The sequence below is a fragment of the Bidens hawaiensis genome, unplaced genomic scaffold, assembly GCF_021521415.1.
Source record: "Bidens hawaiensis isolate Kalapana, Puna unplaced genomic scaffold, B.hawaiensis_p1.1 tig00001792_1, whole genome shotgun sequence".
Lineage (NCBI taxonomy): Eukaryota > Viridiplantae > Streptophyta > Magnoliopsida > Asterales > Asteraceae > Bidens > Bidens hawaiensis.
Window position 1 is genome coordinate 1743760 of NW_027491100.1, and position 72089 is coordinate 1815848.

General features: G+C 38.4%; 3 protein-coding genes across 3 annotated transcripts; all 3 read right to left on the reverse strand.

Annotated features, from left to right (window-relative positions):
- Positions 1-463: 463 nt before the first annotated feature.
- On the reverse strand, positions 464-7908 carry LOC143597745 (protein EARLY STARVATION 1, chloroplastic-like). Its single transcript, XM_077076160.1, has 12 exons — positions 7865-7908; positions 7435-7662; positions 5633-5724; positions 4630-4823; positions 3658-3697; positions 3460-3541; positions 3308-3385; positions 2689-2814; positions 2349-2470; positions 1661-1700; positions 1497-1571; positions 464-964 (listed from the first exon to the last, which is right to left on the reverse strand). Exons 1-12 carry the CDS (start codon positions 7906-7908, stop codon positions 736-738), a joined length of 1350 nt encoding a protein of 449 aa, XP_076932275.1. The 3' UTR covers positions 464-735.
- Positions 7909-11515: 3607 nt separating this feature from the next.
- On the reverse strand, positions 11516-17974 carry LOC143597485 (WD repeat-containing protein DWA2-like). Its single transcript, XM_077075981.1, has 13 exons — positions 17850-17974; positions 17701-17784; positions 17475-17607; positions 17121-17232; positions 16763-16862; positions 15419-15546; positions 14791-14860; positions 14599-14687; positions 14401-14446; positions 12887-12957; positions 12726-12799; positions 12586-12644; positions 11516-11809 (listed from the first exon to the last, which is right to left on the reverse strand). The coding sequence occupies exons 1-13, from the start codon at positions 17892-17894 to the stop codon at positions 11756-11758; spliced, it is 1065 nt and encodes a 354-aa protein (XP_076932096.1). The 5' UTR covers positions 17895-17974; the 3' UTR covers positions 11516-11755.
- Positions 17975-20665: 2691 nt separating this feature from the next.
- LOC143597573 (O-fucosyltransferase 16-like) lies at positions 20666-33228 on the reverse strand. The gene is made up of 11 exons (XM_077076052.1): positions 32914-33228; positions 31379-31438; positions 31151-31244; positions 30991-31067; positions 30831-30919; positions 30543-30726; positions 25089-25270; positions 24689-24791; positions 22522-22853; positions 21815-22307; positions 20666-21062 (listed from the first exon to the last, which is right to left on the reverse strand). The coding sequence occupies exons 1-10, from the start codon at positions 33073-33075 to the stop codon at positions 21872-21874; spliced, it is 1719 nt and encodes a 572-aa protein (XP_076932167.1). The 5' UTR covers positions 33076-33228; the 3' UTR covers positions 20666-21062; positions 21815-21871.
- Positions 33229-72089: the final 38861 nt, after the last annotated feature.

Genomic DNA, 72089 nt, shown 5'->3' on the forward strand with positions numbered 1-72089 from the left:
TAATTAACAGATTAATATCTCTACTGTTACGGAAACAAATCTATGACGCGTATTGATCTTTCCCTTCCCCGTACACCCGAAACAACACTTGAAACTTCCTGAAAATGCCCTTCAAAGCAATATGCTATGCTCTCGTAATTTGTAGTTTTCAATTGCATTAAAATATAATTCCCGAATTATCCCTTTCAGCAAAAACTTTAGCCTGTTTAATTGTTGCATCTAATCTAATATCTTCTATATCCTACTACTAATTGCGAAATAGCCTAACTACTAGTCTCTGATCCAAATACCAAACTGTCAATTATCAAATTGTCCTTAATATCAATCTGCAGATCAAAAACTGCAGTAAATCGTCGTCTGATCAGATAATCGGACATCAAGCATTACAGATGCATCATCAATTTATGAACCTTATTACCTGCTATGAAACTTAAAAGCAATTTCTCATATATGTACATACCACATGACCTTTTGTGTAATTTATTCTATAAATTTGGAGTAAAATGAAATTTTAATTTGACGTAATTTATATTAATTTTGTTTGGAGTAAATATGATACGTGCAACTTTTTAGGTGTACTTATGAAATTGTTATTTAAACAAAAGAAAAAACTTCTTGATGACTAAGAATGAGCTAACTACAACTAAACATGCTAGAATTGAAGCATGCTTAATGATTAGATAATTTATAGAAAAAATTGGTTCAACAAACCTATTACACATGATAGTCGACAAGTTATTGAGTCCTAGGTGGCATTGAGGGCGGACTATCATCTTGAGGCGGCATTGATGACGGATTATCATCTTGAGGTGGCATTGATGGTAGACTACCGCCTTGAGGCGGCGGTGGAGAGGATCCAAAGTCGAGAAATGAATAGACACCGGGTGGTTTATCTTGAGGTTGAATAGATAGCAGCTGACTCGAGTCACCAACAACCTCGGCCCATCCATAATGAGGTTCCGCCCTTCAATAAAAAACGAAGTTCAAATATCGTGTTTTGTGGGATACACCGCAATAAACAGTAGGGATGTTCAAAACCATTAAAACCAACCGAACCACCAAAAGCGAACTAAATAGGTCGGTCTGGTCAGGTTAGGAATAATACAGCCCGGTTTACAGTTTGAAAAAACAGGTTTCACGTTAGGTTCTTGGTTTGTAACCGGCTGAGGAAACCGAACCGGCCAAGATGTTAAAAAAATTATATATAACTTTAATAAATAGCAAAAACAAAATAACCTTTTTTACTGATAGAAATCTAACAATTTCAATAAGGTGATAAACCCTTTAATACTAAAGGCAAAACGTTCAAGGTAAAACGCTCGGTCTTTTTTTAAGCCTATCATTTATTCAAAGATCTAATTAACAAATTATTGTTTTATAAACGGTCCAAACTCCACACCATCAAAACTGAACCGTTTTAGCGTGTCTAATCGACCCAACAACTCAGCCAGTTCGAACCGGGCCGTGAACATCCAACCTAAAAACTAGTAACTTACTCGTAAGAAGTTTCCTCATTTACAACAATATCCCAACTTTCAGATGTCGTGCTTTTCCCATATTTGTGCACCTTGCTAATAATAGAAAGAAAAATAATACAACACAAGATTTCATATTTATCTGTAATACAAAGGCGGAATAACAAAAGGTTGTTGAAAAGTACCCATTCCCAAAATGCTCTTCGCCCCATGTCCTCGAATATCCTGAATTATAGATAAATGGGTCGCTTTGAGTTATATCGTACCTCCAACGGGTCAAATGGGTAAAAGTATAAATGGGTTAGATAGAAATGGTTTGGATGTATTCAGCGGGTTGTCAAAAAATGTTATAAGTAGCACAAGTTCTAGTACACAATGCATAAAACCCCTAGTATCACTTTACTTTAAAAATTAGGTTATTACTACTGTAATAATATAGTCTTTTAACCATATTTAATGTTTTATTATTTGCTAAATTCAAAAAAAAAGATATAAAAAAAGGGTTTGGGTTGACCCAACCTATTTAAAATATTAAATAATTTTAACATGAACGTATTTTGACCTGTTACCCACCCCTTCCATTTTGCCACCTCTATCCAGACCCAAGGGACCCACCAGTACCCTGCTAATTAGTGGGACCATGTAAAGTGCAGCTTACATTGGGAGGTGGCCTTCAAGGGGTCAATGCAAGAAACCAATGGAAGCTGGATTCTAGCCCAAGAAGGTTATTAAGGGGTATTTTAGTCCTTTCACTAATAGCCAAAGCACATTCATCAAACTATGTGCATAGTTAACACAGTTTCAATTTCTTTGGGACAGTGGGAATATATTGAAATGTTTATAAGATTAAGTAAATGGAAATATGAGACATACGCTCGCCCGCAGGAGTTACATGCCATGTCTCTCCTTGACGCGAACCCACACCACCAAAAAACTTCTCCTCCCATTTGTCTCCCCATTTTATTCCCAGTTCAGTTTCAGCCCATTTGTCCGTCCTGACAGACAAACACTAAGTTAACTCAACAACTGTCAGATTTCATTCTATTTAAGGTTACTAAGTCAACATAGTAACTGTTACATTTCATGTTTTCTAAACAAGTTTTTGGGTTCCTATCAAAATACATTTGAGACCAATTCAACTGCATAAAAGCATATATTCATAAATTATAATTGACTATTTAGGATAAAGCGTGATCCGGTTGTGAAAATGTACCATTTTAAAACAGATCCTCTTCCATCATAATGTTCTCCCCACTTTTCCCACCACGACTGCTCGTTTAATCTACCGTACTTCTGTGCTCCTTTCTCGGCCCACCCTTTTGCATCATATTTCTCCCACCTGTATTAACCATACGTTATTAGCATTAATAATGCTAGGGCTGTTCAAAAAGTTTGCTGCTCACTGTAGCAATTGCAGCAGCACCACCACCACCAAATATATAACATATTAAAAAAGTTGAAAACAAACAACCTTAAATTATTGTTTTATAGCTTTTTACTGTTTTATTAGCTCTAATTCTCTCTCTTTTCATAATAGCAAAATACACAAAAATATGCAAACTAAAAAAATATTTGTTTTTTATAAATAATTGAGCTAGCTTGAGCTTTTCATGAGCCGAACTCAAGCTCAAATTTCAGCTCGTTATATAAACGAGTCAAGATGGGTAATGGGTCAATCTGATAACCTTTTAATATGACTTTAGAAGATTTTGATATTGAATACATTTCAAACGAGTTTTAACCCATTTGACCGCTCGACCCGTTTGACCGATTAACAGGTCAAAACTACCACCGTAGAAAGTGTAACCTATATTAAAGGAGAAAGTCCATACCAGTTCTCATACCATCCAGCATTTTCTGTGCCTGATTTTGCTTTCTTTTGTGCACTTCTTTCTATCCTTGCTATATTACTGCATGTAACAGATACCAAATAAGATAAAAACTAATATTCAAATATTTAATTAAATTATACATCTAAAATAACCTCCATTCATCTTGATGAAGAACTTCTCGCCAGGTTTCCCACCACGACTCGCCTTCAGAATTTCTTCCAGATTTCTCAATGCCTAAAAGTTGTCGCAATAATATTTCAGTATTGCAGTTATTTTTCAGTAATTGAAATTGTTTTTAATTATCTTTTACGGGATAGATATATCAACGGGAAAAGGTAAATGAGAGTTACCTAGCTCTTTGTATCCAGTCCAGTCACTTTTCTCCCACCACTGTCAAGGAGATCAATAAATCCAGTTAAATGTATCCACCTGGGATCATTCTTAGTACATGAATCATCACTTGCAAGTCAATATTTTAGTAGAACGTTTAATTGCACAACGTAAGCTTAAGTTCCTGCATCTATCATGCCTCTTAGTAGAAAAAGTTAAGTTACCAAACTGTTCAGTCGGGTTATTAACCGAAAAGGAAACAATTCAAATGAGTTGAATGGCTTAAAAGCGGCCCAAAGTACATTCAAGTTTTGGACAACAAAGTATCGCACCATTCTTTCGATAAACTAGTCAGTAAATTCAAAAACAAGGGGCAAGAAAGTGTTGATGGGTCAACTCATTTATTCAACTCGTCTTGACCTGATTAGCAAACACAATTAGGGGTGTTAAGTGTTTGCGGGTCTAACCTGACATGAACCCACATATTCAAGGGTTGACCGAAAGTTTTATTTATTTTTAATTTCTTTTACAATACGTTAATGAATCTGGCAAAAAAAAAATTACAATACTTTAAATATATATTTACAACAAAATGTACAAATTTATATAAAACAATTACCTTAAAATTCTAAAATCTTTGTCAATTTCATTTTTAGTTTTAAATTTTGGCATAAGATACCCAACCATTTTTTTTATTACATAAAACACATTTTAGAAAAGTAAAATAAAAAACAAATGGGTTAGGCCAAACACAAACCCATAAATTTCGTGTTAGGTTCGTGTTCATCCACCCATTTGCCACATATAGATCCAAGGATAGGGCATTCAAGGAAACTAAAAGAATGTAAGCTAAACACAAGGTCAAGTGGTCAACTAGTCATAGTACTTTAAATGGTTATCTAACTAGTATCAAGAAAAATTATATATAATAAACAAAAGATATAAAAAGTAAATAATTAATACCGAAGACATAAAAAGTAAATAATAAATACCGATTCTTTCCATTCTGAAGAACCATCACTACTCTGACCACTCATTTTGGTCCATCTACATCTATATCCATTTTCACCTAGATCTTCTCCACTTTCTCTATACCATGTGCTACCATCTTCATTAATGCCAGATTCATTAACGTGTTCGGTTAACAAAGTAATGCCCCAGTCCTTCGAACTTGCATTACCCGTGTCTAATGTTAAAAAATCATTAAACTAAAGTTATTACAAGGCAGGGTATTATAATATTTAAAAGAGCAAATTGCATGAAAAGCAACCAAGTTTGGTCTGAATTCTGATTTTAGTAACTAACTTTCTTCAGAAAGAAGATGCCACATTATCAACACAGTAGTGCCACAGTCAAAAAAGAGTAAACTCGGGTCAAAGTTGCACGAGACGTCAATTTAGGGGTGTAAACGAGCCAGGCCAAGCTCAGCTTGGTTCATTTAACTTGCAAGAGCTCGAGCTTGGCTCGTGAGTAGATATTTCATGCTCGAGCTCAGCTCCTTTATTATTTATCAACAATTAACTTATACACATTTTTAAATATTTTCATATTATTTTAAATATAGTTTTTTATATATAACATAATTAATATTATTTAATTATTTCTATCTTGTTTTTAAACAAAAGAATTACTGATACACGAATATATATATTTAATACATTAAATAAAAAATATATAGATAATAAGTTCGTTTAGGCTCGCGAGCCAGCTCGATCCAGAGAAGTGAAGCTCAGGCTCATTTATTAAACAAACTTATTTTAAGGCTCGATCTCCTTTAGGCTCGACTAGATTCGAGCTTTTAACGAGCCGATCTCGAGTATCTCACGAGCCGGCCTGGCTCGGTTACACCCCTAGGCATCAATTTTGACTGGTTAACCATACCTTGAATCAAAATTTTGATGGTTGGTTGGTGACCTACGAATTATCTATTTTTAAACTTCATGGTTTTATCTAACTAAAAATTTTGGTTACTTAATATAGAGATTATAATTTAACCTCTTTTCGGTGGAGTGTCACGAGACTGAGGCCCGGAATTTCTTGGTGTGCAGCGTGGAAAGTACTTTTCTTGTCTTGAAGCCAGCTGAGGTCTGCAACAATCAAAATTCAGAAAGCAAGAATTTTAATTTTGTTCTTCATGTAGAGAAAGAATTATCATTCTTGAATTCAAAACTAATAGTGTCTAATGATGTGCCACAGAACTCACAATATTCTGTCTAGCACAAGAATCACAAGTTCAAATGTTCAAATTCAAAACTAACTGTACCTGAAAATTACTAATAGATTCACACTGTAACTTATCCGTTTTTCCTGTTGAAGCGTTGTCTTTTACTTGAATAATTTACTTTTCAGTTAAGCTTAGATATGATCCTTTAATCATTCTTTTCTATCACCAAACAGTTTGAGAAGAAAAGAGCCTTGTGAGACCATTTTATATTAACATTGAAAGTACCATGCATTAAAGAGTTGTTTTGATGTGCACATTCAAATGCTTAATGCGGCTTGGAAAACAGAACTTTAAAATCATTCACTTAGATCCAAGTATATTTAATACTTTTACTTTTTTTAAACAGATACTTTTACAATAATACCAGGAATTCTTTTCTTAAAGTAACTACAAACCTGATTATCCATATATGATTATTTGACAATCAGATAAGAAAAAAAATATATAAAATATAATCATATATTCATATGCTGCATTCACACTCAAAACTGATAATTGCTACTTCAGATCACAATAACAAGTAACTAAGTGCCTAATTCCCTCTAGCATAATATCAGTTTCAAATTCAGCTTTAACTGTGCCTTTAACCTCTTTGATGTCAATTGTTAAAAAATTAAACCTAGGGATTAATGCTTCATGTCCAATTCTAAACCCTTTCAGCAGCTAATATGTTGATTCAATTTATGTAAAAACACTCTATCAAGCTATGCTATGGAAGCCTAATAGCCTGTGGAGGTTGTAGGTTTCTTTGATTCCGTAATGACCAGATAGCCGCCTTCTGAATCGTGTAATCACTTTCAGATCATAGTATCTTGCCTATCCGAAATCTTCAAACGGAAAAGACAGACAATGTATCTTAAGAACGAGATGTGACTTCTGAGAATAACAAAGTTTATAAAAACTAAAAACATCTTTAGAAACAGACCAACTGAGTTCCAATATATAGGTGTGAAAACTGATTGGTGGTTATATAACCGCCATAACTACCGTTGGTGGTTTTAGGTTTCTTTGATTTCGTAATAACTGGATAGCCTTATGAATCGTGTAATCACTTTCAGATTATAGTATCTTGCCTATACGAAATCTTCAATCGTATAAGACAGAAAGTGTTTCTCAATAATGAGATGTAAACGTCTCTAGATCAGACCAATTGAGTTCCAATATATAGGTGTAAACATGGTTGGTGGTTATATAACCGCCATAACCACAATAACTACCACTTGCTTTTCTATATCCGACATTACTATTGTTGGCGTTTATAACTGCCATAGCTACCTATAACCTCCACCATTTAGTGACTAGTGAGCTTCAATAACTTAAACTATAGGGGCTATTATATAAAACAAACAAACAAACAGGGAAAAACGAAGCAGATAATCGCCAATTGAGTTCCAATATATATATGTAAAAGATACCCTAACTACCAATTGTAGTTAACTAGTTATACAACCATCATAACTACCATTGGCACTGCCTGTTGTTCCGTGAGCTTCGCTAAGTTAAACTATCGTGGCCGTTAAGTAAAACATATACATGTTCATTAAATTCAAGCATTGATTATAAAAAAACATACTGAGATGATGCAAAGCGCCATGCCGCGGGTGCAGCTTGCACTCGAACCTTATGATTATTATTATTATGCTTCCTCAAATCAGTCTCACTTTTATCGACAATCCTCCGATGATTGGGCACAACCTTATTATCAGAACAGCAACACCTAAACCTAAAATCACCTCCTCGCCGGAGCACCACTCCTTGCCACCGCAAACTTTTATACGTAAGTTGTTTGTTATTGAATATCCTGGTTTTGCCATATCATTGATGAATGTAAAATCATACGACGACGAATTAAAAATTACATGAGTAAGTTAGGGCTTTGAGCTACTAAAACCCTAGCCGGTATCCGACGGTTAATAATAATAATAATAACTAATTGTCAACTGTGTGTTTGAGTTTGGGGTTTTGGATTTGATTAGCCGTTCGTTCGTTTTGATGATACTTACCGGAGGTTGCCGGTGGGGCCACTTTTGATGGCGTATGTATACATTTGCCACTACTTTGTTGACACGTGGCGGTCGTTAGAAGGTCCAACAGCAGCCACAAATTTGGGTATAGACTTTTCCGGTCACAAACTTTTTTTAATATTTCTGCTGCTGAATACATGGTGCGTCACTATTGGGCGTTTCAGATTGACGGGTCCCACAACCAGCCGGTGTTCTTGACTCAACATGATCGACAAGTAAATCATGTTTCTTCGAGTAAATTGGATAGCACCAGTGTTTAGTACGAGACATTCACAATAAATTCTCATAATATTAACTTTTATACGTAAGTTGTTTGTTATTGAATATCCTGGTTTTGTTAGCTATTTATGTCATGTAGACGGTAAGAGGGTAATAATATTATTTTCTTTAGCCTCTACTTCTTCTTTACATCAAACAAACCTTACCTTTGTTTCTTCTGCATAGGGATGAGCACGGTACCGAAAATACCGATCTCGAAAATTGCAATTTTTTTGTACCGGGATAGTAACGGTACCAAATGTAAAAATTCGGAAATACCGATATCGTACCAGTATTGAATTTGCCCATTCCTGCTTCTTCATTCTTCACAACAAGGAAAGAAAGGGGCCCCGACTTTTGCACAATATCCAATCTTCAGACACCGTTGTCATGGTGACGCTGGAGGAGGTTGGCGCCGTTTAAAAGGTTGTCGCTACGGTGTGCTAGGGGCCATCCTTCATACATGGCATGGATGGCGCCCTTTTTCTTGTCCACAACATCCGCCCTTAGGGGTGAAAGTGTGCTACCTAATCTACACAACCAACAGACCATTCCTAGCCACTTGAATAACCTGAAAAAGGAGGGGCGGATGTTGCCAAATGAACTCGCACCTAGTGGCGGATCTATATAAGAAACGGGTGGTACCCCGGAACCACCCGAGTTTCGAAATAACAGTGTATTTTTATATATAAAAGATTAAGGTAGTGTTTAGTATGAAGTAATGAGAGGTGGAATGAAATGACTCATTTTAAAAGAAAGAAAGAAAACATGTTTGGTTACCATTCATTAATGAATGAATCATTTCTAAGGAATGCAAACCATTCCATATATAACAATTTTTATTCCTTAGCAAAAGGTGGTTTTTCTTTCATTCCTTCTAAGAATGAAATGAAAAATGATCAATAATAATAATAAAAATAATTATTATTTTTGTTATTATTATTACTCCTACTATTATTATTGCTATTTATCATCATCATCATCATTATTTTATTATAGTATAAATTTTATTAAATTATAATTGTTATTATACTTTTATTACTATATCGCATTATCTTATAACCGTTTTATTAATCGATAAAAAATATAATTGAATAGTTTACTATTTAATTAAAAAAAATTAATAAAGTGATGATTCATTTCATTCCTATGTGGTAACCAAACAAGACAATGGAATAGTAATGATTCATTTCATTCAATTCCTTTGTCCATTTCATTCCCTCATTCATTCCATTACCCCATACCAAACAGACCCTAAAGGAACCACCTTATTTGCATTACAAGAGTTGGTGTACCTAGTAAGCAGTTGGTTTTGTGAACTTAGGTCACATGTTCGATTCTGGTTTTTAGACGAATTTTTTTGGATTTTTTTTCTTTCTAATTCAGCATAATGCCCTTAGACTGCCTGTAATGGTACAATAATAGGGCTCTAAAATATTGTGTTAGCTGCCAAGTCATTTTTTCAAACCACTACGAGTAATTGTGATGTTGGTGCTATAAATATCTCCGCCATGCCTTTACCGGTGCTATTACCTTGCAATCAATAAGTTTCTTTTTTGGAAATTAAATAAGCAATCCTTGATTGAAGAACAATTACAAAGATTAAATTATAATTTTGAATTCTAAAGAAACAATCCGTTAGGTGTTCAAAGAAAAGAAAATATTTAATTCCAATATCTTCATTCCGTTAAGACTTAGTTTGGAGATTAAAAAAATAAAAATAAAAAAATTACAGTTTTTACACTATATACATCAATAACTTTAACTATTTTCACAACACCAAAAAATATAGAACTATATCTGCTCTACATCTCTCTTGCAATTATGAACCACAACCAAAGCATACCGCGATGAATGCTTTCGACCCAAATAACCCACGTTATGTAAACATATGTGCCGCGGATTTTATCAAGCATCGATTATTTTTTCTTATGTGCTTGTAACTTTTATTTTATTAAAATGTTCTAGAAATTTATTGTGTGGTTTTATTATTAAAACAATTATATTTATAGGGTTTTGATCAAATACAAATGAAATTAACGTGAGAATCAAGTAGAGTAATTATATATACAGGTAGAGTAGTTATGTGATTACTCTTTGATGTAATTACATAAATATTACTCTACCTGTATTTATAATTACTCTACTTGATTCTCACGTTTAACACATTAATTTCATTTGTATGTTAACCTTCCCCATATTTATAAATACTAAGTAAATAAAAAAAATGTTTGAGTAATAATTGCAGTTGGTTAAAACTTAAAAGTTAAAACCACTACACTTAATTTAAGATAGATTTTACTGAATTCATTTTTGCCTACATGGCGCTTTGGTGGCATTTTAACTAAATATTTAGTTAAAGGTTTAAAACCACTACACATAGTCTTATATCAATTTAGGGTTTTATAAAACGCATAGTACATAACTATGTTGCCTCTCTCCCCTCTTCAAACTCACACACACGGCTACCATACCACTGTCGTTCTCCGAACACCGTCGTTGCCTGATGCTTTTCCGGCCGACCACCCACCTTCTGCCTTCCTCCAATCCTCCTGTCTTCTACTCTTCCTCGAAGCTCGAAATTGTTCTTGATGTTGTTAAATGTTAAGTGATTTGTTAAATTTTAGTTTTAATTTGTTAGTTTTTTAATTTGAAAAGACTATAGTATTTATAATATGGATTTTTTTTAAATGCTAAAGACGGTTAAATAAATACCAATTAAATTGGATTACCTATCTAAAATACCAATTAAATTTTCAGTGTCAAACCATTTTCCATGTTTACTTGCCATTTAATTGTTACACCAGAAAAACCTAGTGTAGTAGCATCCACATAGCATCTCTTGTCTACAAATTCATCAATCTACAAGCCTTAATTGTAGCCACCTCTTCATAACTTCTTCAAGCACTAACCTGTCGCCATCACCATAGTCAACAACTCACATTTGAGCTTCAAAATCCAACCAGGACCATAACCCTCGCGGTATTGTTGTATGAACTTCATCACTTGTCAACTTCAACCAATAACCCAGTTCGGCGGTTTTACATGGGCTTTACATTTTTACATAATCATCTATGAGTGGTTCATCCCGGAAGCAAAAGTAAAGAGAGACCGGCTATGTTCAAAGATGGCGCTAAAGTTAACAGTTGATGTTTATCAATAACCTATGAGTTACTGATACTAATGATTTGCACTAATAGGGAATATAGCTCAGTTGTAGGCTGCCACTGACAGATGATGTTGGCTTGTTATTTATGATTTTCTTTCATTTATAACAGATATATATATATATAAACTGCAAAGAGAGAATCATAACACAGATTTTTAGACGATTATTTTGTTTTTCTCGTTTTCATATTATTCTGTAATTACTGAGGTCAATGAATAAAAGTCCTATTCACTTTTGAACAAGATAAATATCAAACTAAATGTTAAGGTGTTTAACTAGAGTAACTGTATGAGTGTGTAATTGAAGGCAAGATAGATACATTGTTGCTAATATAGCATGCATTAGTGAGCTTAAAACATGGTCTGAAAGATTAAGAGCAACAACAAATGAGAGTGAACTGTGACAAAGACCTGAATATGTAACTTGACAAGACTGAAACTGCATCAAAGTATGGAGGGCGTCTTCGGAAGATGCGGCTTAATTGACTCCACAACCACCTGTTGTTCATAATATCAATTAGCAACCACCTATCACTTCACTCCGCTTATATTGTTTCCCTTACCCGATTGTAAACCCTTTACTCACACCCGATTACTCATTACCCATCAGATATCGTATACATCTGGTATACCCGTTAGTGTGTTCAAAATTACCTGTTAGGATTCCAGTTCATTTTTTACCATTCTAGCTTTTATATAATTTTATTACCCAAGAAATTAGATATATAAAAACTAGAAAGTCAATTGATTACTCTCCTATCCAAGTTAAAAGAAAAAATAAAATTAAAAAAATAAATTTGTGTGTGTGTGTGTGTGTGTGTGTGTGTGTCTACTATCTAGTAATCAGGCCGGGTATCACCCAATCCCATACCCATCCTGGATTTTTCGTGGTTTGCCGTCACGTTCAGGTTTTTCTGACAGGCATGTGGCGTAGGGAGCATTTAGTTTTTGTCTAACCATTTTTTTGGATATTCATCTTTTCTTTTTTCCATTAAATTTTCAAAAAAAAAACCAGTAAACTTTAAAATGCTATAGAAAAATCATGTCGAGCTTTTCTTCATGGGCAATTAGATACTTTTCATGATGTGGTAGAAAATCACCTTAAAACCAAAAATATTGAAGCGTTAAAGTCTTCTTTATATCAAAAACCGAAGTTGAATACCTTCTTATGCAATTAGCCCTTTTGTTTTTAGTGTCTGACAGCATACTTTTGGTGTTGGATAAGACATACTAAGTAGTAACTTTTCATTAGTACACAATAAAGAAAAGCTTACTCTTCCATCATAAGATAACGATGCAAACAACCAAGGCTCACGCGAACTCCATGACAAACCTGTATTTTCAACAAGTTCAAAATAACCTCTATTACATTGAAGAAAAAAAGAAGCAGCAGAAATGAAAGCAAATTAATTACCATAAACACTGTCTTCATAGTCACTGTATGAGTGAAGCAAGGACTCCGTCCATTTAGTAGTGGAGTTTGACACGCTGTAGAACAAAAATAGATAAATAAATAAGAGGATAAAAGACAAAAAGCGTGTGCATAAAAGAAAATAAATATAGGAAAAAAGAGACCTGCCAGATGTTAATTCATTGTTGGCAGGAGAGGCAAACCACAAGTTAACAGCCGAGTCTGTTCCTGCACTCTTCATGTGTATGTAATCACAGGTCATTAGCCGATAAGAAACAAAAACTAAATACAAAAACTGGAATCTAGAAACTGTTTTATGTATGTGTATATACATGGACACCTGTGTGTATATGTGTGTGTGCAGCTCTAGGGGTGCGTATGGTGACAATGAGCTTAGTAGAGCCAAGCTTTACTAGGCTCAAGCCTGGCTCGTTAACTTACAAGAGCACAAGCTCGGCTTGTTTACTATGTATTAATTACTTTATATACATTTATAATTAATTATTATATATTTTAATTAAAACGCCCTGTTTGCAGTGTGCACATATAATGTATATATGTGTGGGCTCTCGGGGGGCAAAAGTGAAATTGCACTAATTTTGACATTATTTTACTAATTTCGTGAAAATAACGTTAAAAGTGGCAGAAGGTTAATCAGGCATCATGTGGTGGCGTTGATAGCCGAAAGACAAGGGTGCATACACTAATCGGCCGATGGTTGAGTGTTATGTGCCTTATGTCCAAGGCTTGATAAAAAACTACTATCGAGCCGGGGGTCTCACCAGAAGCAGCCTCTCTATTTACCATAGCTTTGCTATTGGTGAGATTTACTGAGTACGATGATGATGATGATGATATATTTTAATTAAAAAAGTTTATTTTTAACAAAATATGTATTATTAAGTTATTTTATCACAATGTTATACATAATAGAAAAGGGTTCAAATAAAAAACAATTGTTTTGTGAGAAGTGTGAGAAGGGCTTTAAAATCAAGCACACCACTAAAATAGGACACTATACCATGTAAATAGAAAACTATACAGTATTTAAAAACTACTAATCTCAACCACTAGATCCTAGATACAAGGGCCAAGATCTATTCTTATGCTTCTCACAAAACTATTGTTTTTTACCTTAACCCTACCCATACATAATAATAATCGTTATATAAATATATATATATTAAATATATTAAATAAAAAGTATATAAATATAGGTTCGTTTAGGTTCGCAAGCCAGCTCGAGCTCGATAAGTGAAGCTCAGGCTCGTTTATCAAACAAGCTTATTTCTAGGCTCTTGACTCGATTCGATCTTTTAGTGAGCCAATGTCTAGTAGCTCACGAGCGGCTTGGCTCATTTCCACCCCTAGCCGTTGAATACAAAACCAACTTTAGGCAGATAACTACATACACTTCTGCATAAGGTGGTTATGTAACCGTATAACCACCTCTCTTTCTCTCTGCCACTACATCTAGTCAGCCCTAACTGTAAATACTTATTCGGTTCTCCACTGAAAGTCAGTTTATCTAATGAACAACACGACCCTATAGTCCTTTATATATGTGTGTGTACATGTGAAAGTACATGTTTGCACGTGTGTGTGTGTGTACACTAATATGCATGCACGCACACATGCACATATATATTATCTAGAGAGAGAGAGATGGAGAAAGTACAAGGATGAGTCTTTCATATTCAGGATTACTTCTGACAGCCCAAGACCTGCCATAAAACAATGAAACGATAGTTAAAAAAAATGGTAATTAATAGATAAGAGAAAAATGCATGTGCTACAGCTTGATGATTTAATGATAATTAATGTATTTATTTTTTCTTTATTCAAAAAATAATTAAGTAAAACAATGCAAAGTTACCAATGTGAATGTCCAGGGAGCTCTGCAACAGGAGCCTTCGACATTCTAAGATCCCATATGTTTATTCCAGAATCATCTGCAGCTGTTATCTGTGTTGTTGGTTAAAACAAATGATTTCCAAAATATAAATATATAACTGGTTGATGTAGATGCATTATTAAAGTATCATTTAATTCGAATCAACAGACTTACAAGCATATGCTTGTTTTTGCTATCATAATCTATACTACGAACATGTGAATAATCCATTGAATTTGTTTTCCTGTAAAGCAAGAACGAAAATGATGTTTATGAGCAAATGTAAATGACCCAAATAGTGTCAGTTATAGGATGTTTATATCCTTATGTTTGGTCAGCTATTTTTTAGAAACTTGACTACTGTGGAGATGGCACTTTTGACCCATTTACTTTTTAATCACCCTATTCGGGTTGTGTCTTATCTCAAGCAGGTCAAATCAAGTAATTTAGCTAAGAGGCTAATGGGTCTAATGCGCCAAAAGTCTCCAAAGTCTACAATTAATAGATACAAGTATACAATCTCCTAAATTATTGTATTCATATAGATTATTATATTATTGTAGAGCGCGTTTATTATTCGGGTTTCAAGTAGTTCGGGTCGGGTTATTTGGGCTTTTTTGTATATATATTGATAAGCGATCCGTGTCACAATCGGGTTCATCAGGTCGGGTAGTTCGGGTAGGATTGATCGGTTTTCAGCTTCTTCGGTAATGGGTTTGTTCGAGTCAGGTCGGATGATGGGCAAGACACGGACACAATTAAATGAGACATGAAAGAAATGTTGATGAAAATTCAAGCATACTTCATTGTGCGCAAGTCCCAGAAGTGAATAGATGCCTCGGTAGTTGATGCAATAACATTCGCATCATGAGGATCCCATGCTCCACCTGACAAATGATGAAGCATCCCAACTGACTCTTGAGATTGTACCTACACAACTTTTTTCAAGAATTAGTCATTGAATGGAAACAAAGGTGGGTTGGGTAACCAGTAACTGGTCAATTTTTAGTACGGGTAGAAATGGGGAAGGTCAAATAGGGTTGGATCATCCTGCAAATAGGCCGATAAACGAACTGAACTTTAGTGAACCATTCGGCGGGAAGTTCATTTATGTTCGTTTAGTTTCTAAACAAACGAAGATGAACAAATATTTTTTTTCATTGAACTAAACGAACGGACATGAAACATGTTTCCTTTGTTCATTTACGTTCATTCATATATGTCCGTTTAAGTTCATTAAATATAAGAAAATATTCAAATATACAACTCTAATTTAAACTTTATCAAATTATATACTTTTTATTTATGTTATATATTTAAACTCCAATTTAAACTTTAATTATTATTAAATCAACTACAAGAACGAACAGGAACATGTTCATGGCCGTTTATTAAACTTAAATATTTTTCTTTATGTTATATAAACATTCGCTCGTCTATCTTTGTTCGCTTGTGTTCATCTAAGTTAGTGAAGCGTTTATTTCTCGATTCAATAGAAGCCCAAAGAGGTTAATAGAATCCCAAATAACGAGAGAGATGTAAAAAGCAGGTCCGATTGCGCCTATTCCTAATCCTAAATTCCGTTTAGTTTTTTTAACGAACAAACATGAATGAGCACGAACATCATGTCTTTTTCTTATTGAACGAACATGAACAAAATAATCTATTCGATTAATCATTCATGTTCGGGTAAAGTTATATGAACAAACAAGAACATGCCCCTGTTCGTGTTTGTTCGGTTCGCTTTTCAGGCCTACCTGCAAACACTTTTTTTCCATTTTAAAAAATAATAGACCAGTCTTTGAATTATAACAGCTACAAAATTGTACGCATTAAAATTTTCATGAGGAAAATGTAGCACGGCATAGTACAAAAGGTTTAAATTAATTAATTGATCAAACTTAAACGATGAAAATCATCAGAAAGGTTACATTTTATGTTTTCAATTTTATATTTTCAATATATTATAGTCATTGTTTGCGAGAATGTTTTAAGTTATATATCGACTTTAGTCATACTTGAAAAAGAACTTGTAACATGTATGACAATGTTTGACTGATTCAACATAAATATCATGATTACTTTAACTATTAGCTAAAATGGGATAGCTAACAATGAGTGTAAGCAAAACTACATGTTTTGATACCTGTGCACTCTTCTTTGAAGAATCTAAGCTCCAAAGAAATATATTCTGTTCATCAATACTTATCAGCTTATCATGTCTTCCAGATGGCCACCAAAGCACACTGTCATATTCTTCTTTAATCAATATTTATTTCACATAAATAGATTACATCACATTAAAGAAAAACATCTTTAGACTGTTTGAGAACTAAATGTTGAAAAACTATCACTACATGATTTATGACCTCAAAAGTGAATCAAAAAAGGCAATCTTAAAAGTGAAACCTACGCAAAGATAATTAAAGTTCTAGGATCATCTGACATTATAAAAATAACGATATATGCGCCAACGAATGATGTTCTAGAAAAACATAACTCACCATTTAATCTTTGACTTGTGTGCATCAAGTGAAGCAATACATTCTAACTGAGGAGAATTTGACTGGCCATACAATTCAGGGATCTGCCACACAGCCGCTTCATACGATTCACCTTCATCATCAGAAGAAATACTAGTTTTCATAAACTGCCAATATATTGTTCAAATGCAGAATCATCTCTATGTTACGAATTTCCAATAGCTTAGATCACAACAATCCCATTAGATCGGTTGTAATTCCATCTAGATCTCACTCTTAACCCTAACTTAACAAACTCTTCCGCTTTTAATTACAACCTAATCACAACACTCATATGCAGATTAACAAAATGCAACAAGAAATCAATCACTTTACCAGAAGAGTATACAGTTGAAAATATCCGCTGATCGAACGGACAGGAAGCGAGGTCCCAAATCTCGTTGGGATGGGAAAACAAACCCTCGCAAACAAGTTCCGTACCACCAGACGTAAGTCTAATCAAATGAACCTGAAAATAATAACACAACACATTCATATTATTATTTTTATAAACTTGGAAACCCTAAGTAAGTAAGAAACACATTCATATAAGAATATGAACCTCATTTTCTTCCTTGAGACTGAGAGTAGCGGTGAGGAAAGTGGTGTGATCTGTATCGGCTTTCACGTCAGCAATGCATCGAGCCTGTAATTAAAGTAATTGAGTGATCGTAATTATTAGGGTTTATATTAATTGATTGATTGGTTCACCTGGTATTTGAGGCCGTAACCGATTCCGGTTGATCCACCTTGCATTTCTATTATTTGTTGAAATCAAATCAGCTGATGATGATGATGATACTTTCTATACTTGATCTGAGTTTTTAGGACAGTTTCAATAATATTCAGATTTAAGATTATTATTATTATTTTCATAAATATATATGAGTTTTTTTAAAATAATATATATATATATTTAGTTAGAAGGGTAAAAAAGTCATTATGAGATAATTTTTCCCCGGTTTTACCTCACCGCATTGTCGTGTCTCTGGATGAGTGTTCACAGGTGTTGGCCTTGTGTGAGGATTTTCCCCATATCAAAAGGCGAGTTTATCCCGATATGGTAAATTTAGCCAGTAGCTTATTTGGAGGATTCGTTGGTCGTTTAAAAAAATAGATTGAATTTCGCTTTATAAGTTGGAGACTATTGGAACATTCTCAACAACTTCTCTAAATCACGTGAGGGGTTCTCTATTTTTTGAAGTGTGTTTGTAAGTATATGATAGAAAAATTGTTAATGTTCAAGAGTAAATTTGAAGAAACATTATTCATCAGCTATAATATTTTAATGTTTGTTGAAATGCTTGTGAGTTGAGAAAAGAGAAAACAATGATTAAAAAAATAAATAATTGAAAAGGAGAAAAAATGTAATAATTTTTAGTGTAATTATCAAGATAAAGATAGCGGGTCTAACAGGAATGCTCTTATGACATTTTGTTGGAACGGCAGTATATTTGGTTAAAAGAGTTCAGTTTGACAATTAAATTAGACGGGGATTGATTCTGGTAGCATATTTCCAATTATGTTGTTTCCACTGGCCAGATAGATCAAAAGCGTGCTTCAAAGGTCTTGAACTATGATAAACAAATTTTGGCTCGCTTGTCGGGCTTAGTTTTTTAGACCTTGAAGGGGGTGTTAGCCCTTACCCATGCTATTTGTTGATGTTGAAAAATCATATTAGTCTTAAGCGAGCATTGCCCTTTGCATCGTAAGTCGTAACAAAACATATTCAAGCTTTCCACCGGTCTTAAGTCAATTTTAATTTCTTGAAATGATTTGATGACAATAAAATATCAACAAAATTTGTATTAATACAAATAGTTTGCGAAGAAAGAGAAGGTATACGATTTATTTAAGAAAATGTCAAAGGACCGACAATAACCAGACATCTAATTTTATTACTAGCAGTTGTTTCTGATCCGGTCATAAAAACGTTAGTTTATAGTTTGTTAGCCTTTTTCTTCTCATTTTTCATGATCTTTAACAGACCAATATCAAGTTTACACAATAATTTTAAGATACGGTCTTATAGCCAAATTGTACTAATTTTCGACCACTCATATATAAATTTTAAATCCATCACTCCGCTAAGTCACATGAAAGAGTGTGTTGCAGAACCGAAAGTTGCACCTTGTTTGTTTACATGTTTTCTTGATCAATTATATTAACGAATTATGACTTTTCCTTACATTTGTTGAGCTCAAACCACTTTTAAGTAAGACTAAAAACTAATTGTATTATTATTATTATTTTAATTAAAAGGTAATAGTTAAAAGTATTTATAGAGTGGATGTTGTAGAGTAGGATGTCAAAAGCACCATCCTGTGTGCGATTGATATGGATTGTTTAAAATCGATAGATTGTCTACATTCTCACATCTAGTAGAACGTAAATTGTTAATTCTAGCATAAAAAGGAAGATTGCAAAAGGTTCTTACTCTCGACAGTTTTAATTATACTTCCTGATATAACCACTAAAATGTTCCTAGTCATATCTTTGGTTTATTTAGTCACCCATTTAAGCTTATAAATGATAGTAATTTTAATTGGGGTGTGTTGATTTCCTAAAATCAGTTTGAGATCGAGTTTTCACCCATTGAGGATGAGGGGGAGATGATATCTCATTACCGCATGTTATATGACTATTGTCCTTAGGAGTTTGCCATTACAACATTTGGTTTGATAAACTCCATTGTTGAATTATGCATCGTTTATGCTTAAATGTTGGGTAGTGTTTTATTTTACGATGTTGGTTCATTCTCTTCGTAGACGCGAAATTATCAAAATTTTGGGAAGAAGAAGTTGCGTGCTATTCCACATGCACATGATGGTTCTAGGCGGTACTAAAGGATAATCTTGGGCGTGTTCGTGGAGAATCTATTACATATATTGTCATCATCTTTAGGTTATTGTTAGATTAGAATAGAGGTGATTTGTATTTCCTTTCTAGTACAATTTTACAACATTATCTTTGTTTGTAGATGTAAATCGTTGCTTATGTAATTGTAATATGAATAAGTTGTGTAAATCATTTTGCCATACTTTATAATGATGGAATTGAAGCTTCAAGTTCAAACACAAGTTGTTTATGTAAAATTGTCAATGATAAGGATTATGGTATCATCCATGAGGTGTGAACCAAAATTGAAGCTTCAAAATATAATGATCCATTGAAAGTGCTCACATGAAGAAAAAAACATATCGAAGCAAGACTTGTAAGCATTCGTGATATAAGATTATTCCCTATTTTTGTTTTTTCAATTTTGAAACAATACTTACGATGCCACTAAGGGGAAAGTTAACATACAAACTACAAATGCGTGGTAACTATGCGAATCAAATGATGTAATTATACATACTAGTATGTAAGTAAACTATATTGTAAGTACACTAAAGTATAATTACGCTATGTTGTATATATAATTACACTATTTGATCCGCACAGTTAATACGTTAATTTAATTTATATTTGATCTATAACACTAAACCATTTCCTTTGAACTTCATCATACCTTCTACTTTTATTTAAAATTATGAAATATAACTTATTATATTTCTTTATATTATATAAAAAAATATAGTTTATTACAATGAAATAAGAACACAAGCAGCGCAACGACCATTTACAATACATTTCTAAGTCACTAAATAAAAAAAATAAAAACTACGAAAATATTTAACAAAATCCAATTTACCAACTGCAAGTTTCTACCAAGTTTTTTATTCATAACACTTTCACCCACCTTTAAAATTGGGAATAAAAAAACTGGAAGCCTTGAATACTTACGGTGCCACGTCGAATAAGTATAACCTCACATCAGCATTAACCAACCACTGTACAGTTTTAAGAAAAATGGATCTTTCATGCTGTAAATGTCTTGTACCATATGCTTCTGGACTTGTACCCTTGACGCCATTCCTCTACCTGCATTGTCGTTAGTCAGTTAACAGAGTTGTTCGCAATTACGACTCATTTACTTATGAACGGGTTACCAAAAATCCGAAGAAAGATTTGTCTTTTGAGTCAAAATAAGTATAAAAAGGCTTTTGAAATTTGAAAGAAGAAACAATTTCGATTTATATTTCTAATGCGGGTTTTGGTTCATCCCTAAAGAGGCAAATGAACTGAAACAAAATAAATAGCTAAATAACTTTTATATATATTTATAATTCCTTTTTAATAGACTTGTTTAGGCTTGCAAACCAGCTTGAGCTCGATAAGTGAAGCTCGGGCTCAAGCTTATATTAAGGCTCAAGATAGTTTAAGTTCAACTCATTTCGAGCTTTAAACTAGCCAATCTCAAGTGGCTCACGAGCACCTTGGCTCATTTACACCCCTAGACTTGTGTGTTAACATAATTAACTATATAACTAGGGGTGTAAACGAGCAAAGTTGGTTTGTGAGCTACCCGAGGTCGGCGCGCTAATAGCTCGAATCAAGCCTAGCTTAAACAAGATCGAGCTACTATAAGCTTATTTAATATATGAGCCCAAGCCCAAGCTTCAGTCATCATGCTCGAGCTGGCTCGCGTGCCTAAACGAGCCAAACTCAAGCTTGAAAAAATAACTCACAAGCCAAGCTCGGGCTCGGGTCGTTTACACCCCTAAAACTAACTAAAGAAACAAATCATTTCAACTTTGACCCATTTTGACCTGTCACCTAACCACCCATCTTACCGGCTCTAGTTGTCAACAAACATCTTGATCAACCGCCATAACTAAACCCATGATTATCTAGTCAGAAAGCAACTCTTCAAGCTCGGGTGAATCAGACATCAAAGGATCATCATCAACACTCGTACCATTAACCACATGTTGAAACTGAGAACCGATAAGATCATCATCTTCATCCTGATCAGATAACTCTGGCTCGTTTTCAGTGTCTTGGTCAACATTGACTTCATCAGAGTCAGCATCAGTCTTCCCGAACTTTCTAGGGAGCGTTTCGAGTTTTGATTTGGCTTCGGTGTCTTCACATATACAAGCAGCAGGGTTTTCATGGAATACACCTCGACCGGGTCTTACTTCTTTTGGCTCTCCCATGAAACCTCGTTGATGAGTTCTGACTCTTGAAGAGAACTCGCCCCATGTCATGTTTTCTCGGCTCAGGAATAGACGATATAGTTTTTTAGCGTTCGGGCGTATTGTTGGTTTGTGTCCAAAATATCTCCTGCAACATCAAGAAACAACATACAAGTTATGAGTCAAAATGTGTGAGTCGAGTAACGGGTCAAAACTTCTCATATTGTGTGTAAGTATATGTATGCATACTATAAACACTTATATGAGCATACACAAATATATATATACATATACAGATGTTGACCAAAGCTTAAAGTTGCCCATACCCTAGAACAATAACACTGATAAGAAGGGAAACATACCTTCGGCCAGCCAAGATTTTTGCCATATTCCCATTATTATTGGTAACAAACATGTCACTCTCATCACACACGATGAAATCAAGTGCAGCCATACGAGAAGAAAAACCAGAAAACGGTTCCAACTCTTCTTTTGTGGCAATAGTGTCTTTTGAATGAATGTTGAGGAAGAGTGCTCTCAAGGGTGCTAATGTGTCATCACCACCATATACTTCACCAGAAGCCACATAAATATGTACATCTTTGTTGTATCCGAGAGCCCTCAGCATTAGACCCACTTCTTCTGGCGTTAGTGGGCATCTCCCTTGTCTTCTCTCCTTGTCGGGATTGTGGCTCTGTAAAAAGTATTAAAAACTGTTAAGCGAGCCTGCTTAAAGCTGGTTGGGTTGTGACTGGTTCGGAAATGAGTCAAACAAGATTCGGTTGAAATGGCCAGACTGGGTTTGGTTGACCCATACATACCTTTTGTCCATTTTTGCGTATAGTTAATGTGTTAATTACAACATGAAACAAAACATTGTTGCAATAATAGATCTTTATATTAAAACAATTTACGAGAATGTAAGCATAAGAAAAATACTTTATTGGGATATTGATAAGAATTTGATAAGGTCTAATGTGTTGTTGATAAAATACAAGAAGGATGAATGAAGAACGATCAGAAAACTTAAAATTGTTAAAAGGTAGGAACGATTACAAAAGATAAACCAGGGCTACGCCCTCTCTCCGTACATCCCGTAGGAGCCCAACATATCTAACAAATTCACGCCTAACCCTAACCAGCCTTATCATCTATTATTTATACTACCCTTATGTTACGCTTTAGCCCTTTGTATTAGTTTCCCATTAACACCCTTAAGAATACATATACATTACTTTTCCATCATATCTCATTCCCATCAGATATTCAACCACTTTGACTTCTTGACCCATTCCTGTTTTAGCTAACTTTATGATTTGACCAGTTTGAGATAAACAAAAACTCAAACTAAACCGTCTATAGGTGAATGGTTTAAAATTGCAAACTACATTTAAAGGTGTTAATTATGCCTTTAAAATGAATCATACTTGTTTATTTGAAATTCTGCTCTAAAAGATATTGAAATGGTTCTCGGTAGTGTTTGAGGTTAATTAAACTTTTGAAATCAGGCTGGTAAACAAAACGAACGAACACGAATATGTTTGTTTTCCTTTGTTTAACTTACAACCGAACAAACGAATGAACACAGAAATTTAAATAAACAACTTTTTCTTGTTCGTGTTCAATCGTTGAGCATATAAATGTGTTTTGAGTTCGTTTATGTTTGTTCGTTTATATTCTAAACAAAGGGTTTGAGAACACAAACAGACATAAATGGATAGAAACCACTAAAAGTAAATTTGAATATCAAAACTAATGACTAATATACCTTATCCTTACATCCAATATTCAAAAGTAAACAAAAATATCAAAAACAAATTTTAAATCGGACTTAAGGGTTTTATAACATGAAAATCAAATTGATTGTAAATTTATAAAAATTAATATTGAAACGAAGATGAACAAATGAACATAAACAAAAGCAAATCAATGAACGTTCGCGTACATAAATGAACTAATGAGACATGTATTCATGTTTGTTCGTTTAATTAAGTGAACAAAAGTTTGTGTTTATGTCACAGTTCACGAATGGTTCACTGAACGTTCGATTCGTTTACAGGGGCATTTGAAGCTGTAAACATGAAACACATTGGCAGTTTTGCTATTGATAATAGACCTTAAACTACACATCTTGATGGTACAGTTGGTACTATTTGGAGGCAACAAATTAAACTGACTTACTTGAAAATGAGTCAATTTGGGTTACATTGTCTCGATAGTCAATAATGGTAAAAAATGTATATTGAAATTAAAGGCTAAAAATGGTCAAACTACTTAAAAGTTATCCAAAGTTTAAAGTATTTACAATCTCACCTAAGTTCTTCAAAAATTTGAGAGGTTTGTTTAACTATTTGCTACATTTAAACAAAAAAAAAAGTATCGATGAGTCAACCCAACCCAAACAAACACGGCCATTTTGATCTGCCCTAAAAATCTAATTTTTGACCCGTTACCTAACCAACCTAGATAGTTCGAGGGTAGTTTTGGACATAGATGAAAACAATCAAATTATAAGAATCAAATGCTTACATGTAAAGTTTTCCACCTCTTCCGTATTTTACCCAATTCTTTTTTTTCCTTCTCTCCACCACCATAATAGCATCCTGAAAATGCAAGCATATCAGGTTCAAACCTGTATTATAAAACGGGAAAAACTGTAGTTAGCACAAGAAATGCAAGTTTCATAAACACACAAAAACAGAAGAACATGGTAATTGGCTTTCAATTGTTACATGCTTTGACATTTTTATGCAGATTTCAAGCATCAAATGACATCAATCACATATAGACAAGGGTTGACCCATTCACAAGTAAATGGGTCAAAACTGTTACCTCTTTTAACATATTATGAGATCAACTAAATGAGGGATTACATAAAATAGTGACACCAAAGTGTTTGCTCATGTGAAGGGCGACATAAGATGAATACCTCAGGTGTAGAGCAACATAGTGCTTGCCCATCTTCCTCATTCGATTGACCAATGTTTGACCCATTTCATTAATAGGGTCAGTGAATTTTAATGCATGGTAGTTAACCCTACATCTAAGTTTTTGAAAATCAGTATCCAACTTGTTAGAAAGTCGGTAATCAAACTTGCTTAGCTGAATGGCCTGCCAAAAAAGAAAAGCACAAATTATTATAACATAAAACATAGAAACCTTATTATACAAAAAAATAAAAACAATTATGAACCCCCCCCCTTCTCTGTTTCTGACTCGTATCTAAAAAAGCATGTGTATCAGTGTATGCTAAATAACTATAAAGCATTAAAACCTAGACATACAGATAAAGTTCACCTCTGGAGAATAAAGATGAACTGAAAAGTGAAGTTTCTCCGTTATAAAAAAGAATGGCATTTGACTTGTGTTAAAACTTAAAAGGTCAAATTTTGTGTCAGCAGGTTTAAAATATAACGACATATAACATGTTGAGAAACTCCTTTGAAACATAAGATTTTAATGCTATATGTCAAAGCGATAAAACATTTAAAGCTTTCTGGAACTGGGATCTACAAAAAGAATCTGATATGTTGAATTCATTTCAAGTTTAAATAGTGTAAAGAAATGGTTGTAGTGAAGTAATGTTTATTACTTGAAGGTGTGAATAATACAAAGGGGGAACCACCTATATATACACAAGTAAAACCCTAACTACAACCCATAAAGGGCCCACGGGCTTTAGCAAACTACATGGGCTAAAACCCTAATTAAAACAACTAACAATACATTTAACACTCCTCCTCAAGTTGGAGCATAGATGTTAATCATGCCCAACTTGTTACAAATGAAATCTATCTGAGCTTTCCGGAGCGGTTTAGTTAGAATGTCTGCAAGCTGAAAGTCTGTCTTCACATGAACCGGTTGAATGGATGGAGGATCAGTTTGTGTGCCTACTACTCGATCTCTGATAAGGTGGCAGTCGACCTCAATATGTTTTGTCCTTTCATGAAATACTTCATTCTTGGCTATGTGAATGGCTGATTGATTATCACAGTATAACCTCATCAAGTCATTAGAAACAACCCCGAGTTCTATGAGAAGACGACGTACCCATGTCATCTCTGATGTTACATCTGCCATGGCTCTATACTCCGATTCGGCACTCGACCGGGAAACCGTGTGTTGCTTCTTACTCTTCCATGATACAAGATTTCCTCCAACAAACACACAATATCCGGTGGTAGATCGTCGAGAAATCGGACAACCTGCCCAATCTGCATCTGAGAACCCTGATATCCGACTATCTCCTTCCGTGAAGGCACCCACACGACAATGACCCTGATCAGAGTATAATATACCCAAACCAGGTGAGGTCTTAAGATATCTTAAGACACGAAGGGCAGCATCCCAGTGACTGGTGTATGGTGCAGCCATAAATTGGCTCAGAACACTGACAGTAAAGGAGATATCTGGTCGTGTGACGGTTAAATAATTAAGTTTACCAACCAATCGTCTGTATCGCTCAGGATCTTTCATTGGATCTCCTTCCTTTGGGAGGAGTTTCTTTGTAGGAAGCATTGGGGTATCAACAGGTTTACAACCTAGTAAGCCACATTCGGTCAACATATCAAGGACATACTTTCGTTGGGAGAGAAGTATTCCTTGTGGAGAGCGAGATACTTCTATGCCAAGAAAATACCTCAATCGACCTAAGTCGCTGACCTGAAACTGAGACTGAAGAAACTGCTTGAGTTCAGTGATCCCGACCTCGTCATCACCTGTGATTATAATGTCATCCACATAAACAACTACGATAATCCTCTTTCCTTTCTGGTTTCTAAAGAAGACAGAGTGATCGTAGGCACTCCTAGTCATCCCAAACTGTCCCATAACACTAGAGAATCGACCAAACCATGCCCTGGGAGATTGTTTAAGACCATATAGAGAACGACGTAGTCTGCAGACTTTCTAGGCCTCCTCCTCAACAACGAACCCTGGTGGCTGCTCCATATATACCTCCTCCTCAAGAACACCATTAAGAAAGGCGTTCTTGACATCAAGCTGGTGGAGCGACCAATGATTAATGGCAGCAAGAGCGATAAAAATACGGACAGATGGCATCTTAGCAACTGGCGAGAAGGTCTCATCATAATCAATGCCATATGCCTGAGAATACCCTTTTGCGACCAACCGAGCCTTTAAGCGGTGTAAGGAGTCGTCCGGGTGTAGTTTAACTGTAAACACCCAACGACAACCAACAATACGCTTCCCTTTAGGAAGTGTTTCAAAATACCATGTATGATTGGATTTTAGAGCCCCAATTTCGTCTTCCATAGCCTTTCGCCATCCTGGGTGAGCGAGAGCGCTCGTCACATTTTTGGGAATCGGGTAGGAATCAAGAGTAGTGGTGTACGCATGAGATTCAGGAGATAGGTGGGTGTAGGCAACATAGTCCTGAATTGGGTAACGAGTGCAATTCCGGGGTTCTTTGCGAAAAGAAATAGGTATATCGGGTAGTGGTGCACCAGGAGGATCATAAACGGGTGTATCAGGGGTAGCTTCTGGTAAAGGTGTCGGATCGGGTAAGGATGTATCAGTGAGAGGTGTAGATTGTTCGGATGCAGACGGAGGATCTGAGGGTATTTCGGGGTTGTGGCCTGAATGTGAATCAAGTGTCTCTGATATTTGACCCTTACCTCGCCTAGCATATGTGAAAAGCAGTGGTGGAGGTTCTGTCGGTGGGTCAGAATCAGCAGAGATTGGATCGGTAGAGGGAATCGACACAGGGATGGTGGGGAGGAAGGGAGATGTGGGTATATCGAGGTCGGGAAACGGGTCAGAAACAGGAGTGGAACACTCGGGAAAGTAAGGAGACTCGTGAAAAGTGACATCGGCACTAGTAAAGTATCGGTGAAGTGATGGGCTATAGCACCGATACCCTTTTTGAATACGTAACCAAGGAAGACACAACGAATGGCTCGGGGATCAAGTTTGATGGCTTTCGGACGATGGTCATGAACATAGGCGACGCAACCAAATACTTTAGGTGCGAGAGGAAATGGATCATCGTTGGGAAATAGTACAGAAAACGGTGTTTTACCATGAAGAACGGGTGTGGGCATGCGGTTAATCAGATATGTGGCAGTGAGAACGGCATCTCCCCAAAAACGATGAGGAACACGTGACTGGATCATGATTGTGCGAGCAACATCCAATATGTGACGATTTTTGCGTTCGGACACACCATTTTGTTGAGATGTATACGCACACGATGATTCATGAATAATGCCGTTGGTTTTTAAGTATGAAGAAAAGTCGGTGGAAAAGTATTCTTTAGCATTATCAGATCGTAAAGTTTTAATGGTGGTGTTAACTTGGTTTTGAACATAAGCATTAAATTCTCGAAATATAGAAAATACCTCACTATGAGATTTCATCAAATAAACCCAAGTAGTGCGAGAATAGTCATCAATAAAGGTAATAAAATATTCAAAACCCAACGTAGATTTGATAGGGCAAGGACCCCATACGTCAGAATGCAACAGTTCAAAACAAGAACTGCCTCGATTAGGCACCCTAGGGGGATAGGGACGCCTGGTATGTTTACCAAGTTGACACGACTCACAATGAAAATTAAAAGACGAAAGTGGTAAATCTGGTCGCATTTGCCTTAGAACCGCTGTAGAGGGATGACCTAACCGACAGTGAGCCTCCCTGATAGTGGAATCACATAAGTTTGCTACAGGATGCGAAAACGGGGATATACGATAGAGACCTCCTGATTCAAAACCAGTACCAATTACCCGGTTTGTTCCTAGTTCATGAAAAACGCAGTGAGTTGGGTAAAAGGTCACAGAACAGTTGTTTTGTTTGGTAATCTAACTCACTGAACAAAGACTGTTAGGAAATTTAGGAACAAATAGGATAGAAGACAGTTTTAGGTTTTCCGAGTTACTGATGGATCCTATGCCGAGAACGGGACATGAAAATCCATCGGCAAGACGTACTGGTGCATGGGAAACATTTTGAAGACTAGAGAAAATACCCCGATTCCCAGACATGTGATGTGTGGCTCCAGAATCAATCACCCATGATGAGTCAAGGCTAGAAAACTTACCCGGATGTGCTGAGTTGGTTTGAGGATTCAACTGGGAGGCAAGAAACCGTTGAATCAGATCATACTCCTCCTTAGTAAATGTATACGTGTGTTTTTCGTTTCCCATGGTAGATTCCGGCAGTGAACAGTAACTTCTGACAGCGAACAGTATTCCCGGCAACAAACAGTAACTCTTCCGGCAGCGAACAGTAACTCGTCGTGAACAGTAAATCCGGCGTGAACAGTGACAGTATTCCGACAGTGGCTGGCTGGACGGGTTTGAAACAAATCCGGAAACGGGTGCTTGAACAAACTTGAACACAATAACCGAGACAGACGAAAAAAAGGTTGTTATATCAGAAAACTAATAACACAGGGAGCTTCGGACGGAAAAAAGGAATGAATAAGGAAAAATCCGGTGACCGGAGGTGGGGTCACGCGCCGTCACGCGGCGGCGCGTGGGTGGCAGCGGCGGTCTTCGGGTGGCGCGTGCGGCAACGGATCGGCGTCGGATTTTCAGGGTTTGCTAATCGGAGGGTGGTGGTGACAGTGGGAGAGGCGGTGACGGCGGAATATATCTCGAAAAAGGATTACGAGATCTGGACAGGAGGTAGACGGGTTCGGTTTCAGATCTAGGGCCGGCTGGTTCGGTTCAGATTAAGTGGCGGCTAGGGTTTGGATCGAGAGCCGTAGCTCTGATATCATGTAAAGAAATGGTTGTAGTGAAGTAATGTTTATTACTTGAAGGTGTGAATAATACAAAGGGGGAACCACCTATATATACACAAGTAAAACCCTAACTACAACCCATAAAGGGCCCATGGGCTTTAGCAAACTACATGGGCTAAAACCCTAATTAAAACAACTAACAATACATTTAACAAATAGCATCACTCAACTTATGATCCAACAATAAACAAAATATGCACCCATGCATGCTACTGCAAGAGACCTCAGTTCTCAGGATCAATATTTAACTCTACAAGGCATAATAATCATGGTTTATGATGTCATATTTTTACCCTAACAAATGAAAAAGTAAATGAAAAAAAGTAAGTATTTTACCATCGTGGACATCTGGTCTTAAAACTATAATCTCATGTGTTCATTGTCATATTATAAAAGGTTAATAACTAAAAAGGTTGATATTTATTTATTATTCTGAAAATATCGGATTAGCAACCATCAGAGATAGATCTTAAGACACATTGGGTATAAACTAGCAAATAAGAAATTGACCAGCAAATTCCATGAGACGTGTTCTATGGCAACTGCAAAGTGCAAATAATGCAAGACATTGCAGACTTACAAAATAAACAAAGCAAAACTGCAGATTATATAACTTACACGCTTCTTCAAAAGCACAGGTAATACACGAATCTGATAGCATCTCTCGTTACACTTCCTGGGCACACGCATATTATATGGAACCAAACTCTTGCCTCCCTTGTGTGGAAGCTCTTTTATAACTCTTACATCTTTTGATAGATATGATATAAACCAGTCAACATCAAATATCTCTGAAAAGGTACTGCACAAGAAATCATACCATCAACTATATGAAACTTGCATGCCAAATTTGTTACAAAATAAAGTCATGTACATTGCATGTGCAAGCATTTCTCTGTGACTAACCTAGAATCCTTCCAAAAAGACTTCTGGTCCAGCTTTGGAACAACAAGTGTAGCATTCAAAATACGTGCAGCAACAACAGCATCTGTAATCTGTGAATTTAAAATTAAGTAATCATTAATCATACATATTTAAGTTAACAAAATGATTAGGGCTTAATTACCCCAGTTCGTTGTTGGTTTAAACCTCCACTTGTAGCTATCAGCAGGTACCTATTCGGATATGTTACTGATTCCACTTCTGCAATTCATCAAAGAAAATTAAACCTAAAATACATGAAATGATTAAAAAAACAGAAGAGCTCATCTGTAATTCTGTCTTACTTGGAAACTTAATTCTAGCATTACTACATCCAAAATAGAACTTTGACATCCGTGTACTCCATAGACTCCGATCACTCATCATCCCACCACTGATCTAAATCCCCCGATCATACAACAAATCACATCCAAAATTAAACAATAATACAAAATCAGCTCCAATCCAGATTCAAAAATGATAAATCACACCACAACAATCCAAACTTCAAATTAACGGGGAAAAAAACTAACTGGAACTTCAAACAGCGACGTGACTGCAGGCGAATCATCAACAACGACATTATCATTCGACTGCAATTCATTATTATAATAAAAACAAATTAACAAAACTGAACACATTATCATTCAATTGCAAATCATAATAAAAATTTACATCAAAATTGGACAATAAAACAAAATCAGAATCAATCGATATTCAAAAATGATAAATCACGCTACAACAATCCAAACTTCCATTTAACGGAAAAAAAACTATCCAAAACTATAAACAGCAACACAACTACAGGCAAATCATCAACAACAACATTATCATTCAACTGCAATTCACAAAAACAAATTTACAAAACTTAACACATTATCATTCAACTGCAGTTCATAAAACAAAATTACATCCAAATTAGACAATAAAACAAAAACAGATCAAATCCAGATTCAAAAATAAAAATTAAAAAAGAAAAGAGAAAAAAACAAACACAACAATCCAAACTTCCAATTAACGGAAGAAACATAAACTGACCGGAACTTTGAACAGTGAATCATTCAACTGCAATTCATCATAATAATCAAACAAATTAACAAAACTGAACACATTATCATTCAACTGCAATTCATAAAACAAATTTACATCCAAACTAAACAATAAAACAAAATCAGATCCAATCCAGATTCCAAAATGAAAATCACACAAGTCCACAACAATCCAAACTTCACATTAACTGGAAAAAAACCCCTAACCGGAATCATCAACAACGCCATTATCATTCAACTGCAATTCATAATAATAATCACGCAACAAACTACTTCCAAAAATCGATAAAACAAAATCAGATCCAATCCAGATTAAAAAACTAAAATTAACAGAAGAAAAGAAAAAAAAACCTAAGCGGAACTTCGAGCAGTGAATCATCAACAATGACATTAACATTCAACTGCAATCAAATCAAATTCAGCGAAGGAAAAAAAACATAACCGGAAAACATTATTCAACCTAAGGGAACTGAAAACAGATAGTAACAATCAAAGGCTGCAATGTAACAAACTGCATCCATATTAAACACAACGACAATATCAGATCCAATCCAGACTCATAAATGATAAATCACACCACAACAGTCCAAAACTTCCAATAAACAGAAAAAAAAACTAAGCAGAACTTCGAAGAGCAACGCAACAACAGGCGAATCGTCAGCAATGGCATTGTCATTCAACTGCAATTGATGATAATAAATGATTAACCTAAACAAATAAAGAAAAACCAAACACATTATCAAGTATCATTCAACAGTAACTCATAAAACAAATTGCCATCCAAATTAGACAATAAGACAAAAACAGATCCAATACAGCCAGAGTCAAAAAATGAAAAATGACACAACAGACCAAACTATTATTAACCGATTATCATTCAACTGCAAATCATCATAAAAATAACACAAAACCTAACACATTATTTATATTCAAACCTAACGTAACCGATTAACCGAATACATACACACAGTAACTAACAAACTAACACATTATCGATGTAACCGAGACATTGAGATTACCGACGTCGTCGTCCGCCGTGTCAAATGCTGCGGATGATTAACCGATGGTGCAAGCAGAGATATGAAAGCGTAGAGGATCAGAATGGAAGCGGAGATCGCCGGAATAAGAGAGCGGAAGCGGTTGTGAGTGTGGTGACGGTGGCGCCGCCGGAGAGTAGCCATCGAATCTTACACACACACAAACAAACACAGAGAGTGTGTGTTTGTGTTAATCTCTCTAGAAAGTAAAAGATGAGTTGGTTAGGTTTTTAGAAAGAGAGAGAGAGATGAATAATAAAGAAAGAAAAGGAGGGAACACGATCTATCTACTACTGTCAGAATTCGAGTATTTGTTTTTCTTTTTGGAGAGAGAGGTTTATTATTATTATTATTATTATTATTATTATTATTCGTTTTGCGCCTTGGGGACCAAGAGAAACAACAGAACAAGCCACACTCATTTTTGTTTGGGTTTCATTTTATTATTTGCTACCACTTTTTCAAGGATGGACAGGGCCGGCACACAAAAATAAATATATTATACATACGATTTTTTCAACACTGTCTAAATCATCTCCCATTTTTTTTTTTTTGGTATTTTTAGATGCTAAATGGCCTTGAGATATATTGAAGCCCAAACCGCCCATAGCACCCAAGGGAGGTGTTTCTGGTGATATAGGGGCTTTTTGCACGTCCATGGCGCCTACTACGGGTGGCCTTAGTACATTCTTCATTAAGAATTTTACTTTACCCTCTCTTCTCCACGTCATACTCTCACTCATTCACATCACCTCTTTGTCTCAAGAATCCCTTACCGTAGATGCTCTTACTATCCGAAATCTTAGGGGTGTGCGTGATGCGGTTCGATATGGTTTTGGGTAAAAACCAAACCGAAAATCAAATATTTGGTTTTTGGATTTTAGAAACTGTCACAGTTTCGGTTTTTGCCGTTTAAGCTTGAAAATTTTAGGCCAAAAAGAAAGTTGGCTGAAAATAATGAATTTACGTATAAATAATTTTGCTAGTTGTTAACTAATTGAGTATTATACATTTGACCAAAATACACCCTGCTTGCGGCGCGCGCATATAATGTATATATGTGTGAACCCTCGGGTGGGCAAAAGTAAAATTGCACTAATTTTAACGTTATTTTACTAATCTCGTGAAAATAACGATAAAAGTGGCGGAAGGTTAATCAGGCATCATGTGGTGGCGTTGATAGTGTAGGTTCCCGGACGGATCTTACACGGGATATCGCTATCTGCGCAGGTGTGGAATCCCTGCGTAGGTAGTTACGAGCGTAGAATACGTAAAACACGAACACACGATACAAACGAAACCACGTTATATTATAACTCGAACCACGTCTATTACAGACACTTGACACGTGAAATGATCACCACTATCACGAACGAACTATCAAAAACCAACCCTAAAACAGTAACCCGTAGGTTACTTAAATACACGACAACTTCGCCTCAGGCGAAGTTGTCAATAACTTCGCTCGTTGAACAAGTTCGCCTAGGCGAACTTGTCAACAACTTCGCTTGTTCAACAAGTTCGCCTAAGCGAACTTGTTGACAACTTCGCTTACATACATAAAGATAAACTTAAACACAATTACATTACAGACTCGATTACAAACGCTAAACTATGAACTACTGACATCTATGTACCAACAGACTCCCCCTTGGCAGTAGCTTCATATCTTGATCTTCATAGCTTGTGTCTTGTAATCTCTCGTCTTCTCTCTGCATCCCCTCAAGCATGCACTCCCTGTCTAACACATACAGAGACCAGCTTCTGGTACTTCTTAGCTTCCTCTTTCCAAGCAGGAATGTAGAAAATCTTCTTAGCGTGTAGTACCTGCAAGTCAGCTTGAGACAGATTGACCAAGTGCATAGGATCATACACCCTCATAATCTCTTGCTCATCTTCATCCTCCATGACTGCTTCAGCAGTCTCACAGTCCACGTACCACCATTTCAAATCTTTTAAGACATTCTTGGGCATCACCTTCATCGGCACTTCTTTTAAATTACGGACTGGTTTATACTTCATAACCATCCATGGTTTGCCGTCTGCCCTCATCCCTCTATCTTTATCTTCCACTAACTTCCCTTTCTGAGGCTTCAGAAGTTCAAACTTTTTATCTTTGATGGCCTCCTTCCAAACAATTTTCCCAATCATCCTCGCCATATTATCATTACTTCTGTTTATCAGCCCCAGTCTCGCTAAGTCTTTCACCTCACACTCCGGTAAGGTATTCAGGGATCTTAACATCCTCTTGAAGTACTGAATGCCGTCGTAACGTTTGATCACAAATAATCTCAACTCTTCATCGTACAACCAGCATATTATTCCTTTCTTCGACTCTGCATATCCCTTTATATTGTATGACTTCTTGAACATCGTTGGTACTGCAGGCTTCTTCGTCTTTACAAACCACTGAGCGCAGCCTTCCTTCTAGTTTGGCTGTTCTTCCCACTCAGTGTTGTCAACCGCAGCATCTTTACATATAGTCGACTGTTCAACCACAGGGATCTCATGCTCGACATTTTCTTCAACAATTTCTCCTTCCTCTATCACATTCTCAACCACAATTTCTGCACCAATCTTTTCAATCTCACTGATTGGCAGAACATCTTCATCAAATAACACATCGTCGCTGAACATGTCATCATCAAGTTCCTTCAGCGCATCGATCACGTCATCCTCCACCATCACTATATCATCACCACCAGCCGCTTCGGTAGACTCCCCCTCAGCTGTGGAAGCCCCAAGAGTTTGAGAGGTTCTTGGCAGCTCACCACCTGCACCTTCCGGTGCATTGGGATCATCGTCTCGGTCTTCTCGACGCTTGGTCCTCAACTCATCTCCTCTACAGCTCATCTCCCCCTGAGATGCCAAGAACACCTTCAAGGCATCTATTATTTTCCCGTGCTCAGCCAGGAAGGATGCCTGCAGTTGATTTGCTTCCACTAGGCTTTGAATAGTCTTGGACTGCTCAGCTACAATCCGCTCTAGTGAAGCAATACGTTCCGAGTCTGAGGTGGGCGTGTCCGCAGGTGGTACCGTACCCGATACTCCTGCAGTAGTGGTGACCGTAGACTCAACAAATCGTGCTACTACCACCGATGGAGTAAGCGTTGGAGGTGGTAGAGACACAATTGCTGGAGCCGACGTCTGGACGGCCGTGACCGATGGAATGTCAGCCGACGATGTAGCCACTACGGGAACAACCGTAGCGCTTGTACTCGATACCTGCACAGAGGTAGGAACAAGGGACATACCAGACAAGGCAGGTGGAGCAAAACGTGCAAACCTTGAAGTCTCTCCGGCTCCTACATCCATACCTGTCGTTTCCCTTCGTGAGCGCTTTCTCACCAGCTGCACGGCTTCTTCTTCATCATCTTCCTCATCGTCGTCGTCAACAATTCTCTTCTGCTTACCCGTCGTTCTCTCATGCCTCACCATCATCCGTCTGGCCTCTTCCATCACATCATCAAAATCAGCTTGTGGACCCGAGACTTGAATATTCTCATGTGGATCAAATCGGTCCATATCAAACAACCCTTGCCCGCCGAACATGGCGTCAAGATCAATCTCAGAAGCTGGCACAGCAGCAGATACAGCAGTAGATACAGCAGGCGCAGCTGATACAGCCTGGGGTGCTGCCGCCTGTTGTGGTCTTGGGTCTCTGAACTCGTCCCCCGCCGCAGGCACATACTCCGGGTTTATAAGATACCCAAAGAGCGGAGTATGCCTGGGACGCAGCTCAGGCTTGCTTCGTGCGCTGGAAGTGCGACACTGAGCAAAGATACGTTTCGTCACACATTCCACGTATCGAATAGGGCGTCTTTGAGGTAGCGACGGAGCCACATGATTTAAAATCATCTGTAGGAATCTTGGATACATTGTAAACCGCTCACGCGCCACCGCCCTCCTCTAACGATCGATCTCGTAAAAGATCATCTGACTAAAAGAATATCTTTTATTGTAAGTCAGGGCTGTCATAGCAGACTGCATCGTCGCTCCCATTCCATCAGTGCCCGCCTTCCGTCCTGACATACATACTATCATGACGTGCATTAGGAAGCGCCACTGATCTAATAAAAATCCTTTCCTTCGCTGTGTATCCCCTAAGAGACCTGAATACCCCATCCTGAGGAACGCGCCATCACGAAAAGGAGCAACAAACTTCGTTGGGTCATATCTTGTTTCTTCTCCAAATTGCAACGCCACCCGTATGTGTTCAGAGGAAAACTGAACAACTTGACCATTAACGGTGGCTCGCATCACCGGGGGCTCAACCCGGCAATCATACTCTACCGTCTGCCAAAAGTCTTCAATATTCGGTAGTGAAATAGGCAGGGTAGTTGTGATAGCGTGAAATATTCTTGAGCGCAGGAGAAAAGTAATAATCTCCCTGTAGTCCTCCACACCTTTTGCATCTGGATCTAGAGTGATGAACTGGTTATGAGCTGGAAAGAATTGCCTCTGATCGTCACCGTCATCACCACCAGCTCCTCCAACAGCAGCCATATCTGCACTAAACGAACCAACTTAGATAACCGTTAAGCAACTCACAAGTTCGCTTTATAACATGAGCGAAGTTGTGATCAAACCTGTATAGGCGAAGTTAAAGGTGAGGCGAAGTTGGGACCTACTTCGCTTCATCTGTAAGTTCGTCTAATTAATTTTAAGTAAAATGGTCTAGGCGAAGTTGATGTTAACTTCGCCTTATCACAACATCGCCTCAGGCGAAGATAAGTGTTAGGCGAAATTAAGCTTCAGGCGAAATTGCGGATAACTTCGCCTCAAGCGAAATTAAGCCCCAGGCGAAGTTGCGGATAACTTCGCCTAAACCCTAACTTCGCCTACATCTGAATCGGCGACTGTTAGGATTCCAACCACCGGAAATCCGGTGATTTCGGCTAAGTTCGACGATCAAGGACATCAAAACACATGATATTAAGGATGTTTAGATGAGAAGGATGTCCATGCACACGTTAACACAAGTTTTGAAAGTTTCGGTTTTGAAGGTCCGACGACCCGAGGTCTCGAACCGGGTAAAAACGACCATGAAAGAACATGTTTGTGAGGTATATCGACAACACGTACCCTCAACTGATAATAGAAACTGGAAACGAAGATCGAAATCGGAAAAAGATGATAAGTTCGTCGGAAAAGCTGAGCTTAAGTTCGCTGGATTATTTGAAAATAATGAATTTCACTGTTTAAAAATCCTTATATAGGGTCAGTGTAGTTCAGGCGAAGTTACGGATAACTTCGCCTAGGCGAAGTTAAGCACAAGTTCGCCTGATTCAACAACTTCGCCTATAATTTCAAAATCAAACCTTTAAGTTTGAACATTTTGCAATTAACATTTGAAACTTCCAAAAAGAGTTAAACAAATATGATCATGTCTAAGTAACCAGTTATAAAATAATATAACTACAAAAATAGGAAAAAACTTATAAAAATTTAACGAATAAGGGATAAAATTTCAGTCTAGTCAGGGACACCACGTTTCAGAAAAGATCCTAACAGGAATCATACTAACTACGTGACTGTTACATAGATCCGTGTTTAGCTGTATTATGACATATAGAGACAGGTTGTAAGCAGGTAATATACTTAAGATGGTTTTCATCGTTTCTGTGATACGAGTTAGGTTCAATTAATCCTTAAAATTTAAGTGGGCAACAACTCAGAAATATTGATGCCTCCTATCTATCCTCAAAGCGTATTTGGCTTTCCCCAAGTCACCCCGAATTGACTTCGACCCATAGTGTCTGATTAACTTGTAAATATTCTTGATCTGTTTCCCGTACTCATTCTTGCTCCATGATTGAGAAGTCTCGATATCTTTATCTCTCGAATGTTACAATCACTTCATAAGTACCAAATTTTTTTTTTTTTTTTTTTATAAACAACTTATAGACTTCTGAGTAATAAACAACTGCAAGTCCCGAATCTGGATCACTGCAGTGTCTTGAAACGCCTTCTTTACGGGAATCAGAACACTTACGGGCTCGTGTATGACTGGGTAATCACTTTTCTGCCTATCATTCGGAAAGATATACATGAAGACACACAAAACTCTTAAGGAGTTTCCACATAAAATCAAGTAAAATTTAATTTGTATCACATCTACTTTTACGCACCATAAAAAGTTACCATGACATACAATGATTGTCCTAAAGCCTTTTAAGCCTAATAACTTCACTAGTTAAGCACACAAAGTTAGTATATATATCATTTTCCAAGGTTGGATCAATTTTCTGTTAAACATAGCAAAGAACTTCTTACGAAGTATTAGACTTGAAAAGTAATTTCATTTCCCTAAAAAAAATTTTGACTTTAGTCACCCCGATCACGTCAAAGTTTTCAGGTAAACGGCAATCCTGAAGATCCAATGGATCAACTGGACCGACCACATACAAGTATGTGTCCTTCTAACTATGTATGACCGACTAATTTTCAGCGACAGAGAGAAAAACACATCTTAACTGCCCCGGTCACTTTCAGTCATCTGGTTAATGGCGACCCTCATTCTCTAAGTAGAAACGAGGACCAAAACATATCCAAGGATATGTCCATCAAACTGAGGTAACCGACTAATTTTAAGCAATAGTGACGTTTTTTTTTTTTTTTTTCAAACAAATACACAGAAAAAAATGGTTACTCGGGATTGATCATCCCGTTTAGCTCAATTAGGTTTTAAAATCTGGATTTATCAAACGCTTTTGTAAATAAATCAGAGAAATTTTCCAGCGTATCGACCTTTTCGACCTTGATCAGTTTCTTCTCAGCACAATCCCGTATGAAGTGATGACGAATGTCAATATGTTTAGTTTTACTATGTTTCACGGGATTGTTAATTACTGAGATGGCAGCAGTGTTATCAATTAAAATAGGAGTGAGTAAGAAATTCAGACCATAGTCGCGCAATTGTTGCTGAATCCACAAAACCTGAGAACAGCAGTTGGATGCTGCCATATATTCAGCTTCGCACGTTGAGATTGCGACTGACGTCTGTTTCTTGCACTGCCATGAAACTAATCTTCCACCGAGAAACTGACATCCTCCTGTTGTCGACTTCCGACTCTGATTGCATCCTCCATAATCAGAATCCGTATAAGCAACCAGTTCCACGTCTCCTCCCTTCGGGTACCACAACCCTAGCTTCGGCTTGCCTTTAAGATACCGCAAAATCCTCTTCACACCCTTCATGTGAGATTCCTTTGGGTTTGCCTGAAAACGAGCACAAAGACAAACAGCAAACATTATATCAGGCCTAGAAGCAGTTAAATACATCAAAGAACCTATTATAGCCCGATACTGAGTTGGGTCCACATCTGCGTCACCGTCTATTTCAGCTCCCAACTTGTGGTTGACGCAAATTGGAGTGTCAAATGGAGAAGAGTCCTCCATCTTGAAGCGCTTGAGGACATCATGAACATATTTTGTTCGATGAATGAACATCCCATCCTTCTTTTGATCAACCTGCATTCCTAAAAAGAACGTTAGTTCACCCATAGCACTCATCTCAAATCTTTTCTTCATAACGGCCTCAAAATCCTGACACATGGAGACTCTTGATGCAGCAAATATGATGTCATCCACGTAGACTTGAACAAGCAGGAAGTCACTTCCTTCTCTCTTCACAAACAAAGTACTGTCGATCAAACCCCTTTCAAAACCATTTTCTAGCAAGTAGTCCGATAACGTTGAATACCAGGCACGAGGTGCCTGATGTAATCCATACAGCGCCTTGCTCAACTTGTATACGTGATCAGGAAAGTCTGGGTCAGGAAAACCCGGAGGTTGCTCAACATACACAACCTCATCCACTTTCCCCTTGAGGAACGCACTCTTCACGTCCAACTGAAACACTTTCATCTTCTTAGAAGCAGCAAACGCCAAAAACAATCTAATCGCTTCCAACCTGGCCACCGGAGCGAACACTTCATTATAGTCTATCCCCTCTTGCTGATTAAATCCTTTAACGACCAGCCTCGCCTTGTTTCTTATGATAATCCCCTTTTCATCTCTCTTGCACTTGAACACCCATTTTGTGCCTATCGCACGCACATTCCTTGGTTTTTCAACCAAAGTTCAAACTTCCATCTTCTTAAATTGAGCCAACTCTTCTTGCATGGCCTCGACCCACGAGCTGTCCTTAAGAGCCATTTGATAATTTTTCGGTTCAATCTGGCTAATAAAGCATGAGTACAAACATTCGTTCATAATACCCGTTTCTTTAAAGCTTGTATAAACACAGGTGTGCTCATTCAAGCTACTTCTGGTTTGTACACCGGAGGACACATCACCTATAACATTCTCCAAAGGGTGATCTATGTGAATTCTCGTGGTCGGCACAGTACCAACATGCAAATTATCTTCTAAATTAGTAGAGAGCTCATCAATGGTTGTTTCCGGCTGAGAGTGAAAAGGGTTGATAAACTCATCTTCAGGAGAGACAGCAGGGGAACCAATAGAATTTGATGAGGAAGGTTGACAATCATCAAATAGTTGTCTATGTGCCAAATTTTCTTCCTCATCTAGAAACATCTTCGTAGCAACACGATCTTCTTCTTCTGTACGAACCAAATCAGGTATGTTAAAAGACTTGAAGAGCCTATCATAGTCGAAAATCCCAGGAGGTCCGATGCTCGGTCTTGGCGATCTGTAATTCGTAATGTCGGTGTTACATACCACTTCAACCTTGCCGTTCGTTGTATTAAAGACACGCCTGTTGGGAGTTCCAACTTCATAGCCGACTAAGATTCCTTCATCGGCTGCTTCACCAAACTTTGAATGTGCTTTAACACTCTATTCAGGACATAGCAAGCTGTAGAAACAGCTTCAGCCCAGAACACCACCGGAAGTTTCGAATCAGCCAGCGTTGTTCTGGCTCCTTCAATTAAAGTTCTATTCTTCCTTTCAGCCACTCCATTCTGTTGCGGAGTATACGGAGCGCTGAATTGGTGTTCAATCCCTCTTGACAGACAGAAGATCTCCATTTCAAAATTTTTAAACTCAGAACCATTGTCACTTCTGATGAACTTCACTCGTTTATCCATAATGTTCTCAACTTTGGTAATCAGATTCTTCACCAGTTGAGCCGTTTCATCCTTTGATTTCAAGAAGTATACCCACGAGTATCGTGAGTAGTCATCAGTAATCACCAAGCAATAAGTTGTACCACCTAGACTTCTTACATTCACATGACCGAAGAGATCCATGTGAAGCAGCTCTAGTGTACTAGCAATTGAGTTTACTTTCTTGGTGAGATGGGACTTCTTGTGCTGCTTTCCCTTTTTGCACGCAAGGCATTTGTCTTCAAAATTGAAACTTTTTAAGGGAACACCCAACACAAGCCCATGTCTGACAATATGGTTCATCTTCCGAAGATGAATGTGCCCCATTCTCCTGTGCCACAGTTCAGATTCCGATTCGCTTGCTTTTGTTAAAAGGCACGATTCTTCCGTTGACATTTCAGTTGAACTTAGATCCATCATATACGTATTTCGATCACGTGGAGCCTTCATTACTATCCACTCCTCTGGTATTTGAAAACCAGCCTTCAACACAATAGCATCAGTCTTCGTGAAGTGTACGGTATAATCTTTATCACAAATCTGCGACACACTCAGCAGATTGTGCTTAAGTTCTTCAACAAAATTCACATTTTCTAACGTCATTTTCCCGTTAGTTACCGTACCCCTTCCAGTTATTCTGCCACCACTCTCACCGGCAAAACTGACTCTTGCTCCCTGAACAGGTTTTAAATCTTGTAACAAATTCTTGTTACCAGTCATGTGCCGGGAACAGCCGCTGTCCACAACCCAAAGATTATTGGAAGCCCTGTTCAACTGTTCCTGCACAAACAAAAGAGATTATTAAAATTTGGGGACCCAAGACCTCTTGGTCTTGGGTCGACTAACCTTCTTATCAGAACTCACACACTTTGACTGACCATAGTTAGCATTAGGAAAATTTTCACGAGTCCTAACAGGATACCTCCTTGGAGACTGATAGTGAGGCCAACCAAACTGACGAACATTAAGAGAATTAAAAGAATTATAGCAGTTGGTTTGGTTATTAGTAGTGTGAAAACGAGATGTGTTTCTTTGAAAACCGGTATTATATCTCAAATTTGAATGGTTTTCATTTTTAACATTTAAATGATTACTAAAAACCGTAGTCTCAGTTTTCGAGGGCCTCACCTCTCTGAAACGCTGCTTCAGAGGGCAATCAGCAACAAGGTGCCCCGTTTGATTACATCTAAAACAACATCTATATACAGCTTTCTTTTCAGCAGATGTTTTAGATGTGGAGGCAGTATTACCACCCGTACGTCTCACATAAGGTGGGACATATGGGTTGAGTGGAGTACTCTTTTGAGTTGATTTAACCTTTTCTCCACTAGTGGGTAATACTTCCTTCTCTTTTGTCTTACCCGATTCGGATGACTTATCCGAATCAGATGAGACTCGACTTGAAATTTTAATTTTTGAGACAGGCGAACTTGTTTCGCCTTTACTAACTTCCGGTACTTTACCAGTTTCCTTAGCAGTACCTGTCTGATCAGCTACAAAATTAACAGATTCATGAACACTAGGATTGAAAGTATAATTATGGTTATATGGTGGTGGAACCTCATGGTAACCAATTCCTCCCCTCTTAGGTGAGGAACCTTGATCACTGACGAGGTGATCAAGAATAGCAGAGGAATTCCGGAATTGCTCCAGTTTCCTATTTAGTTCCACCACTTTTACCTGGTGATCAGCAATCTGCTTTTCTTTCTCAGCAATTAACTTGGTTTTCTCTTCTAAAACCTCGTAGCTTAGATCGATCACATCAATTTTTTCAGCTAATTTTGTTTTTAAACTTTTAACGTCCTTTTCACACGCTTTAATTTTTATTCTATAATTATTTTCTCTTGTCTTTGTAAAATGATGATCTTCTTTCAAGGTTTTAAATTTAGCATCCAATTTAACATACTGATCAGTAATTGTTGCAAGCTGTTCAGACAAGTTCTCACACTTAGTACAGATAGGTTTAGTACATACCTCGGTGTTCTGATCATCAGCCATGAAGGCTTTTTCATTTTCAGCAGCTTTCACACATTCTTCAGCTGCAACCTTCGCCATGTGAGCTTGCTCAAAGAGTTCTCCAGAGAACATATTCCAGTTGTATTCTCCAGCATCAGACATCATGGCTCTATTCCCATTGTTATTTCCACTTTGCTGTGTAGTCCTCCCCTGACTACGTTCTACCCGTGCATTAGTGCACTCTTTTGCAAAGTGTCCATTCTGTTGGCAATTGTAACACCTCACCCTTGACTTGTCAAATCCTGGCTTTCCACCTACGAACTTTCTGCCAGTTTTCTTCATGAAACGCTTCACTCTTCTGACTATCATCGCCATCTGCCACTGCAGATCCATCTCCTCCAGATCATCAGGATCGATCTGGTCATAGTCTTCTTCCAAAACAGCAGGGTCCACAATCTTCCCTTGTATGTAGTTCTCGTAAGAAGCAATAAAAGATGCATAGACTGCAAACTACTCTTCAGCAGATTTGACACTCATTGGCATCTTGGAATAGTTATTGCTTAAAGCACTGGGAGAGAAACTACTTGTGGATGCTTGAGGTTTCGAAGCACTTGATCCTCCAGCAACGAAGCAAACATCACCGTTCATGTTTACAGACACATTTCCTTCATGAGAAGAGTCAGAACCTGACTCTCCTTTGGAGTAGTAAGCAGCAGAGTCAGGCTTCGAACTTGAGCCTGAGTTAACTTTGGCACCATACATACCAGGGTCTTGAATCTGATCTGTTGGTGTCTCTTTACGAACCATATTAAGCTCAAAGGTTCTGAGCTTGTTTACTGCTGTCTCCAAATCATAATTAGGAAAGTCTCTGTCTTCCCTCATTAGAACAGTGTACATTTCCCACTTCGGTGGGAGAGCATCGAGAAGCTTTTCAACTATTTCCTCTTCTCTGTAAGCAATCGAATAGTTGTTCAGCTCTGTCATTAGATGATAATATCGGGTGATAATATCATCGAGTGATTCGTTCTTCAAATGCTTGAATACAGAGAACTGGGTCTTTAACAGCTTAATCTTCGAGGCACGAATACCCACGTTCCCTTCGAATCTATTCTCAAGAGCATCCCAAAGCTCTCGTGCAGAAGTGTACTTCCTGAATGTATGGAGAACCTCTTGAGGAAGAGCCATAGTAATTGCAGCATGGGCCTTGCTCTCGGCCTCATACATTTTCTTCTCTTCTTCCTCCATCTTGCTGTACTTCTTAACCACATCACGACCTTCGTACACCATTGTCGGTGGGATATATCCATCCTGGATGCACACCCACATCTTTGCATCCTGGTATTTAATATACTGAATGAATCTATCCTTCCAAGCTACAAAGTCAGTTCCTTTCATCAACCTTGGGGCCTTAGTAGCCGACCCCGCTTCTACTTCCATTTTGACTAATTCAGAGATGTTAATTTGCGACATCTTCGCGAAAACAGGAAAAAAACCCGAAAATTAAAAAAAAATCTTCCAAACAGTACTATATGCGAAGTTAAGGCTAACTTCGCTTAAGTGTTAACTTCGCTGGAAAATTCTTAAATTCGCGTGACTTGGCGAAGTTGAGAATAACTTTGCTTAAGGTAAGCGAACTTAGGAGGTAAGCGTAGTTGAGGATAACTTCGCTTAGGCGAACTTATGAGGTGGGCGAAGTTGTGAATAACTTCGCTCAACCTTATATCTTCGCCGAAACCCTACTTCCAGTGACGGCAACTTCGCCTGAAGAACAGTAACTTCGCCCGAAGAACACTGAAAATATTCAGATCTGTTTTCGACGATTTAGCAGTTTCCGGTCAGTGTAACGGCTTGAATATGACTGTATAAGGTGAGTATAACACAATCCCAACGAAAACGCGTCCCGCGAATAGGTCAAACGAGACGTTTTCTACACCCGCGTGAAATCCCGAACCTCACAATCGAGCCTAAGCTCTGATACCAATTGTAGGTTTCCGGACGGATCTTACACGGGATATCGCTATCTGCGCAGGTGCGGAATCCCTGCGTAGGTAGTTACGAGCGTAGAATACGTAAAACACGAACACACGATACAAACGAAACCACGTTATATTATAACTCGAACCACGTCTATTACAGACACTTGACACGTGAAATGATCACCACTATCACGAACGAACTATCAAAAACCAACCCTAAAACAGTAACCCGTAGGTTACTTAAATACACGACAACTTCGCCTCAGGCGAAGTTGTCAATAACTTCGCTCGTTGAACAAGTTCGCCTAGGCGAACTTGTCAACAACTTCGCTTGTTCAACAAGTTCGCCTAAGCGAACTTGTTGACAACTTCGCTTACATACATAAAGATAAACTTAAACACAATTACATTACAGACTCGATTACAAACGCTAAACTATGAACTACTGACATCTATGTACCAACAGATAGCCGAAAGACAATGGTACATGCACCAATCAGCCGGTGTCCCGATTATTGAGTGTTATGTGCCTTATGTCCAAGGCTTGATGCAAAACTACCATCGAGCCGGGGGTCTCATCGAAAGCAGCCTCTCTATCCCTATGGGTAGAGGTAAGGTTGTCTACATCTTACCCTCCTCAGACCCTACCATAGCTTTGCTATAGGTGGGATATACTGAGTACGATGATGATGATGATGATGACATTTGACCAAAACTATAGAAGTTACATATTTATTAAATTCTAAAATAAATTACTTAAAATAAAAAAAATAAATAATCTAGAAATTCGGTTTTTTTTCGGTTTTTGTTACTTGCAAAACCATTCGGTTTTTCAAAATAAAAAACCAAACCGTCGGTTTTTTTGTTTCGGTTTGGATTTTTCGGTTTTTTTGATTTCTTGCACATCTCTAACTTAAATACCTAAGTGAGCCTTCGTGAGACGAAACATGCATATTGATTTTGACACTTCATACCTAAGTAACCCATAAACACGATCAAAGAAGGAATTTCACGATTATAAGAAAACCTCGCTAAATTATGTTTCGAACTTAAGACTATAAACTAATATAAAGATCTCAAACTTTAACAATGTAAGTACTTATGATGCCATTTGACCATAAGACAAGTTGCATTATATATATAATAGGATTTAAATAGAAAAATTAGTGATGAGTTGATACGATATTAATTTTGTCATAGGCGAGTTTGTAGGATAGAGATTTAAATAGTACAAGCCAGCCATTTTTGGTTGGGTTTCATTTTATTTGATTTGGTTTGCTTGGTGGACTTTTGAATGATGGATAGGGTCGGCAAATAGGGCTTAAAATATTTTAAGACAAAAAAATAAAATAAAAAAGTACTTAGAAATATATTATATATAAATAATTTAAATAGAAAAGTGGTGATGTAAGAATTGGTGAGATAAATATATATACTTTTTTGTTTGTAGGTGAGGTTGCTTGTTTGAAACTTTACTGGTACACAAATATAAACATTTCATATTGTCCTCGTTGTAGAGGTGGAAACAAGGCCAAAACGTTGGGCACATCCCCCCCCCCGGCTCGTTTTGGCCCCGTTGTAGGCGAGGTTCGTTGTATACTCAATGGCCAACCCTTAATCCTTCAACCAGTTAAGTTTTTTCCCATAAAATCCAACCAATAAAAATATTTATATTATTTATATTTTATTTAATTTATAATGATTGCAGCAACATTTTACCACTACACATTTTTTGTAAAACCCCCCATTATTGTCCGGGACGTTACGTGTTGCAAAACGCTCCTATGTATATAGTTACTATTACACATGATGGTCCAAGAAAGTAGTCAGTATTTGAACTTGATCTTGAGACAAATCAAGTTGAGCTTGAGGTCAAAGTTTCAAAAGCTCATTTTTTTAGTAATGATTTTTTTTTTGTATACAAGTTTGTAATCTAAAGGTTCATATTTACCAGGCACACGAGGTCTTAGAATTCTACGGACTGGCCTTGAGCACGGAGTATTGCTTTTGCTATTTACGTTATTAATAATTCTATTGTGAAGTGAAAATCTATTTCACATGTTATATGTTATATTAAACTAGTGTTTTACCCGGCGCGTTACGCCGGGCAGGTTGGTAAAACTCGAGCGTTGGTAAAACTCAAACATCGTAGGTCCCTCATTTAAGGCAGCAAGTCAACACGAATTTGGTCGGTTATGTGGGTTATGGCATTAGTACTAAAAAAACAATTAAAAAAACAATTTAAAAACTGAGGTGTACCAATGAGGTGGCGTCGGTCAGTAAAGCTCGGTCTTTGGTAAAACCCGAGCGTTGAGGCGATGAGTTTACACAAATTTGGTCAGTCTATGTCACGTTCGTTATGATACCGTAACTAAAAAACAAAAATAAAAACAAAATTGGTATCTTATCAGTTTTCGTTACTGTACCGATACTAAAACAAAATGCGGTGATTGGGTGCATACTCAATCGGTTTCACTTAACAACTCAACTATCTGTCCACGCCAAAGTTAATGTTGAAAGATAAACCATCACCACACACAAAAACATAAATAACACACTTAAAAAAATGAAACAATGATTTGCTACATTACGGATTCGAACCTGGGTTACAAACCGACGCAAACAGTTTTCAAATTACAAGTTAACTCAATATGTCTTTTTTTTCCTACTGTCATGTGAATTAATTTATTTTATATTAGCATATTTAAATACAAACACATCACAAATTTATTTTAACAATTTATAAGTTTATTAACTTAAGCTTAAGCATCGCTTTATACTATTTTACATAATGAAAAACAAGTTAACTAAATGACATAGATAAGAATTATAAGTTTGATGGTTGTTATTGAAAGTTATATATCTAAATGAATTAAATACTAATATCTTCCTTTTACATTTTGGTTTCAAAAGTAATTTGTATAGATATAAAATACATTAAGAAATACATAACACAATTAAAAAATTAAAACAATGATTTGCTACTATGGAGACTTGAACCTGAGTTCCAAACCAGCATACACAAGTTCTCACACCAACATCACCACCCAGCCAACACCAACACATGCTTCATTTCTCAAAACCATTAATACATATACAATAACAAAAAGTATCCACTTTGTGGCACCAAACTCTTCTTTTATGCTAACTAGTGTGTTTACTTTACGCGTTGCGCGAAGAACTTGATAGCAGACTCTTTATTTTTAAAACGCAAATATATAAACACATCATAACGACTATCACTTTGATACAAAAAAATATTTATCTAAATATAAAAAAACCTGGTTGGTATCGGTTTGGCTCATTACGGTATTGACGTGGTACTGTACTCACTATAAAACTTACAATAATATATATATATATATATATATATATATATTCTATTGCGAATATAATTTCTTTTTTGACGAAAATTATATACTTTATTATGAATATACATTCATTTTAACGGCGCTACATAGATGAAATAAACATGTCATAACGACATTAGACGTGCACAAAAAAACCGGTTCCGGAACCTAACTGGTGGAACCGAACCGGAACCGGTTCCAGTTCCAACCCGGTTGGTACAATACCCGGTTTGGGTATTTTTGTACCCGAAAATCGTACCCGGTTCTCATATTTGTATGTTAGTATCAGTTCCAACCCGGTTCCTACCCGGTTCTTAATTGTAACCGGTTCGGTTCGTACCCGGAAAAACCGGTTCCGGCGGGTTTTTTTTGAAGAGTCAAACAAAAGTCAAAGTAGCCGTTGGAACCGGTTCCAACGGTAATGTAGCCGTTGGAACCGGCTTTTTAGCCACCAATTAGCCGTTGGGACCGGTTCCAACGGTAATATAGCCGTTGGGACCGGTTCCAACGGTAATATAGCCGTTGGAACCGGTTTTTGATGCCCAAACCTATATATAACTTGTTTTTCACCACTAATTTCACCACCAAACTCAAAAACAAACTAAAATACTACTCCTTTAGCAAACCCGTTCCGTTACCCGACCATCCAACTAAATATTATTATGGCACCCATAAAAAACTAACAAGAAGGCTAAGAAGAGTGTTTTTGTTGCCCCCGTTTCGGTTACGGAGGACCCAATGGTTGTTACGGTAGTCAACCATAACCGCAACCAAGACATATGGAAGAATTGGGATTTGATTGTGGATGACGAAGGTTATCAAAAGGCTCGTTGCAAACTATGTGGTTCAATATTAAAGCACGATTCCAACTCTACTTTTAGAAAGCACATCGAGAAACCATATTGCAAGGCGTTGAAAGGGATTGGCGCGACCGATCAAATTGACTTGGGTAAAGATGGTACACTATTTCGTTACAACACGACTCAAGTTCAAGATAGAATGGCAAAGTTCGTTATTCAACGAGGTTTGCCGTTTAACCACTTTGATGACCCGGAGTTGACGTCGTTGATTCGCGAAACTCTGCAACCGAGATACACACATGTAAGTCGTACTGCCTTAAGACGTCATTGTATCAGGTTGTGGGAGTGTGCTAAAAAAGAGTTAATTGAGTCTTTTCATTCTTTAGAAGTCATGGTTAGTTTAACTACCGATGTTTGGTCGGCACCACACGGGTTGCCCGAATCATACATATGTGTCACCGCTCATTGGGTTGATCCGGTGACATGGCAATTGATGAAACGCACCATCGCTTTTGAAAACTTCCCGTTCCCACATACTGCCGAAAAATTGTTTGAATTACTTTATGAAGTTATAACGACTTACAACTTGAGAAATAAAATATTTTCGATTTCGTTTGACAACGCTTCAAACAATACTAAGGCAGCTGAAAAATTTATCATTAAATATTCACCACCTTGTTTCGGGGATTTTTTTCATGTCCGATGTGTTGCACATATCATCAACTTGGTTGTTCAAATTGGTCTTGACAATGAAAACATTTGTGATGATTTAAAATACTTTAGACTTATGTTACAAGATGTCTTCAAAAGTGGTAAAAGAAGACATCTTGAATATAAGAACTATTGCAAGTCGGTTGAAAGAAAGTATTTGGGGCCGAATTGGGACGTTCCAACCCGTTGGAACTCAACTTGTCATATGTTAAAGTGTGCTTTTGCCCAACGCCAAACTTTACAAGCTTTTCATAACAATCTTGTTGAAGAACGCGAGGCCGATATGTTTCCGGAAAGTGTTTGGGTCCAAGTCGGTTATTTGTTGGGGTATCTTGACGTGTTCAAAAAGTCAACAACAAAATTATCGGGAGTCTATTACCCTACTAGTTGTTGGGTTTTGCAATAATTGTACTATATGTCTTGTGTTTTTAAAAGCTTTGCGGAGAAGAACAAACTCTTCGAAAATATTGTTGCGGTGATGAAAGAAAAGTTCATAAAATATTTTGAAAACATACCGCCGGTCTTTACTTGTGCCGCCGCATTAAACCCCTATTGGAATGTTAATGGGGTTGAAACAACGATTGAGGAAATATTCGACAACTTAGGTATGCACGAGATTGACCCGAAGTTGTCGACGGAAGCGAATGACAAGTTCAACAAAAACCTTCAAGACCTTTATGACCATTATTTTCAAATGTATGGTCCAAGCACGAGATCGTCTTTTGTGAAAAACACAATAACTAGTAGGCCGTGCAATGACCCACTTATAAACTTGATGAATGAGATTCGTGAATCGGCATCTAAGAGGCAAAGAGGAAACACACCAAGTAGCGAACTTGGTCGATATAGTGGAGCAAACTATGTTGAGGGCGCAACGGTCGACGAAATTCGCAATATTGATTTGTTGGCTTGGTGGAAAGGTAAACAAAACAAATTTCCCATTCTATCCGCCATGGCTCGTGATTTGCTTGCCGTACAAGCCTCAACGGTTGCTTCCGAATCGGTTTTTTCTCTTAGTTGGAGGGTGTTATCTATGCGAAGAACAAAACTAACTCCCGAGTCTCTAGAGGTTTGCATTTGCCTAAAGGACCATTTGGATGCGGTGGATCGTGTATAACACAAGGCGAACTTTGAAGACAAAATACCAATAGAGCGTCATATTCATGATGAGGAGGCGGAGGACGGGGTTTCTTCCGATAACGAAGACGAGGGTGAAGACGAGAATGAAGACGAAGAAGAGTTGTAATTATTTGTTTTAGTAAAATTATTTGTAACTTGTTCAACTAATATTTAGTTTTGATTTGTTTTATTATAATTACTTTTGTTACTCATGATTAATTTTTGTTACTTTTTTAATAACGACGAACATTTTATTTATTTAAAAAACAACTATTACAAACATTATTAAAACATAAACGATACTAAACATAACAACTAAAACATAAAAAACAAAGTCCGTCGTTTTAATCCGGGAATACTTATTTTTGGGTTGTAGAGCCGGACGACTCTCCCACTTCCGTTTTTTTAGCATCCAAACTTCTTTTCTCTCGACAATACTTATTCGTATGTTTTCGTAATGTCGAGTTGGACCCTGCTTTAAGAAACTTCGAGCAATATTTGCAACGTGCCAACTCATGTGAGTCGGTCATGAGACACAAATCATAATGAACCCAAACATCGGGGCATCTTGTTGTTTCGATCACCATAACAACGTCATCATTAGTTGCCATTTGTTGTCGGTTTAAGGTTAATTGTGGTTTGGAGTGTGTTTTATAGTTTTGGAAGTGGTTTAACAAGTACACAAACAAACCTTGCTATTTAGAGTAAAAAAATAACCTATTTATAGTTAAAAAACCGGTTCCAAGGTCAAAAACGGCTATATAGCCGTTGGAACCGGTTCCTAACGGCTATAATGTTTAAATTTAAAAAAAAAATCGGTGGAACTGGTTTTTACGTAAAAACCGGTTCCGGTTCATACCTACCCAGTTCTTAAAAGTTAGCATATCTGGCATCGGTTCGGGTAGGGAACCGAACCGGTTCTTGATTGGAACCGGTGCCATTTTACAACCCGGTGTGAAAAAACCGGTTTCGAACCGGTTCGGGTTTTCCAGTTGAACCCGATTTGTGCACCTCTAAACGACATACTAAAAAATATAAAAAAAAATTTCGCATGGTAGTCATTAAAAAAGATCAATAACTTAAATATACACATATAATAACAAATTAAAATCATGAGTACTTTAGGGGGGCAAAATTAAACAAAGTTTAGCAAAAGATAATGTTTGGGATCAAATTACAATAGTTTAGAACTTTGAGGGATTTAAATTGAAAGAACTTAAAAATTGAGGGACTAAAATTACAAAAATTTGAACCTACAAAAGATGAAATTCTAAAAATACCCATGAGTACTGTAGCTTTACTGTAGCTTATAACAAATTAAAATCATGAGTACTTTGGGTTTAAAATTAAACAAAGTTTAGCAAAAGATAATATTTGAGATCAAATTACAATAGTTTAGAACTTTGAGGGATCTAAATTGAAAGAACTTACAAAATGAGGGACTAAAATTACAAAAATTTGAACCTACAAAAAATGAAATTCTAAAAATACCCATGAGTACTGTAGCTTTACTGTAGTTTCAGTTTCCAATTTTATATAGGTTAATCAGATAATAGTCATGATCATGTGCCATAACAGATTTGTCATTTGTGTATCTACTTTTGATGATTTATGTGACTTTATTTTCATCAATGGCGGTTAAAAATTTGGTTGCATGTGAATAACCACTCACATATTAGCCCATGTTCACATATCATCAACGTACGTACAGTAAACTATAGCAAAATTCAATAAAGTTAATCTTCGTTTTATTCACGTATGTGACGATCTTGATCGTTTTATTCACATATGTGACGATCTTGAGTCGTGCTATCTGCTACATGAAGAAACACTAATCGACCCCGGGCAGATTACAGATAATCTGGGGGCTAAATAGATGTTTCCCACGAGGGGTTAGACCCAGCAAAGATGGTTCTTCTGATAACCTGCAAAACAGACACCGTGAGCTCGTCACTGAGAAGGGGGGGGGGGTACCTCCTTGTGACCACCCTCCGGCGTGAGAATCAGACTAGATTGCTCTTGAATATAAGTGTATATTAAGAGATTGCTAGAGCAGATATCAGGTATAAGATGTAAGATACAAGATAAGATTAGATGATCATATCATTTGGGGTATTTATAGCCGAAGGTAGGTTTCCAAGAAGGTATAGCCGGCTGAATAGTATTCCTGTTCTACCAACTGTGGCCTACGCACGTGCTATGCTGGTAGTTGGTGGGTAGGCAGCGGCTGAAAGTGATCAGGCCTGCTGTGTACTATTCCTTTTCCACCAACTGCCGGCTATGCACGTGGTATGACAGGAGTTGGTGAGTAGGCAGCGGCTAATAGTGACATACAGTACAAGAGCATGCTGCTCGCCATACTGTTGTCAATGAGCTGTCGTATCTCTGGTCAGATCTTTTGCCTATACCTCGTCAGGTACAGTACAAAAGATCCTCCAGTATCGTACGGACTGGCTTATTTGGGCGGGAGTATTCCCCCTCCCGCCTTTGTGCGGGATTGTTCCCGGCTTTGCTCATTCCTTCAGGTGACTACTGAATTATTGAGAGCTAAGTGCCTTGTGCGTGTAGCCTTGCTGCGCGGGTGGCCTTCCCTGATGGCTTGTATCCGCAGCTGCGGGAACAGGCGGAGTACTTCACCATTGGGAGGCATTTCCTGCGGGAACAACTTGCGTACTGCGCGTAAAGACGTCACGTCTCTGAGCATGGTGGGTCCTGCGGATCCAGTTGGTTTCTGCGCAGACGTCTCTCTTCAAGGTAAGTCCTGCGGGTCCAACTGGGCTCTGCTGGGACCTACCTCTTCAAGTCCCCCCAGTCCAATGTTCTTCTCATGAATGTTTAATAAGTGAGGTGAACTTTTGGACTTAAGCAAAGGGTTTTTGAAAAGGGTTTAGTTTTAAGGTTTTCCATGGGGATTCTTCCCGCGGAAGTCCTTATGTCACTTGCAGAAATTCCCGACTTTCCTGCTTGATCTTTGGGTATGATGCGGGTAGGTCTGTAACCTCCTCGCAAGTCAGGAGCGTTGAGTCCCACTTGTGTGGATTCTCCATGAGGTTTTGGTAGTTTTGAACATAGTGATCAATTATGTTAAAACCACCAATTCCATCTTGGAGCTTCAAACAATGTAGTTCTTGACGTTCCCGCTATGCGGGGATGTTATTCCCGTTTCCGCAAGCATTGCCCAGAAGATCCTTCTTGGTTTCAATTCCCTGCGGAGCGCTAGGTATGTGAAGGGTTTTGCCTTGACACTGTACCTGCACTCGTCTTACGGTTACTTTACTTCCAAGGTATTCCTGGCGTCAATTCCCTGCGGGTGCTAAGTATGTGAAGGGTTTTGCCTTGACACTGTACCCGCACCCGTCTTATAGTTACTTGGTCGCCGAGGTATTCTTGGCTTCAATTCCCTGCAGGTGCTAAGTATGTGAAGGGTTTTGCCTTAACACTGTACTTGCACCTGTCTTACAGTTACTTGGTTGCCAAGGTAAGGGGTATTTTCCCGCTTACTTTTGAATCTTTTTGAATTTTTGAAATTCGAAGAGTTGGTGAAAGGATAAGAACAGTCCAAACTGTTGAAACGTCGTCCGACGGTTTCTTCTGACTGTGTCAGGACGTGCAGGAAGTTATGGTGACGTGACAGTACAAGGTCATTCCAGACGCTTTTTCAGGCGCGTGGGCGCGATTTTTCGGGCGCGTGGCCCTCGAAATTAATGGCACGCGTCCTTTCAACAGCTGTTGCCAGCTTGCTTTTTGCCACGTGTCATAGTTTCATTGCACCTGCGATTTCTCTCTCTTCCGCATTAAATTCATCGCATTGATTGCCAATAAGTATATAAAGGGGGAGAGGGTCCTTTGTAATCCACACTTTCACTTTTCTCTTCATCTTCAAAACGATTTCCGGCGAATACTCACCTTTTCAGTCGAGCATTCTCTTGAAATCGTTCTCTTCTTTCATACCTGCAAGATGTCTTCTGCTCACGATCTTGAGACTACAGCCCAGGAGGCTGGGGTGTACGCTGAGAACCCGTCATCCACGTCCGACAAGGATGACAAGAGTACTGCTGGCGAGTGCCAGTGTGCTCTGCCTGTCGATCTATATCAGTACATCGTCAGGAAGTTCATGCTCGAGTCTTTCGAGCCTGAGTTTCCTAAACCTCATCAGACGGTGTATGATGCCCCCAGAGGCAAGATCGGGGTATATGCCGCATTCTTTGTCTATGGGAATCTTAGGTTCCCCTTGACGAAGTTTGTGTACCGTGTTCTGGAGAGGCACGGTGTACACCTGACCGAGGTACACCCGATGGCGATCGCAAAGATTCGCCACTTCGAGTGGGTGTGCCGGATTCTGGGCGTTGAGCCATTCGTCGACCGCCTGATGACCTTCTACTCTTGGAGGTGCATCCAGGGGTGGTATACTCTGATAACCCGGATCAAGGGTTTGAAGATTTGCGCAACCGAGCGCAGTCTTCGTTCATGGAAGCTGGAGTTCTTTTATATCTCCGCTCGCGCCATCCCCCTTGCCATGAAGTTTAAGAATGGGCAAGCACTCCCCAGCCTTCACGCCTCCAACTACCAGGAGGCGGAATGGTTCTCAAAGATTTCCCGAGTCCAATCTCCGGTTTACCGCTTTGCGGAGTCCGGGATGGCGATGCTCGGGATGAGTCGGGTGTGGAAGGATGCGGAGGCGCAAAAGATCCCGATCGTCCTTGAATACGGTTTGAACTCTGTCCCTTACGGTATGCTCTGTCTTCTTTGTTTATATAGGTTTGTCTTCTAACTGTTTTTCTTTTATTTCAGAGGGGAACGACTTGCAGTCGCTCCTGCATCCGCGGGAGGCTGATAGTCCCGCTCGGATGGGTACTCGTGCTCTAGATGAGAACGAGTTGCCTATCCTTGAACAGATGGCTGATCGGTTCGTGGAGGTCTACCCGCCAGGCCACGAGATCCTGAGCGCCAGGCGGCCAGGTAAGGCGTTCTTCAACACTCGACCCCTCAATGCTGAAACCTTTGCTGGAATACCTCTAATCTTGTGTTCTGATGAGGAATCCGCAGATGGTCCTCCGTTGGTGCGGAAGAAGAAGGCTGCCGGTGGGAAGGGGAAGGCGAAGGTGGCCTCCACTGCCGATCCGGTGCCTCGGTCTGATTCAGAGACTGAGAGCGAGGAGGTGGCGGGGAACCCTGGTGGTGATAAGACCACTGCTCCGGAGGCTGCGACGACTGTCACCTCCGGAGAGCCCAGGATGACGACGGTGAGCGGCGTAAAGAGGCCGGCTCCATCGGGTTCGTCCCCGCCTGTCCGCACTTTTAGGCTCAAGAAAACCCGTAAGTACAAACTTCCTTTATTTTTGACTTCATAGCTTTCCATCATTAATACTTATCTTCCTTGTGCAGGCGTGGATGCTACCGCATTCCAGGGTGGAGCGGGAAGGAGTACCTCCGGACCCATGACGGTAGGCTTGGTCAGCCTACCTGAGGCGACGACCCAGGCGGCTGCGCCTGCTTCAGTTGGTTCAGTTGCTCAGCCAGTTGAGCCAACTGTTCCAACTGTGATGACATCACCGCCGGCTGTCAGTGCCATATTTACTGAATCTTTCACTGAGCCGGCGGTTACTTTTTCTGCGGACTCCGCAGCGGCGACAACGGTTGTGAGTTCACCTACGGTGAGTTCACCTCCGTTGGTTTCTACTATCGCGGCGGCCTTCACCATGCCTCCTCCGTCATCGGCAACGACGGCCGATCCTTCAGGTATGCTTGGGGCTTCTTGCCAACCTCTGTCTCCTTCCCATCTGCCTGACCTCTTGGACGGATTTCCCTTGGGTTCAGGTGATGGGTTTGGCGGCTATCGGCCTGTTGTCGACCCTACAGGTGCGTAGGGTTCTTTTGGCCTTTTTTTTATATCATCTTTTCCTAACTGCTTTTTGTTTTTTGCAGTGTCGGATTCCAATGAAGTGTATGTTCCACGCTGGAACATCCGCCGAGGAACAACCCTTCGCACGCCTGTGGAGTGCGTGGAGTGGGCTCGTCACGCAGCTCCCAGTGGTGCGTTGGGGGAAGCAATGGCTAGCTACCAGGAGGGTAGGCTAACCAATGAGCTGCGGATTCTCCTGGCCCGGATGCAGCCGCGCGTCGAGCTGCTTTGTCGTGAAAACGACAAGTTAAAAGCAGCTCGCATCCAAGAAGTAGCTCAGGCGCGGGCTGTCCGGGAGGAGAACAAGAGGCTTACCGCAGTGGCTGCGGAAAAGGAGAAGGCCTTCAAGGCCCTCGAGGTTGAAGTTCAGGCCCGTCTCGAGGCCCGTTCCAAGGCTGCCCAAGCTGTTAACGAACAGCTTCGGTTGGCTAAGGAAACTGCACGGAACGCAACTGAGAGGGCCACCAAGGCTGAAGCTGTTGCTGAGCCTCTACGCCTCGAGAATGAGGAACTTAAAGCCAAACTAGAGGCGCTCCAACAGGCTCATGATGCCTTGGCGATGGAAGACGCCAAGAAGCTCCAAGAGATCTTGGACCAGAGGGGGGTGCTTGACCATACTGAGCGGAAGCTAATGGGCGTTGAAGAGGCTGCGGCTAAAGAAGTGTTGCTTGCCAACCTCAACAAAAGTGAAGCCGAACGCGCCCGTAACCAAGCTCAAGCTGCCCTCCAGGAGGCTCTGGTTGCCAAGGAATGGCTTCTTCGAGAAGCGTTGTCTCAGGTAAGCTTAGCTTCATAATGTCTTCACGCTTTTCTTTGTAAATAGAAAAGGTTTTGATACTTGTATATTTTTTTTGTAGGTTGTGCATCGAGTGTTCACGGACACATCATACGACGATGCCATGAGCGCAGCCCTCAACGCTTCTCATGAGGATGGGGAAAAGGCTGGCTTCCTGCTTGGTCTAGGGTTCGTTGAGAAAGGCATCCCGCCTTCCAACTTCCCTTTGTATGATGTGGATACTGAAGCTGTTTATGACCAAGCAGTGAATCAGTATGCCGCCTTCCCGCATCCGGTGGTGGAGAAGGTGAACGAAGTTGCTGCTGCTGATGATGGGCTAGCTATCCTTAAAGCTTTCCTTGAACCGCCACGCTCTACTGATGGTGCTGGTCCAAGTGGAAGTGGTCCTGAAGCTTGATCCTGAAGATCCCTTCCCACTGTTAGGATAGGTTTAGCTTGTATAGATTTATATTCTTGTAGGCGGGTAGTTACCCGGCCATTCTTGTAATGAATATTATGAAATATAAATCTTTGTGCGGGTAAGACCGCTACTTTCACTGGATGACTTGCTTTATAAACGTTATATGACTTGCTCATGCATACTTTAGTTTAAATTAGCAATTTTCCAAGTGTTTAGAATAAGTTAACCTTTGAACGTGGTAGATAATAGGTTGAAGTTTTGCTTCATCCTTCGTGATTGTGCGGGTAGGACCGTCAGTTGCACTTAGTAAGATGGCTAAACTTTACCTATATCTGACCTGCGTGGAGGTTTTCCTCATCTTTTTAGAAATTTTCTAAGTGTTTAGAATAAGTTAACCTTTGAACGTGGTAGATAATAGGTTGAAGTTTTGCTTCCTCTTTCGTGATTGTGCGGGTAGGACCGTCACTTGCACTTAGTAGGATGGCTAAACTTTACCTACATCTAACCTGCGTGGAGGTTTTCCTCATCCTTCTGTTAGAAATTTTCTAAAGTATTTTGAATAAGTTAACCGTTCGACGCGCGGTTGTCAATAGGTTCGGTTTCCTCTCATGATTTGTGCGGTTAGGACCGGCACTTTCATTTAGTTGGATGACCAAAGTTTACCTATGACTGACCTGCGTGAAGGTTTGCCGTTTTTTGAGTTTATGCGGGTTTTGCCGCCTTCCCCACGCAACGACTTTCCACGTAATTATGCGGTGAAAACCGGCATATCAGTGTTGAGTAAATTAACCGTTCGACGCGCGGTTGTTAATAGGTTAGTGTTCAGTTTCCTCTATCATGATTCGTGCGGTTAGGACCGGCACTTTCATTTAGTGGGATGACTGAACTTTACCTTTAACTGACCTGCGTGAAGGTTTGCCGTTTTTTGGGTTTATGCGGGTTTTGCCGCCTTCCCCACGCAACGACTTTCCACGTAATTATGCGGTGAAAACCGGCATCAGTGTTGAATAAATTAACCGTTCGACGCGCGGTTGTTAATAGGTTAGTGTTCAGTTTCCTCTATCATGATTCGTGCGGATAGACCGGCACTTTCATTTAGTGGGATGACTGAACTTTACCTTTAACTGACCTGCGTGAAGGTTTGCCGTTTTTTGGGTTTATGCGGGTTTTGCCGCCTTCCCCACGCAACGACTTTCACACTTATGTATGCGGTGAAGACCGGCATATCCGTGTGGAAAGTTCATAAGTATAAATGTAAAATCATCAGCATCGATGTTCTAAGGAGAATCATTTCCATTAGAAGTGGCTCTGGGCCTTTTCTTTACAAATTTGGAATTGATCTACATGCAAACTGTGTAATTGAGCTCCCTTCCATGTTGTTGGGATGGGAGTGCCATCGAGCCGATATGCACCTGGTTCGGGATCTCGTTGTTTACGCAGTATGTAGTCTCCAACATTAAAGCTGCAATTTTATTTGTGTTTTCCCCAACTGGGGTTCTACACGCATCAGCCTGCTCAGCGTTCATTGCGCCACGAGGTGCGCGAGCGTCCCATCTCTGACAAATGCTTCGACCATGTCCTTTACGTCTGTGCATTCTTCAGTGTTGTGGCCTTTTGTCCTGTGAAAGTCACAGTATTTGCTCCGATCAGCATTGTGACGATGTCGGATTATTGGAGCCTTTGGCCATGGGAGCTCCTCAGTGGCGAATATCTCGGTGACGCTCTTGGTGAGTGGCGTCCATTTGGAGTTCTGGTTCGACTGTACGTTATCCCTTCCGCCTAACCGATGTTGCAAGCCGGATGAGGTGTCAAAGTTTACCCTTGACTGCCAAATGCCTAGATTCCGCTTTTTGTTTAGTCGGGCGGTAAGGACGTTGTTTTCTCTTGTTTTCTGGGTGTAGAGGTTTGTGCTCTGGGGGAGATCTCTACCCAGTTGCTTCTCCGTTTCCGCAAAGCGTTTAGCTGCTGTCATGATGGCATCCCATGTGGATGGCATGCCATCTTTACCCGTTAAGGTGCGGATGAGCTCTGGGTCGTTCGCGCCCTGGATGAAAGCAGCGCGAACAAGATCTTCGCTGATATTACCCAGACTTAGCTTCTTTGAGTTGAAGCGAGTGATGAAGTCTGGCAAAGATTCATCTTTTTCTCGAATGCAATTGAGGATTGTCCATTGCTCCTCGGTATACTTTCTTTGTTGGCTGAGTGTTGGCTAAACTTCTGCTGGAAGTCTTCCCAATCGTAGATGTGGTTGACCCGTAGACGATCGAACCACGCTCTAGCTGGCCCAACAAGCGTCATTTGGAACATGTAACACCACGTAGGTTCCGTCCAACTACTGACGGTTGCCCCCGCTATGAACCTGTTCAAATGATCGTCTGGATCAGATATACCATCGTAAGTGCCGATGTTGGACATCTGTTTGGCACTTTTCGGGACGATTGCTTCCGCAATGTCCCTTGCAAATTTGGACGTTCCCGCCTTTGCAGCAGTTGGTGTAAATGTTTTGGAGAAGTCACGTGGGTTTCCACCTGCGTTTTTTGGTTTGAAGGTTTCTCCAAAACGCCTTCTCGGTTGGGAGTCCGTTTCCTTACGCTTCCCTTTCGCCCTATGACGAGGGTTTGCGTCACTATCGGATTCCTCCGAATCATCGTCAAAGTACTCTACGAATTCATCAACCTGTTGGAGTAAACGTAAGCGTTCATCCAACTCAGCTTGGAATTCTTTTTGACGTGCTTCCGCCCACGCTTTAACTTCATCGAGTGTTTGGCGGGGGAGCCTCGTTCGTTGTCTCTCTAACTGGGTATCGGTGAATCCCAGTGAGCGATTGTTTACTGCACTTGCCCCAGCTTGGGTAACTGGGGTAGTGTTCGTAAAATTTACTGCACTTGCCTCGGCTTGGGTAACCGGGGTAGTGTTCGTAAAAACTGTGTAGTCGCCGGTATTCCCCCCAGTAGCTGGGGTTGTGGTTACCGGAGTTTCTTTAACCATCTTTCCAGAAGTTTGAAAAAACTGAAAAGAAATGAAGTTCTAGCTTTTATGTACGGATGGCGCCAATGAAGAAACACTAATCGACCCCGGGCAGATTACGGATAATCTGGGGGTTAAATAGATGTTTCCCACGAGGGGTTAGACCCAGCAAAGATGGTTCTTCTGATAACCTGCAAAACAGACACCGTGAGCTCGTCACTGAGAAGGGGGGGTACCTCCTTGTGACCACCCTCCGGCGTGAGAATCAGACTAGATTGCTCTTGAATATAAGTGTATATTAAGAGATTGCTAGAGCAGATATCAGGTATAAGATGTAAGATACAAGATAAGATTAGATGATCATACCATTTGGGGTATTTATAGCCGAAGGTAGGTTTCCAAGAAGGTATAGCCGGCTGAATAGTATTCCTGTTCTACCAACTGTGGCCTACGCACGTGCCATGCTGGTAGTTGGTGGGTAGGCAGCGGCTGACAGTGATCAGGCCTGCTGTGTACTATTCCTTTTCCACCAACTGCCGGCTATGCACGTGGTATGACAGGAGTTGGTGAGTAGGCAGCGGCTAATAGTGACATACAGTACAAGAGCATGCTGCTCGCCATACTGTTGTCAATGAGCTGTCGTATCTCTGGTCAGATCTTTTACCCATACCTCGTCAGGTACAGTACAAAAGATCCTCCAGTATCATACGGACTGGCTTATTTGGGCGGGAGTATTCCCCCTCCCGCCTTTGTGCGGGATTGTTCCCGGCTTTGCTCATTCCTTCAGGTGACTACTGAATTATTGAGAGCTAAGTGCCTTGTGCGTGTAGCCTTGCTGCGCGGGTGGCCTTCCCTGATGGCTTGTATCCGCAGCTGCGGGAACAGGCGGAGTACTTCACCATTGGGAGGCATTTCCTGCGGGAACAGCTTGCGTACTGCGCGTAAGGACGTCACGTCTCTGAGCATGGTGGGTCCTGCGGATCCAGTTGGTTTCTACGCAGACGTCTCTCTTCAAGGTGAGTCCTGCGGGTCCAACTGGGCTCTGCTGGGACCTACCTCTTCAATATATATATATACTAGTCTATATACCCGTGTGACACACGGGTTAAAAAAATATTTTTAAAACATTAATAAATAAATATAATCTATGATGTAGCTACATTAGAATCGTAACAATAACTATATTAAAAGAATGTATAGAATAGCCAAACAAAGATATAAAATAAAACAAATTTCTCAATGAATCAAATGTTATGGCTCTACAATACATTAAAAGATGAAAGTACGGAAACAATGTGTCTTTCGCTTTCTTTTGTAGTTCTCGTTCTTGATTTTCCGTCAACCCATAGACATTCTTATGCCACACTTGAAGCCAAAAGCTTTAAGGTCAATCAGCTCAAGGCTGTAGATAATTATGCAAGTATTTAGATGTTAAATAGTAAACAAACAGTATGTAAATATAAAGTGATGGGTCAATAGGTCATGAGTGAAAGATATTAGGTTGTTAGTCCATTTTAACATAAATGAACCCAGTGGTGTTAGATCCTTAGCACAATATAAAACATCTAAAAATAAAATATATCAATACATATATATTTATTTATCATACGGTCCGGTCCGGTTTTATACGACCGGTTTGCTACGGTTTGAAAATTTTGAAACTGACCAACCAAAATATACAAACAATAACAGACCGTAAAAGCCAAACCAATGACCGGTTTGGTCGCTTTCATGGTTTCAAACCGAACCGCGAACACCCCTAGTTATGAGTAATGTGAAAAAAACAATTACCTTTTTAATGACTGAAGTAAATATATAATTCTTTTTGGGGATGAGTGAGCATAAAACCTCGACTATCTGCAAATTTCTCAACATAATGCTTTTTATTAACAGAAAGTTCATAGACAAATAACTATAAGAAATGAAAGACAAGTGCATACCTTTGGGAAAGTGATTTAGTAGCAATGCATTAGTCATTGGTGAGACGAACTTACCTGATTCGTTTTTGCACTTGGTTATGTTGAACATTCATTGATGAGACGTTTCTCTTCTGCACAAATAGGGCAGCCACATTTTTTTAAAGAACCGTTCATAGGTCTAGCAATGAAATATGCAATGTTGATAAGATTGGTGGCATTTATGATTGATATATCACATATAAGCCATCTATAACAAATTCACATAAAGACTTAAAAAAAAACCCTTAATTTTGGTGAGCCCTAGCCTTAAATCCTTATGGCGCACATGTATAAAATAAAAATTAAAGAAGAACAAATTATACAAGTTGATTTGTCTGCACTTTGTAGTTACCTAAACATGGGTACACAAAATCAGCTTTATTATTTTCATGTCCAATTTTTCGTATATAATTATTATAATTGTAAAATGTATTAATAGAATGAAGATATTAGTTTTAACTAATTAAAATTAAACACATATAATTGTGCACACATAATATCATACTTTAAGCCTACTAAAAAATCACACACATACTCATACACACACACATAACAAAACAAGTCGGCTCATGAGCTCAAAGAGTGAGAGCTAGCTCGGGCTCGACCGTTTACAACCGAGCTTCGAGCCACATGCTCTTTGGACAACCCTAATATATTGAGAAAACTGCCAATTAAACCTACAATCCTCTAAAGTCAAGTGAAGTTCTAAGAAATCCACAAAAAGAACTGAATGAAAACAACACGAGTAGTGTAGAGTGGACCAAAGAAAAGAACAGCAGTGAGAAGCTCCCTTGAATACACTGGTGAAATATCATATCGTAAGAACTTCGTGACGACGTCATATCTTTTGCCTTTGCCAACAATAATGATCCGTGTTACCATCTCCTGAATCAAAATGTCAGAACTGCACAATAATTGAAGGCCAACAGTGGATAACGCAAGAGGTTCGTGATGAGGTATAACCGCATCCACCACGATTTGTTGAAACAGTTTCCGGCTAGGAAACAGCGTGAGGTGTTGACAGACTCCCCCTTTTTTCTCTCTCTCAGATAACAAGGTTAGGGTTTTCTTGGATGTTGTGATGGAAATGTTTGAAATTTGAATTTGCTCAAGGCCCAAAATAAACTGCCTATTGCTTTAGATTGAAACTTTCAAAGGAAGCCTGTACCAAAAAAACGTGGATGGCCTATTTACTTGACGCAATAGTAAATGGCTCATATGGATGACACATCAGCCCAAACAATATTGAGAGGACAAGTGGCATAAGAGATCTTCTTTTATTATATAGGGGATATATATACACACACACATACATGGAGAGAGAGAGACTATTACAATATATTATGCACTGACGATATTTGTTCGTAACATTTGTCCAAACATATAGCAGTTTTTAGAAAACCAGATGTGTCGTTATTTGTGATTCATCTGTAAGATCAATCATGTGAGTGATGTCGTGCAATACCGATGCCGTATCCACGGCTTTACTCAAATGGCTCAAGAAAACAATGATTTCATTCAAATGATTCGAACAAAAATAATTCGGTTAACAAGCTTAAAGCTTACAAATTCTTTATTAAAAAATAATCAACTAACTAAACAAAAGACCTAACAATTTATTTATATATAAAAATAAACCATTGAGCCGGGTCAACTTAATGGGTTGGATGTTCCTGAATCAAATACACTCAACTTTTAATACTTGCCTTTTCATATAATTTATAAAAAGTAAGATGTTTTTCTTTTTTTTTAAATCTTTTAGAAGACTGACCAATTACAAAATAATAATAATAATAATAATAAGAATAAAAAAGCAGCATTGTGAAATTGAGAAAAGTATAAAAGAATATTGATGGTCATGATTAAGCAAGCTACATGTTCAAGCAAAGTATTTATCCAATCACATTTATTCACATAAATAAACTTCGTTAAGGACAAAAGTACATCTAGCCACATCTTTCATAAAAGATCTCAATATAACCTATGAAATAGAAATTGTAAAATACTTTTTTTTTATTAATTTAGCTTATTCTGTGACTATCAATAGATATTATATGATATGTTTTTCATTGTAATTATAAATTTGTATTATATTCATACGTCATGTGTATTACTTTTTATTATACTTATACAAGCTAGGTTTATAAATTTTCAAACTTTGCTTCGGTTAAAGTGTATTTCTAACACATTTATTATTCCGTGAATAATATGTCAAATAACATGGTATCTTTTAATGGAATCTTTTGATTTTTGTAATGTGAATATTATTTAAGCAGGAACCATATGAGTAGAAGAATCTAGTAGCAAGGGTAGAGTATGTGCCTTGATCTCCTTCTTCCCTTATTACTCTCTCATTACTAGTCAATTGCTTTATCTTCATCATGTGTTATTCCTTAGTTCTAAGTTTCTATAGATGAGTAGTGAATGGAACACCCTAAAACTGATTAGTTATGGTGTATTCGGTACAAAAGGCATAAAGACGCTTCAGGGTACCATATGTCATACATTCAAATGGTTCAACACTCGCTTAGGTTTCAATATATATGATATTAAAAATTTTAAATGGTACACTAATAATGGCTTGTGGTTCGATAATTGATACTCCTGAACAAACTACATACCACCACTAACAAACTAACTAGCTACACATAATCAAATAACAATATTTGGTCCAAATTAAAAAGACTGCATAGTGCATACCACATCACTGTAACCGCTTTGGGCATTGCGATAGCACATATACATCATATATGGTTTCGATAAAGAGGTTGTTATAAGTTTATAATTGACACATTACCTCTCGTTAGTCTAACACAATTATTCACTTTACATCGAAGCTTGGTCGTAAATAGCACCATCTCTTTTTGAATTATGGCAAAGCTAACCGTGTTCTCTTATGCCTTATGTAGGACTAGTGGTAGAGCCCGCGCGTTGCGACGGGGACGCAACATGGATTGGTCGGTAGGTTGGTATGTTATGGTACCGCTTCGCAAGAGGCTTTGGCCTTTATACATCAGTTGGGAATACGAACAATATATGTAAAACTTGGGAATGCGAAGTTATAAAGCATGTGACCATGGTCCATTTTGATACCTTTATTCCTAAAACGACTACACCCCGAGTTCATATGGTTTACAACCATAATCCGGTTTGACCCGACCCTAAATGACAATTAAAAAAAATCATTTCGACGTTTACCCATTATGCTCCCAACTCATTTTGATTTCTCTTAACAGGAAGCTAATAATACCCTTTGTGTTGTCAAACTACAATGTTTAATGTATGATCTTCCATTAAATTACGAAGTATGGACTGATACAATGACCCAGTTAAATTATTAAAGTAACAGTTGACTACATTTAGAATGACAAAAAAACATGTACACTTTAGTAGTATTCTAGCACTATAAGGGTAGTACCAACTACCAAGTTGTAGTATCATTCTAATACACCAAAACATAAAGGATCCATCAGGCTGACTCTAAACCAAAAGCAACGTTGCTGTTATTCTTTATACAACCCAGAAGCCTTTGACTATAACTTTTTATTGACCTGAACTGTAACATTCCGTTATGACTTTTTATTGACCTGAACTGTAACATTCCGTTTCTCATGAGATTAAATTATAATATAAAACGAAAGATGGACATTTAATCTCTAAAATGTGTTTATATTAGAAAGATAGTATTTTATAAAAATATACTATGTTATGGTTTTATAAAAGGAGAATATTTTATAATGGGATGAAGTATAATAAAATTACATCTAGTAATTATAAGCTGTAAATCATAAGGGCTAGTTTGGACATGATCTCTAGCTAATGGTACGGTAAAACCGGGTGAGATCAGGACTCGAACCCTGGCAAGCCAGATTCATCCCTCATATCTCTCATATAAATTGGTGATAGTGAGGTTTGAACCCCATACATCTCACTAATAAAATTGGTGCTCTACCATTAAGCCACATCCAATTTATATTTATTTACCTATTAATTAGTCCAAAATTTAATCGGATGACTAGAATTTTTTTTGTTTTTGTTAGATCATGCGTAGCCGGGCCTTATGACCGGCTTTTTGGTGGAAAACGCCGAAGGCACCCCCCCGGGGTTTTAGGTATATTATTTTTGCTGGGCGTTTCGACAATAACGCGAGAAATGGCACAAAATTCAAAAAATATATTCGTTGGATATATAGCCGTTGGAATAAAAAAAACCTTTTTAAATATTAACATAAATATACTATAAAAACAAACTCAAACCTCATTTTTTTTACACAATTTTCTTTCTACTACTTCTCTATCAAATACTTTTTACACAATTCTAATACTACCAAAATTTTCCCGTTTAACAACCAAAATGTTCTCGGTTTCAGTCAATATGCCCGTCAAGGCAACACAAACAACCAAAATCCGCAACCGAACCCATCTACCCTCCCGATGCCAACCGTCCCCGTCCCTCAATATCCGTATCCGTTCGAAGCCCATATGGCCGCGTACATGCAATATCTAAGTTTTGGAGCCCCTCTCCCAGATACGGTGCCCGGTTTTCAAAACCCAACCACAAACATTTTTGCCGGTTCGGGTTCCCAACCGACGACGAGACGGTGCCGGAGACACAAATAAACCCGGAGCCACAACTCGTCGGCGGTTCGATCCAACGCGGATGTCCGAGAAAACACGCAAAGAAACCCGCCGGCGAACCTCGGGCTAAAAAGAACACTATAACGTGGAGTATCGACTAGCGCGAACTATGTTCTCGTGCTTGGTGCGCGATATCGGAAGATGCCGAGTGCGGTAAGTTTTTAAAAAATATATATTTTTTAAATTTCTTAGAACAAACATTGAACTTGTAATGTTTTATTTTTTTAGCGAACTATCAAAAAACGGGCGTATTTTGTCACAAAATTAAAGAGTTGTTCCACGAATTTGGCGGGGACTCGCATCGAGAAAAGATTCCTTACAGTCGAAATGGAACGATATCAACACCAAATGCACGACTTTCCATACGGTTCACTCTCAGATGACTCGAACGTGGAGTAGCGGTGTCTCTGACGCGGAAATCATGGAAAGAGCGTTGACAGAGTATCAACATAAGGTCTCGGGGAGCTTCAATTACTTTGGTATATGGAAACAATACCTGAGGTTTCACCCAGAATGGGGCCCGGTTATGGAGGCCAACACCGAAGGTGGTCCGCCTGAAAAAAGGTCTAAAACATCGTTTTCGGTTGATCCAAAAATGCCCCGTTCCGATGATCGAAACTTAAACCTAATCGATAATGAAGCCGGGAATCCTTATGCGTATATTATCGAGATGCCTCGACCGAGGGGTAGAAGAAACAAGGGAAAGAGAAAGAGGAAAGGGGTCGCGTCGTCGTTGGCAAAGGGTTCGAATGCCGAAATGGAAAGTCATTTCAAAGAAATGAACATTCGACTCAAAGATGTACAAGAACTTGGAGCTAAACATATTCAAGTAAATTTGGACGCCGTCGAAGTACTTAAAAGGAATGAATTGGACCATGACATCTAGGTTTTAGCAAAGAAGTTATCCAAAGACGACCCGAGAGTCCAATCTCTAAAAGCAATTCGGCAAGCGAAAAGTTTTGAAAAATACAACATGTAGTCTTATTATTATTATTATTATTATTATTATTATTTATTGTTGTATTTTTTAGTTTAATGTATTTTTATTTTAATTTACTTTTTATTTGTGAGTTTAATGTATTTTTATAATTTCAATGTAGATTTTTAATATTATATTTAATTATTTAAATGAATTATTATTTAAAGAAAACAAAAACAATTAATAGTGACTAGGCGCCACGTGACGCATGACGTCTGGGGTGGGCTTTATGACTACACACTCTTTTTGTACAAACCATAACTCTGACTGGACGCCACGTGACACATAACGCCTGGTGGTGGGGCTTTATGACTACACATGGTATTATCATCCAAAGTCTTTTATAAAAAGCGTCTTTAAAGATAATGTAACATCCCGTTTTCTCGTTTCGGTTAATAAAATAAAGTATGAGTTATTATGAGTCGGGCTTGTGTTGGGTTAAGTAATATGGGTGATGGACTTGGGTTAATAAGGAAAGGAGAAAGACCATGGGCTTAAGCCCATGATCCATGACATAAATACATTAATTAACCCACAAACCGTTCATTTCACCCATTCCATACACCACCCAAAACACACACTTAAGCTCTCTCTCTAACCGAAACCAAGAAGAAGAACCGATCCCGACCCGAGGTAATGATAGTATGATATTGTGTGGAATCAAACCCGCTAGATCTAGTCGGGAAACGACGAGCCGACACCCTCAACCGTTAAAGTCACGAGATCCGGATGGAATCGGGTATAACCCGGTCAAAAGATGATCTTAAGGGTCACCTTAGCTCTGATCTGGATCAAACGGGACGAAAAACGGTGAAAACGGTGCGGAAATACGTTTTTCCGGCCACCGCCCTTTTTTCCGGCGATGACGGGGCCGGAAAAGGTGTACGAGGTAAGGGAATGTCAGAGAATGTTTCTGACATTGTCTGACCTAACCCTGGTTCGTTAGCGGAGACATAACGAATTAACAAGCAATTCGTTATGCCCATTCGTTAAGAAGAGATAACGAATTAGAACCAGTTCTTTAAGCCATTCATTAAGTAATTCGTTAACGGAGAACTGATGAATGAGCCCCAATTCGTTACAGAAAGTCAGTACGTTATAGAAAGCCAGTTCGTTATGGAATGCCAATTCGTTATAAAGATCCATTCGTTAAGAAATAACGAAGGAGCTAATTCGTTAAAAAACTTGATAACGAATTAAGTTTAAATAATGACAGAAATGCTCCCTGGACTTAGAAAGAATGATTAAATTACAAAGAAGCCCTTGGACTTTATTAATTGATGAAAGATACCTTAAATTTGGTCAACCCCAGCCAGGGACTCTGCCCCTTGGACCCCGCTAGGGGCTGCCGCCCCTAGAACCTTGCTGCCATGGGCGTTGCCCCCGGACCCCGTTCGTTGAGGGTTATAATTAAACTAGAAATAGGATATGGGCAGTGATAGTTAATTAATACGTGTAATCATTATACAGTTAGTCGCGCTAATCTAAAGAAAGGAATAACCATTAACGATGAACGTAACCGAGCTCAGGTGAGTTTCTAGCCCCACTTCCTTGTTATGTTTTCGGGGCTGTGTGCATACTCAATGTGAATGTTAATACACTTATCTTAAATGGTAAGTTTATGATATGATGATTAATGTGATAGTATGTATGAATGTCATGAATGAGTGTTTGTCGATGCGTGAACGATCTTCGGATATTGCACGTATCGACACAGAAAGTAATGTGTAGTATGCCTAGTATGAAATCTGTATGTATGAAAGTATGTAATGAAATGATTATGTACGAAAGTATGAGTATATAAAGAAATGTATGTATGGTCTTAGAATAGATGGAAGGTATGGTTAAAAAGGGAATATACCCTAATAATATCTGTGAATGTAGGGAAGATACCCTAATAATATCATCTGCGGATGTAGGGAACAAACCCTAATAATATATGCGAAAATAGGGAACATACCCTAATAACAGCTGCGAAGGTTATAGGGCGAAATGCTCTTTAAAACGTATATGTATGAATGAAAGTATATATGTAAGTATGAAAGAAAGAATGAAAGTACGTATGTATGTAAGAATGTAAGAAATGTGAAGATATGTATCTTCGGATACGTATGTATGTAAGTATGTGAATGTATTGTATGTTGCCTGTATTAACTAGAACTCACTCAGCGTAGCTGACTTTTAGTATACACGCAGATTAATAGACTGAGACAGCTCGCTTGACTGAACACACATGGCGGATATGAAGAAGCTGGCATCTGCAGAAGGACTTGTCATGATGTTTAATAAGATGATTTTATGTTATGTTTTTCTAAAGACAAGTTGAATGATTGTAATGAATGTTTGAAGTTTTAATATTCCGCGAAAGTTTTAAGTAACTCTGATAATTAGAACTGTGTTTATGAGTAAATCCAACGCAAATGTAGGGCACTGGGACCGGGGCCTTACAAGTTGGTATCAGAGCATAAGTTCGAGAGAATTAAGCATCCTACATGCTTAGACTTGAACAGAGAATGGGACTTAAGTAAGAAAAGAA

Bases quoted from the DNA above. Each gene is read 5' to 3' on its own strand.
- LOC143597745 (XM_077076160.1), bottom strand. From the start codon at position 7,908: ATGTATACATACGCCATCAAAAGTGGCCCCACCGGCAACCTCCG. The intron at 5,725-7,434 runs GTATGTTTTTTT...TGATTGTTGCAG, and splicing joins TGGCGCTTTGCATCATCTCA to ACCTCAGCTGGCTTCAAGAC. The intron at 2,815-3,307 runs GTATGGACTTTC...TGGTTAATACAG, and splicing joins GCTGGATGGTATGAGAACTG to GTGGGAGAAATATGATGCAA.
- LOC143597485 (XM_077075981.1), bottom strand. From the start codon at position 17,894: ATGCAAGGTGGATCAACCGGAATCGGTTACGGCCTCAAATACCAG. The intron at 14,861-15,418 runs GTATGCTTGAAT...CTTGCTTTACAG, and splicing joins TGGGACTTGCGCACAATGAA to GAAAACAAATTCAATGGATT. The intron at 11,810-12,585 runs GTAAGCTTTTCT...TATGAACAACAG, and splicing joins CGTTATCTTATGATGGAAGA to GTGGTTGTGGAGTCAATTAA.
- LOC143597573 (XM_077076052.1), bottom strand. From the start codon at position 33,075: ATGGCTACTCTCCGGCGGCGCCACCGTCACCACACTCACAACCGCTTC. The intron at 31,068-31,150 runs GTAAGACAGAAT...GATGAATTGCAG, and splicing joins TGCTAGAATTAAGTTTCCAA to AAGTGGAATCAGTAACATAT. The intron at 30,920-30,990 runs GTAATTAAGCCC...TTAAATTCACAG, and splicing joins TAAACCAACAACGAACTGGG to ATTACAGATGCTGTTGTTGC.